A 72,089-nucleotide genomic window follows, 5' to 3' on the forward strand; every position below is an offset into this window, starting at 1 on the left:
ACAAACAAAATGAAAAACGTGGGTCTAGAGGAACAAAAACAAACTCACCTACTCAAAATCCCGGACGAGCACCCATTATGTTACGACCGGCTCAAGGCCACAACACATAGAAGGACACCATACTAAGAATGATGCAAAATGCTCCTGTTCTGTATGCTCGGCTGCCGAATTCTGAAGTGTTGGGTGATTTGGAAAATTACCTGTATCATCTTTCTGGGACAGATAAGGGTGACATTCTTAAGTTAATGGAACATCATCATATACTGTTCTCAGATGTGCCAACCCAAACCACTGTGTTGCAGCATGACATTGATGTTGGTGACTGTCTTCCTAATAAGCAGCATGCCTATCGTGTGAATCCCACAAAAAGAGCTCAAATGCAAAAAGAGGTTGGGTATTTGCAACAGCATGGCCTGGCTGTTCCCAGCTTCAGTGCCTGGAGCTCTCCATGTTTATTAGTGCCAAAGACAATGGAACACCATGCTTTTGCACTGATTTCAGGAAAACCAATAATGTAACTCAACCAGATTATTTTCCTCTCCCTCGTGTCGAGGATTGCAGTGATAGAGTTGGAGCTGCTCGCTATGTCACCAAGTTGGACCTGCTAAAGGGCTACTGGCAGGTACCTTTAACACCTCGTGCGTCTGAGATCTCTGCATTTGTGACACCAGACAGTTTTATGCAATATACAGACATGGCATTTGGTATGCGTAATGCCCCTGTCACCTTTCAGCGCCTTATGCAAAGGGTGTTGTCTGGTGTAGCAAATTGTGAGGTCTACCTTGATGATGTGGTAGTCTATTCTGCTGACTGGCAGTCCCATGTGGAAACCTTGTCTGTTGTGTTTCAGTGTTTGCAAGATGCTTCCCTCACACTGAATCTGGCTAAATGTGAGTTTGCCAAGGCCACCATCACTTATCTTGGCAAAAAGGTTGGTCAGGGTCATGTGCGGCCAGTGGATGCCAAAATAACAGCTATCACTGAGTTCCGTGCTCCCACCACTAAGCGGGAACTGCGTCGCTTTCTTGGACTAGCTGGTTATTATAGAGAGTTCTGCCGTAATTTTGCTGCCATTGTGTCTCCTTTGACTGACCTCCTTAGCCCCACCAAGGATTTGTTGCGGGACACCAAGTGTGAGCTGGCTTTTCAGTCTGTAAAAGCTCTTCTCAGCTCTTCTCCAGTGTTGTTGGCTCCTAACTTTGAAGTGCCGTTTAAGTTAGAGGTTGATGCAAGTGGGACTGGTGCTGGTTCTGTCCTGCTGCAGGAAGATTCTTCTGGTATCGATCATCCTGTTTGCTAGTTTTCCAAAAAGTTCTCTGTAGCCCAAGGTAGATATAGCACTATCGAGAAAGAGGCTTTAGCCATGCTTTGTGCCCTCCAACATTTTGAAGCTTATGTTGGCTCAACGCCACAGCCGGTGTTGGTTTTCACCGATCACAACCCTCTAGTCTTCCTAGACTGCATGTATAACAATAACCACCAGCTCATGCGGTGGGCTCTAATGGCGCAGAACTTCAATTTTGAGATTCGGCATAAGAAGGGGTGTGATAATGTTGTGGCCGATGCCCTCCCACGTGTGCCCTAGAATGTCAATGCTGACAGCATGGCTGTCATCTTGAGGGTGGGGTTGTTACGTGTCAATATATATTGTTGTCTGTCCCGTTGTACGTGTCAGCCATGACTCTAAGTTGCAGCCTCCTGAGTGGTGATTGCGGGCACCTGCATGAGGCTGTGGGTGCAGCCTATATATGTGTATCCTCCCTCGGCTCTCTCTCTCTCAACTTCCTGACAGGATCCCAGCCTTTGTTTGCGTTGTACTTCTTCTTGGTTGTAAATAAACATTATTTTGCATCATACTTAGTATGGTGTCCTTCTATGTGTTGTGGCCTTGAGCCGGTCTTAACAATATTCATGGACTTTTGGACTTTTAATTTCTGCACCACATTTGCCCTCCTTGATCTGCACATACATTGACTCTTCATACTTGCACCACATTTACACTCATTGACTTTTGCTGTCCATCAAACTCTTTGGACTGCACAAACACACCCTATGGCCTTAGGGGGGACTCTTGGGGTCATCGATTGTGTATTTTACTTAATACTTACCTTGATGTAGACTGTAGTAATTTTTGTTACTTACTTAATACTCACTTGCATGTGTGTAAGGTTATGACGTAGCCATTGACGTACCTCTGTGGCGTGAATTAATTGGCCCATTGACGGAGACTGTGACAGGTTATATGGCTGAGAAGGAACAGTTCTTCGACCAGATACTCGCATGCTTGCATATTGTTTGGTTAAACCGTATCTTGTAATCCTTTTTTTGCACTTCTTGAAAGTCAACCGGACTGTTCGAATAAAAGGTTAAATTGAATTCTACTCTCTGTGCGTGCTTCTCTGGTCGTTCAGCGAAGTCACGACTCTTCTCTATTTTGGGACCACAGTGGTGGAACGAGCTCCCTGCCGATGTCAAGATTGCAGAGTCCCTCACCAGCTTCCGCAAAAGACTCAAAATTCACCTGTTCAGAGTCACTTAGAATCTGCACTGCCATCCAGTCCCTCCCGCCCACCATTGCATGTTGTACGTCCTGGCACTTAATGTACGCACCTAATGTACACACTTAATGTACATTGTATTTATTCATAGTAGGCCTTATTCATTTTGTAACATCTGCAGTAGCTAGCTATCACTGCTGTATACAGGGAATAATGTGTGTCGGGAGAACTCTGCTTGTATGTATTTTAATCTGTGTTGACCTCGTATTTGTATTGTCATGTATTTGTATTGTCTTTTAAATGGATCTTTGAGTCCGGAATAAAGTATTCTCTCTCTCTCTCTGCATCTACCTCATGGCTAATCATGGCCAAATAGCCACTTCACGTACCAAATCAAGCCTTAACACCTCCGTTCATTTAGCTTATCATAACAAGACTATCTTAGATAATAAGACAACACTGCCTAAATCAGAGGATGCCTGCAAAGGGTTTGAAACCAAAACCAACTGCACTGTCATGACTACCGTCTCCAGATCGTACAATGATTTGCCCCAAAGCGACGATGCAGCCATTGTGATCTCCCTGCTAGCCACAGTAGTCCACACATAGTCGCTTCCATTGTGATCACCTTCAACATCTCCCTCACAGATCCCCCCAAGTGGAGATTATTACAGGGGGCCGTTAGAGTGTCTGTGTGAGTGTCTGTGTGAGTGAGTGAGTGAGTGAGTGAGTGAGTGAGTGAGTGAGTGAGTGAGTGAGTGAGTGAGTGAGTGAGTCACCGGTTCTTAGATTCCCCACAGCCTTCCCAGCTTAATCTTACACCTTTTCTTTATTAAATACCAATTTTATATTAGTGTGAAGTAATATAACAGCTAGCTGAATTATGCGCATCCAGTCCAGTAGCAACATTCTAAAGAGAATCAAAAGTTAACTTATGGTAATGTGTGAGGTTGGTTGAGAAACAATATTAATTTTAATTAATATATATAATAATCTTTAAGTGATGTAAAGCCAGCAAAGCTGTTGTTCTCCTGATGGCTGATCTCTTGAAGGAGAATTCCTCCCAACTGTAGACACACAACATGGCGATGTTGTTATACTGTGCGCCTACATGTTGCGATGCCGTTTCGGGTTTACAATGTGCTCCAGGTATGAAGGACACACAAATAAGCTTGAAATGAAGAGTATCTCTGGCTGGCCAAGACTGAGCCCATTTTAAAAGGAGGCAGCAGTAATGTTTATTCGGGAATCTCCTCTGCTTGTAAACCCAGAACAATTCTGCTGAATATATTACAGGGGAGATTTTAACACCATGCCTGCGATTTTCCTTTGCTCTTTTGTGCTTTGAAACAACATAATGTACAACCTAAATGTAGCACGGCTAAAATGTAGACACTATGGTATAGGGATGGATCTACAGGTGTGGCAGAGGGTTTTCCATTTACTGTGTGTTGTTAATGTGTTGTCGGACTACTCTGCAGTTTCAGATACATCCTTTTCAGGTTAAATTCAGCACCCTATGGGTAATTTAGCTTCACATTAGTTTGATAGGATTGTTGAAGTTTTCCTCATAAAATCCATTGATGTGAACCATAAAATGTTTACGATGATTTTCACCACAAGATGGTGCCTATAGTAAGCAACCAATAAAAAAAAAACACTCTGAAATAGGTCCTCTTTAACACATTACAATTAGCATTAGGCCATAAAGTCATAACTTAAATGCTTTACATAAGCGTTTATGCTGTACAATATTGTAATATATATATATAATATGTAAAATATTTTAAATAAATATTTTATTAATCTCTTCCATCCATCCTGCTGTGGAAATCCATTTGTCCTTCATTATTGAAGGACAGATGGATTTAATGTTTCAACATGGAATATTGAAACATTAACGCATGGTGCCCATTACAAAAGAAAACTCTAATGGCTTCTGCTGTCACAGCGGCGCCACTAAAAGCATGTCAACACACGTGTCAACCAATCAACATCAGTGCCCTGTACTTCACCCCCCAGGTAAGAATTGAGCACCCGCTGTCACCTGTTCACAGCCTTCTTCCGCCCGTTAACACTTAGAGCAGATCATTACCCCGCAGCCCCCCCCGCCTCCATTCATCGCTACGACGACACAGTGTCTGTGAGAGATTGCTGTCATGCCGGGGCGTTGGCGTGACTCTCCGCCACGCGAGCGGAGGACGGCTGAGCCCTGTAGAGGAAGCCCAATTACTGCCGTTCCAGGGATCTCCGTCCGTCAGACCGGGGTGACGGGATGCAGACACGTGTTAAGGAGATGTTGATGCAGCCCCTCGGCACGGGGATAATTTGGCAAACCAGCACCTTGACTGGTGCGGGGCAAGGTTGTAAATGCCGTGTTTGCCGTGTGTGTGGATCACGACGGCATCCTCACCGACAGCTCCCCATGGCCAGATCCACGCTGTATACTTTCCGAGACAAGGAAGTGGTCTGTCCCTTGCCCCCCTACCAGCATGTTACCCAGTGTGTCTCTGCCAACTACGTCAGACCACTCTTTCTGTTCCTCTCTTCCCCCCCATCCAACGTCAAGGGGTGGTTCAGGACGGCTGGTGGACCCCTTTAGACCCCATGCTGGCCGGCAGCTAAACGGAAGCATCAGAAGCGGGAGAAAGGGCCAGACCTTATGGCTGACAGAGCTCGGTGTCCCTCTTCCAGACCGACGATGAGGCATCCCGTCTCTCTCGTGATTAGACCCAGCGCCGGTGTTGGCCCCACACTGGGGCCTCGACCAGCAGGAGCCGCTGAGAGCACAGACGACTTGGCTCTCCTCGCTTAAAGCTCTCAAACCCTCAACCACTTAGCAAGTTTGAAAGAGGCGGCCTGCAGGGAACTACAAATACCAGTTTCTTATGCACGCGTTCTCCTCCCCCCGCCTCGCCTGAGCGCTGCAGACAGCGCTGGGACAACACTCGTTATCGCGGCTATTTCCTTAGACCAATTACAGGGAGGACAGTGATGACATCAGGGTGCCACGACCACCAGTTAAGTGTGTCGCTGGGAGCCCATTATGGTGGCTTACTTTTAACAAGCTGTTGGGGATGGTGTTGTTAGGGGGTATGCTATATTATAATTGCTATACCATAATTGAGGCGTATTGTAGATCATCAATGGCTGCGACACTGGAAATGCCTGCCGCTCTCCATTTGGTGCAGGGCACGGGTAAATAAAGCGAGTGCCACTTGTCTACCGCGTGTGTGTGGTGAAACATAAGTAGTGCCACAGAGGGTGGTCCGCCCTGCGGTTAAGGGTGTTCAACTCCCAGGCAAAAGGGTTCATGGTTCAAACCCCAGTGCTGGCTGGTAACCGGAAGGTTGCTAGTTCAATCCCTGAGCAAGACACCTCACTCCAAGTGCTCCCGTAGAGCTGGCTGTCACCTTGCATGGTGGACAGCATCGTCAGTGTTTGAATGTGTACATGAACTGGTGAATGTTTGGCAATATTGTAAAGCGCTTCGAGTGGCCACTGTTAGAAAAGCTCTACAAAAAAATGCAGTACATTTACCATTTAACCTACCTGTTGGCATCTTTTAGCAAGAAAACTCCCAATAACAAAGCTTTGGATTCATGAGTCGAATGGATTAGTAAATGGTAATCTGCACCGCAAAGAACACAAGTCTCTACATGAGATATTGGTGATATTCTTGAAAACGTCCCCAAGGTGACCAGGGCCTGCATGAGCCAAGCCTGAGTTAGGTGAGCTGATTAAGGAGTTTGCGTATTTATTTTCTGATACACCTACTCAGACTAATCTCATTACTCACAACATTGACGTCGGGGAGGCCACCCCAATTTGGCAACGCTTCTATAGAGGCTCTGGGGAGAGACAGTAAATCTTAGAAGGTGAAGTGAATTATTTATTCGAGAATGATTTGGCAGAAAGGTCGTATTCTAGCTGGACAAGTCCTTGTTTGCTAGTTAAAAAGGCAAATGGAACGCATCGATTCTGCACCCACTATAGGAAATTGAATAATGTCACAAAATCCCATTCATCTCCCCTTCCTGCAAGTTAGATTTGGATTCCAAGGATATTGTAAGACATATTTATTATATAAAAAGTCAATTGCGAGGCTAAGCGAAATAAGCCCGGCTTTGCCTTTAGCTTGGATGATGGAATACCCCTCAGACACCCTCTTGTGTCTGGCGATAACGACGATGATGACTCATTGAAGATGGGGGGGAGGTGAAGGGGAGAGGTGAGGGGGAGGAGGAGGAGGACTGGGTGGGAGGAGTGAAGGGGAGGAGGAAGTGGGCCACGGCTGAACCAAGGCACGTTGCAGACAGTGTGATGTGGCAGATGTTGCGCACCGCTGGCTGGGCGGGGGGCCACAGAGCTGATGGTGTCAGGTTGGGCCAGGGAGTCTGGGTGGGTTTTATGGTAGTGCACCAGAGCGATGCCAGGATGGGGGTTTGGTCGCGTGCCTGGGCTGACCCGGTGTCGCTTTGGCCTGTTCTGGGGCCAAGCAGCCCGTGGACGTTGGCTATATATTTTAGTACTTCGCTCAAATCACTTATTTTAAAATAATGTTTTGGCCTAACATTGTTTTTTGTTCTCAAGCTTCTTTCCGTTCTGCTGTTACTTTCTCATTGTTTATGTCTGGGACAAAAGTGCTGCTTTTCAGCAAGTGTGCGTCTTTGAGATGGTAATGAAGGACTGGGATGTGCAGTGCATGCCTTTTTTCTCTCTTTTGCTTCAACAAACAAATAAAGAAAACTTGTTGTATAAAGAACTCACTGTTGTATACTCAGTACACACGTTTCTGTTATCATTTCGTGATTAGGGTACATAAGTTTGAATTAGATGAAGTTAGATTAAATTGGATTACTTTAAATACAATTACATTTCTAATTTAATTGGCATCAAAACTGAATTAATTAAATCCAAACCCCACCGTGCAAGACGGCATCTAAAAAATGATCAACACTGTGACGCAAGCACACTGTAAGCACATGAACATTTATGGTAAGACGAAGGACCGGCCCCTGGGGGCCCAAAGCCGGGTGGGCTGCCAACCTAGCCAGAGGCAATGTGTGGCGAAGACAACAAGCAGAAAGGCTCCTGAACCAAGTTCAGATGACACTTCACCTCCACCGAGACCAATTATCTGTTTCTGTCTTAACCTCGCAACTCTGAATCCCTCCTCATCTCGAGCAGAAAACAACACGCTTTGCATGGGAACCAAAGAGGTCTCCGATGTTTAATGGGTGTAGTCAAAACACCAGTCGCCTTTCAAATGTCTCTGTTTAGTTCGCTGCTTAAAAGGGCGAACACTGACATAACAACCGAAATGTAGACGTGTACCTTATGAAGTCATTGTATTAACATCATTCACATCATCAAGGATTTAGAAATACAAACTCCATAATCACTTTTAAAATGTATCTTAATACATATTTAAAAGATATATGAATCCATATGAGTACCAGTAATTATAGTATGTTAAACATCGGCCTGGATCATTACTATAAGAGGGGTTGTTTTTATGCTGCTGTTGATTTTCTATTAATTAACAGCTAGATAAACACTGCTCTGATTGGCGGGTATTGTATGATTGTGTTAAGACCAGACCAGCATGATTAACAAACAGAAGTTGTGAACTCCATTTGTTTTTAACCTGGAGATCTTCAGATCTTTCATGAACCACGCAGAGGAAGTTTACCGCTTCCACTTTGGCGAAAGCAAAACTTTTGCCAAAACTCAAATAGCTTTTTAAGAGATATCTTTGTTGCTCTGAAGAAGATAACCTATATACACACGGCGCCTAAAAACTTAATGCGTATTAATTTGATATATTTGCCTGCATATAAGGACAGCTTGTTATGCCTTTGTTTATGATAGGCTGGATATTTCTAAGTAAGAACACACATTATGTTGACCCGTGGGGAATGTAGTCCTCTGCTTCTGACCTGTCCCAATTAATCAGGTGCAGATTGTTGTCCCAGTGCAGCTCTCATTGGGACCAGCTCTGTCCTTGCTTTGGTCAAGGATAGGTTTTATTTGGTTGGGTAACTTGAACACTTTATGGATTTTTAGATTTTTAATCCAAAATGATTGGCACACCCCTCCATCCCTTGATTCACTCTACCACAAACGGACACTACGCAGAGCATCTCCGACCCCACTCACCCTGCACACTATGCCTTCCAGCTACTGCCCTCTGGGAAGCGTTACAGGACATTTGCCTCCAGAACAATCCGGTAAAAAAACAGTTTCATCCCAACTGCAATAAACTTTCTGAACTCTGAACGTTAAGGATTAAGCATGGCCCTTATGTATTGTGTAGTGTGTATGTCTGTATGTATATCTGTGTTATATGTTTTGTAAGTTGGAACCTGAAACAAGCTGACAACAAATTCCACCAGCCTTGTTCATTTATAATTCTGAAGTGAGGGAATTTGCCCAATTTATCAGTAGGTAAAATGAGTTGTCATTTTCGAGGTTATAAAGAGAGAAAGAAAAAAATAATTACACTTACACTACTAAGATGAACCTAGAAACACGGACTGATGTGAAACTTTAATCCATCGAATCTTAGCCATCCTCTCTGCACGGACCTGAACTCTGATTGGTCCATACAAGACATATAGCACAGGACTTGAGAGAGCTGCTTATGTAGGGACTAAACCACCGTTATTGGAACCAAACATACGCTGGGTGGGGTGACGAGTCCAAGGCCAGGCTGAGGTGGGCTCTTTAACACTATTCCAGCTACCACCCTCCATATTAGTTACTTTCCTCTATAGCGTTATTGGGATACATCGACTTAATCACAGGAAATAGTATTCCATGGCACTTTGAGGTGACATTTTTGCATTGTGAAGGAAACATGAGGTCAAAAGTTGTATTGGACCGTTAACTTTAATGTTGTATTTTTAGCGCATTGCCTGCTTAACGGCAGAGTCCTGTTTGTCCTGTTATGGAAACTGTCCTTTAAATGCACACCACTGGAATGTTGTTGGCCAGTCTTTGAGAATATTGTGGTGTATATAAATATATATATTATCATTCTGTCATTATCTTAGTTTGAGTGACACCCCTTATACCTTGCCTGTAAACCATCGACCTTCAGAGTAGAAAAACAGAATAGTTAAGTTAGGTATGGTCTCTCTCTCTCTCTCTCTCTCTCCCTCTCCCCCTCTCTCTCTCTATCTCTCCCCCCCAGCAAGGGCAGCAGAGGATAGAGCCAGTAAAACAGAGGGGAGCAACCGACCACCAGCCACCCCCACAGCACTGGCATCAGCTTAAACCAACGCGGGGCCCATCTTGTTGAGGGCTGAGGGGGTTAACCGCGGGGGCCTGCTGCGCCCCTGCAGGGGGCAATACCCTGGCGAGATCCACCACATCAACGGGGGCGCCCTCACAACGCTTGGTCATGGCCAGGGCCACCAAGAAAAAGAAAACATTATCTAATACAAATTAAATATAATAGGGTGCTAAAGTAAATCAAGAAATTAACATAATCAGCTGTGAAAAATAATCTATTGTTTATGATCTATCCGAAGTATGATATTATTGTTGGGAAATTTTTGAGTCTGTGTGTCTGTGTGTCCATGCGTGTGCGTGCATGTGGGCGTCGTCAGACTACGTTTTATTGGCATCCACTAGCAGGTGGGCCACACCGGTGGAATGATGTTGTGTGTGTGGAGCGGGGAGACGGATGGTAAAAGCCTCTCAATCACAGCTCCCACCCCTTGGCTCTCCTTCGCCTGCTGCAAGCTGCCGCCCTCAACTCTCAGAGAGAGGTCTGACACATATTTTATTCAGCCCATTCCACCTGTCAACGTACGGGAGAGAAAAGCAACGTAAAACATTGGTACAGTCCATGCGTTGAAAAAACTATATCAACAGAGGCCTTTACATATTTATTTATATCTGCATGTCCGTCGTGTTTATGTTCCCTAAGCCCCGTTTAACTCCTCATTGATCGCCGACGCCTTTTCCTATTGACGGACACTCAGCATACTAATGCCCTCTTTATCTTTTGAGCTATTGGTGGGATGGTAAATCCACACCCCTGCAATCACTGCGAAGAGTAATACTCTGCAATTACCAGAAATGTTTCATCATGTGCCGCATTAGGGTAATATAACGCAGAGTTGACGCTCAGACGCACCAGAAGCCATATAAAGAGATTCTTCTGCTGCTGGTGTGTGTCTGTGTCTCTTTGTGTCTGTGTCTCTGTGTGTCTCTGTGTCTGTGTGCGTGTGTGGTTGATGGTCACCAACAAATCCCTGCACATCCGTTTGTTGTTAGTATTGCGTGAGGTAGATTGTAAAACGGCGACAGGACAAAGCAAGCGTAACTCTTTGTTTGGTCGCTTTTTATCAAAGCGTACCGAACAAAACAACACTCAGCGAGCACGTCCTGTCTGTCCTGCTGTCTGCCCTTCTGTAGGCCCGCCCCGCCATTACCCTCCCAGAAATCTGAACATAGTCGCTTACCTTTGGCCGTGATGTACTAACGAAGGTTTTCCCGGTAAACAACACCACCGAAGAACTCCATCGCTGTCTGGGTGGAAGACAGATACAGGTTCGCACACGAGTCACACACCACTGCCATTGCAACGCTCAGCAGAATTCAACCTAACGATCAGCAGCAGATGTTGGTTACGGGGGAAAGCAGGCCTGTTGTGGTCACATGCAAGGGCTTTGTTTAGCCACTCTGCTCTGGGAAAGTTCAAACACTAAGAAACCAACAGGAAACCCATCGGAGCGTCGGAACAAAGGTCCAATATCAGGGCCCCCCCAGGGTCGAGTTCTGTGTGTGTGTGTGTGTGTGTGTGTGTGTGTGTGTGTGTGTGTGTGTGTGTGTGTGTGTGTGTGTGTGTGTGTGTGTGTGTGTGTGTGTGTGTGTGTGTGTGTGTGTGTGTGTGTGTGTGCCACTGCGTATTTACTGTATGTGTCTGTTTGTATTTCTGTGTGTGTGTGTGTGTGTATTTCTGTGTGTGTGTGTGTGTGTGTGTGTGTGTGTGTGTGTGTGTGTGTGTGTGTGTGTGTGTGCAGTTCTGATTTTGACATTTCACATCCAATCCAATGTTGTTGGAAGGCAGATTTGAGAACCGGGGTGGTTGATTGAAACAGGAACACATCTCATGTCTCCCGTTAATGAGCGGTGCTTATGGAATATTATTATATTATATTATGGATATTCCAAGCATTCCACTGAATCCAGTAAAAGTATGCAGTGGGCCGCAGTGTGAAAATTAAAGAAGTCTACTGCACGCTTTAACGTGATGCTGGAGGGAGTGCATCTATTTGGAGCTCCTTGAATCCCCCAAAAAAGAAAATGTTCTTATTTTGACAGTTCTAAAAACACAATATGATGATCAAGGGGATTTGCGGCGTGTACGTGGCCGCTCTTCTTAAATCGAAGGAATATGTACATGTACAAGCCCCCCCACGCACCCCCCCATAACAGCCTTTGATTAAAGGAGGACTTTTCTTCAACACAGACACCCACAACACACCACCACACACACACACATGCACAACCACACCCACCCCAACCCAGGCACACACAGCTTGGCTTTTATCTTCTCTGCGTCCAGGTAGCAGTCAGACAGGTGAAGGTTGTATTGGACAACCAGTTATGCTGCACTGCAAACATCACTGCGGTCGCCCGATCCTGCAGATTTGCACTTTACAACATCCGCAGAATCCGGCCCTTCCTCACAAGGGAAGCAGCTCAGCTTCTAGTCCAATCACTGGTCATCTCCCGCCTCGACTACTGCAACTCACTCCTGGCTGGACTTCCTGCCTCTGCGATTAAACCTTTGCAGCGCATCCAGAATGCGGCAGCGCGCCTCGTGTTCAACCTACCAAAGTTCTCCCATGTGACCCCCCTCTTCCGGGACCTCCACTGGCTCCCTGTAGTAGCTTGCATCAAATTTAAGACGATGGTACTGGCATACAAGGCAGTCGATGGAACTGCCCCTGCCTACCTCCAAGCATTGCTAAATCCACACACCCCTGCTCGATCCCTCCGCTCGACTACCTCAGCTGGACGACTGGAACCACCATCGCTAAGAGCTAGCAAAGGTCGATCAGCAAAGTCACAACTTTTCTCGGTTTTGGGGCCTCAGTGGTGGAAGAGCTCCCTGCCGCTCTCCGGACCGCAGAGTCGCTCACTATCTTCCGAAAAGGACTCAAGACTCACCTGTTCAGAGTTCACCTCGACTCTGCATAGCCACCTTTCCTCTTCTGACCACCATTGTACACTGTATTGTATTGTATTGTATTGTATTGTATTGTATTGTATTGTATTGTATTGTATTGTAGCACTTAACTGTGTAGCAACTGCAGCAGCTGCCATCATGTCTGTAATACGGGGAATTGATTAACCTAGCGATTGTGGTACTTGCACTTGGTTCTATGAACATCCTTTCTGTACCGACAGCGATATATTATTGCACTTCTTATGACAAATGTACTTATTGTAAGTCGCTTTGGATAAAAGCGTCATGCCCTAAATGTAAATGTAAATTAAATGCAATCAGTTTGTGATTTAGTAACGTTTCTATGCGGAGGAAACAAGCCCACTATTCATAGCAGGGCAGGTGTGTTTTTCTCCTTCCACAGACTGGGATTGGCGATTGAGCCGATGGCCCATTGACAGAGTGGAATGCCCTTGTGATCACACTATTGTGATCACAGAGATGGTACGCCTGATCATCCAAAACCGAGTGCTCTTCAACAGAGTGTTGAGAAGAACACAAGACCAAAGACACAAAAGCCTCCAGGACACTCCTGTGTTCATGGTGTTTGCGAAACATAAAATATCCTCATGATCATCAGAATGTTTAGGGAAATGTTCAAATTGACAATCATACTGGAATTATTTAAATATTATACTCAAAGAGCAATCATTTGAAAGTTGAGTAACAGTAAATCGAGTTCTCATGATGACGCTTTGAGTGTTGGTTGAATCGGGAATCCCTCGCAGGAGAAGAGAAACAAGCAGCAGTCGTTGTGCAAGAAGAACAGAAGACGTTGAGAGGCATTTAGGAACCCCCTGCTGGTACTATCACACAACATAACCCCCAGGCAAACACACGGGGTGTCATCCCAGACGCCGATTTAAACTTCATGGCCCTTATTAAATAGTATCCTACCATAAGATATTCCAGAAATAGGGAAACCCCTATGCAGAAAAACTTGGAGCAATTGGGATCCGAGAGTTGTGGATTACATTCATGTTGTTAAGGAGCTGCTAACCTCAAAACTCACTTTCAGATTTGCTTTTACTTAGTCAGTCCATCGTCGTTATGTTGCCTATTTATGTCAAATTTTTCTCATTATTAGGTTATCCTCTGATAATTGATTTCTCTCTTCCTCCGTATTCTTACAGTCTTTCATTATGTTATTTCACCTCTGTTTGAAAATAGGTAGCTGAGAAGGGAGAGTCACAACATGGCAGCTATGTTGTGACTCTCCCTTCTAAGATATCATTTTTCAACAATCGTCTTATGAATGTTGAACATCGCTCTACTGTAGCAAAAAAAGTTACGAATAATGGTAATATGAACAGCATCTATCGTAACTCATCAACTATCGTAGCTCCACAACAAAGCAGGAGAATGAATGTCCCTTAGAAAAAGCCTTAGAAATAATTGCACGATTTGGTTTGTCAAGTATCTTTTTCAGAAAGTTTGGTTTGTAATTGTAAAAGTGAAGCCTAATCGGAGGCATGCTTTCCAGCAGTCAGATTAAGAAGAATCTAAAAATAACAGAATCAAATATTAAGGAAAGAGAAAAACATGAGGGGCCCCATTTTAACAGTCTGAAATGCAAGTGAGAAGCGCCAAACACAAGTAGCTTTGTGGGCAATTCTATGGCTATGCCCGGAAGTAGCCTTATTACCCGTAGGTGTGGTTTAGGCGTAACGTGCAATAAACCAATGAGAGTGCCGTCTCCCATCCCCTTTAAGAGCCATGAGCACATTTGAATCTGACAAGTTAATATATTTGACAGCGCGTTTGCCGTTTTCTTCCACAACTTCAGAAAAAATGAGTCCTCAAATAAATTTCGGCCAAAAAATGAGGTGGTATGCGGTAACCATGGTTCCCTTTAATGATGTACGCAATACATTAACAAACATTGTTTCTTACCAGTATTGTATGCATTATCGTTGTCCCAACGTTAATATATACACTGCTATGGACTGTATAATGCGTTAAGTGTTTAGTTTGCATGTATTTAAACAGATGGATGCATACACACGTGCCCGCATTCATTCATTATTTTTAATACTCACTCGTGGTAAAACAATGTTTTCTAAGGATCAAATACTCATCAATCCTAAAAGTTATGGGCATGTACACGATGTCTGTGTCAAGAAAATATGCGTTTGCTGTACGGTGTTTGCAGATGCATTGATTTAAAAGTACAACTTATTACCGCTGTATCAGCAGTTCTTACCCAAATAATTTATCAAGAATGTGTGGCTAGGTAGATGAGAGAAGCAAAGTGTATGCGCGTGGTGCACAAGCAACATTATGCATGCGCCCTTAAAATAGCATCTGAACAACGCAGCACTGACTTTAAACCCAGTATTTCCTGGTTTGTGGCGGAATTGTTTTCTGAAACTGCAAAATAGCATCACGGAACGTTTGCCGCAGAACACGCCTCCTCCTTTCGCTGAACCGCCCCTTGGGGCGCAAGATCATTCCCTAATTTAGCGACGCGTGCCTGTGAAGCGAAAAGAACGCATCGCGCCAGTTGCAAACTAGCAACGACACATGCGTGGGTGTAGAAAGTCAATTGCGCTGGATGCAAGATTGGGCCTGAGATCCCAAAAAATGCGTACGCTGAAATGCGCTGAGATCATTTAGTAATTCTGCTTCTTAAAATAAAGATTTCAGAATGATACACAAATAAATGAATATGTTTATATGGTCGTTATTATGGATGTCATTATCCAATGGCAAAAACTGTGTAAACAGTTAAAATAAAAACACAGAAAGTCTGGACCTTCCTCTGTTGGCTTCTGCCAGTGCTGCTCTCCATTGATCAACTCACCGTATTTATAGAATACAAAACAGGATCTATAGCGGGAATCTGGTGCTGGCTCCACAGTGAACTACCAACATGTTTCTTGTTGTACTGCGAATCAATACACGCGTGTGCTAAACCCACACGCGTGTACGAGCGGAACGATTTTGTATCATGTGACACACTCTTTTAGGAGAAACCTTTTCATTTTTAAACCTTTTATTTTTTTAAGATTGCACACGTCAGGAAACCAGAGCTGGGATCCATTACGAGAGTCCTGTGAAAACGATGTGTTCACAGATTGTGACACGGGTACAACCATCTTTAAGTGTGTCACCGGTGTCCTCTACCGCCAGCGCCCAATTTCACTTTTCAAATAAAAAAATAATTGACACAGAATCTCTTTTTATTACATGTGTGTGTGCGTGGACGACTGTGTTGCATGCGTGTGTGTGTATTTGTGTGTGTGTGTGTGCGAGAGATGTATATATATATACAGAGGGCTCAAATACAGACAGGTTTGGCCATTATAATTCTATATTTTCATTTCCCAGCCACTCATTTTAGCATTTCAACGACAGAGTTGCGTCTCCTGGTTCCTGGCTCTTTTAGCCCTGGCACGGCATTAGCCAATCCAGCGCGTGCCCTTCCCCTGAATTGGATTAATTCAATCGACGGTCCCTAAACCTATCATGAATGCGTATGGTGCGGGCGGAGGTGGGTTAGGGTTGGGGGGCTTCTACCTGCACCAGCTCGGCCTGGAGACGGCCAACTCGCAGTGAGTTTGATCTCTATTAGTTGGTAGGCCTATTCATGTAGCAGGTATTCAACAGGCTGCTGCCTAAAAGTGGAATCCTCACTCTCTAATTCTGCTGCGTTCACTGGCGACCACAATCAAACCGTTGGACCCGGTTGTTTCTTTGATAGACCCCACAATGGCAGCTTCTCTTTCATGGCTTTCCCTTTCAGTCTCCTCTCGCCGGTACACAGAGGTGTCTGAGATGACGCAGTGCTAGCGCCTAAATGAATTCACCAAGAATAAAAGAAAGGAGAAGCCTCGGTCCGCTAGTGTGAAAGGCGTAGACTCAGATACCTTTAATAATGAACAGTTCATAAGCACTAAGAGAGCGATAATGAATGACCACGGGGGGATTGCTCATTCTTTAAGGCTGCTCTACAAAGCACAGGGGAGGGGGGTATTTATGCACCACTGTAGCCAGAGATCCAGGGACAGGTTAATGCCAGGGAACAAGGAGCCCGTATATTTAACCCTTTAACCTTTGGGTTCATATCCCGGATCCGCAGGAAATTGAATAGCGCCGTTTTGTTGCGAATAAGGAAGGGATTGGGGGAAAGGATGAGGGGGGAGAAAAGGAGTGAATTACAACTCAGCTTATGCTTAGTGAGGCCCAACACTAATTACATTTGTGCTGCTGTTTTAATGGAGTTTACACAAGGTCCTGTAGCTACGGAGTGCAGCGAGGTCTGGCTCCTCTTTCATTTAGATCTAGATGAAGGTGTCTAATCAAACCAACCTCTGTGTGTTTAAGGAGCACTGTGCTGGGTATGAAATACAACGCAAATGTGTTTGTTTGTTCCCTGATATGAATTTCTTTTAAAGTTAAAAACATAATAATAGAGAAATTGGGAAATTGGGAAAGGGCAGAAAATAGTTGAAAATGTGAAGGACAGGTTTTAATGGAGGGAGGAAAACGTATACTTTATAGCATAAGATTAAAGACGAATCAAGCTGTAAATAATAAAAGATGAGCTATAGCGAACGAGGTTAGCATGGAGAGCTAACATGTGTCAGTAGTAATATTATCACCGTGTGTCTGTTCGCTCCCTTGCCGGGAAATGCAGAACACAACATGTGCTCTAATAAAACCACAACCCTTCTCCCTCACGTCCCATGAGATCTAGATTCAGCCTGGACCAACCCATAATGACTGGTGAAACTAATAAAGCAAAAGCAGAAGTGCTTTCATAGTGTACCTCCATGTTTAATCAATCTCGAGGACAAACATACAGATTCCTTTCCTCCCTTCACATGTACTAGTAAAGTCTTCACAGGCTTTTCTGCTTGAAAACGCTGATGATAATGAGGATGATGATGACAATGAAGAGGAGGATGATGATGATGATGATGAGGATGAGGATGATGCTGCTAATACTGATTTAAAAATGATATAATCTTCACCAACATGACAAGAATAATGGGAACATTAATTCATTCTGCAGTTTTGGGTCAGCTGAACTGAGAGCAAACCTCTAGAAATGTATTTCTAGAAGAGAGGGAAGGCTGTTGTGGAACAGACTGTGGTGGACTAGGATTGGCAGACCCTGGTCTGTCCAATGACCAGCCTCCTCTCTCAGTGTGGAGCGTGAATGCATTGGCGGCTGATGGAGTGGGCGGAGGGAGGGCTTTACAGCCCACTCTGAGGGACAGCGACAGCCAATGCAGTGCAGCCAGGGAGAATTACACAAGGCTGTCTGCCACACTGCACTCTCTTCTCTGCGAAGAGGGGGCCCCAGGGAGCCTTTGTGGCCCCCAAAACACACACACACACGTACATGAAGCTGGACCTGTCCTCTGACTGCAATTCATACAGAATAGTCACTGGTGGATTAGGCTTTTGGAAATTGAACAATGAGTGTGTGCAAAATAGGTTGCTGTTTTCGTTATGAAATGTGTTTGTTGTGTTATATGCAGTTGTGTGACGGGTGTTGAGATGTAATCAACGCCACATTGTGCTTTCATCCTTGTAAATGTTTGTGTGTGTACGCTCAGAGCTATGCATGCAGTGTGTGTTTATGTGTGCGTGCGTTTGTGAGCATGCGCTGTCGTGCGTGTGCATGACGCACACACATATGCGTTACAACACGCATGTGCGTTACAGCTGAAGTGTACTCCTACAAAAACACACAAACAAAAGCCTGTGTTTGTGTGTGCGTCTTCGAGTGAACGCACAAAGCTCCTCTTCCTCTTCCTCAGGGTTGAACTCGGTATAAACCGGGCACCCGTGAGCCAAAGGGACTTGATGTCGTTGTGTTTGTGTTTGTGTTTTGTTTTCTCAGAGATCCCTACATAATGCTCATCTCACTCATAATGCTGATGTTGTCTCTGTTCGTTATCCATAAGGTATGACACCATCTGCTCCCCCTGTGGGATGAGGGGGCATCAACCAGCCGTCCACCGCTGCTTAGACTCTGAACAGCGACAGGTAGTCAATAAAACGGGGAGAGAGGGAGAGAAAGAGAGAGAGAGAGAGAGAGAGAGAGAGAGAGAGAGGGCACTGCCATGGTACGTCTGCCGTACGGGGAGTGGTATATATGTAAGGGATAATGTGTAGAACGCCGGCCATAATCAGAAAAATAAGCCCCAACAGGGCGAACTGGACACCGACGCGAAGCAGAGGTGTCGTGCTTTGTCCTGAAGGGTCTTATTTTCGATAATGACCGACGAAGTTCTATACATTATCCCGCTTATTACACGGCTATGTGCCAAAACCCAAAAAATACTTCACACAATGTATCTTTGTACAATTTATTTGTCACCAGCATTTGTAATGTTGATCAGCGGAGAAATTGTCTGCCAAAGACGTTGACATTGCTTAGCAACCGAGTGCGCTGGGTTTGATAAGTTACCTGACTACTTGGGGAAGGGCCCATGCAAGTGAACAGAGTGTTGCACGGAATTGAGAAGAGCCGTGTAATATATATATATATATATATATATATATATATATATATAGCTGAGCCCACAGGGAGTCTCAGGGGAGTCACCACTGGGAAGAAGACCGCCATAACTGGTGTGTGTGTGTGTGTGTGTGTGTGTGTGTGTGTGTGTGTGTGTGTGTGTGTGTGTGTGTGTGTGTGTGTGTGTGTGTGTGTGTGTGTGTGTGTTGAGTTTACAGTTAGGTCTGTATTCAGCGTCAAGACAAAAGGTAATTGTGCTATGAGTTTTGTTGTTGATGATGAAAGTGATGAGGATGAGGAGGACGATGAGGTTTTTGTTTTTCTGTGAGTCAACAGCTATTGACAGTCGGTGGAAAATGGTCTGTTTTTCTCAGAACCAGATTCAATGTTTGATCTTGTTTGTACCACGACTAGAATTTCTGAGGAATCGCTAGATTCAATAAATTCTAACATTTTCTGCTCCTAGGCATGAAGATTGAGGCTGGCTCTGAAGAGGGCCGTGGCAGATAAGCTGACTGTTTTTTGTGGGTTGCTCCATTAAGACATTCATTGAATGCTACATAACAGATGTGTGAGAGATCTCTTGTCTGAAATGTGAAGAAGACAGCAAAGGAATATTGATTAGTTCAAATGTTAAGTTCTAAGGGATACGGTCTCAATAATAAATATAGTGTCCCATAATTTATTAAGAGATGGAGTCTTGGATAAGAATTACCAATGAATAGGGAGGAATGTAAAAAGGTTTAAATGGAGCAGCCAAACATAATCAAAAATACATTCAGATTTGACTCAAAACTGTGTAGATCATTTTTAAACCTTCGATATAAAAAACATATTGTAATGTCAGCGGTAATGGTCGAACTGTATTTATTGCAGACCGAGAGAGTGATAAGCAGAAAATACAGAGAATGACTTTGACTAACCCTTCTGGTCCTCTCACTCCTGAGTTCAATTAAAGCCCCTAATTACGGCTAAACAGAGCCCAATGTTATATTGTTGGAGGCATTGTTTTCTGATAATGACTTTGTTTTTCCTGGTTCCATGTTGTTCTTATACAGCCGTCTCAGGCCCCGATAACACGAGGACACTTGCGGGTAAAAACAAGAAAATATTTTATCGGAAGTGCCTTTCGTTTAGACGGTGACGGCATTTTTGGGGCTTAAAAACGCAAAAATCTGAAACCACCCTCCAGAGTGGAAAACATGAATACGCTCCGCCGTAGAGTTACACTGCCAAGACGCAAGACTCTGCTCAGATCTGCTCACGTCATGAACGCGTTTACGTCAAATACATGCGCCAGTACAGGGAAATAAACAAACATGTTGGATTATTTCCATGAGTCTGACCTTCAAGCTGCTCTGACAGCTCTAATAAACTTACAGGAGTCTTTCTGAAATTATTACTGAATTATTACTAGTATTACTGAAACGAAAAAGATCTGTATGTTTTGGTTTTCGCGGCGCAGATAAGAGAAGAAGGAAAATTATACGCATGCGCTCAGACATGGCAGTGTTGTGTGATAGTGTATCACAGCACCACCTAGCCGCCTGGCATGCATACCCAATCGAATTCCACACACTTTTGCGTCACTGTATGCACACAGATTTCCTCCCGAAAACGCTTGTCTAAACGCGGAATAAAAAGTGAAGACGCAACGCCACTTTTGCGTCTTCTGTTCAGACCGTCATCATGTAAACGTAGCCTCAAGCTATAGGCTATTGCCTTGCTTGTCTCTATCCCATGATCAATTATTAATATGGCAAGTTTGGCATTGCATAGTTTGTGGTCTGTAGTTGTTCTGGGTTTAAATTTTCAGCCTCCCTGAATATGGAAACGAAAACAAAAAGTTTCCAGCTCGTTGTACGATATTTCCTTTCTTTGTTTTGTTTGTTCTGCTGTTTGGTAAATGTTAAGTGAATGCCTGCGGTGTGCTGGGTGATCACACATCCTGTTTATAATGTTTCCAAATGTCTATTCTAATTAATTAATTATCCGTCCTTGTGGGTAAACAGCGGTGATGACTGGCTTCCATTAACATCTGTGAGTGGAAAGCTAAACTTGTTTTTAACAGCAATGGCAAAGTTGAGCCAAAATGTCTCGATCTGTGACATCACAAGTGGGAGAGTCCACCCATATGATAGTGGTTGTTTGTGTGGAGGGGCTCCCACCAGGATATGATATAGGGATTCTTTATGTGGAGGGGACATGGAATATTTGGTGGACACGGTTAGAAGTCTCACATCAGCCCTCTCCCTTCCTCATGTCTTTTGCCATAGTGAGATGGAGGTGAGGTCTAGAACCGGGAGAAGGGTAGGAAAGGATGCAGAGAGGATAATGCTATAGATAAGGATTAGCCTACCTGGGAGGGGTTAAAGGGCATAGAGAGATAAAGCGAGAAGCAATGATGGAAAAACCCACCACAAAGACAAGGAAAACATATCTGCAAACGACGATTTAATTTTTGACGTGATTTGATATCACACTTTGAGAATTAGGACCAACGACGTCCAATACTGAATCATCTTACTTCTTGGTTAAAGCTATTTGCTTTAACCAAAGCTATTTGGTTCAAGCTATTTGCTTTAACCCCTCCCAGGTAAGCTATTTGCCTTAACCAATAAGCTATTTGCTATTATTAAGGAATTGCCCAATACATTGGACATGTGACCTGACCCCGTTCCTGCAGCGCTCACAAGCTGCTCCTCATTACACTGATGGCCGGTGGAGCAGCTGCCCTAACGACGTGGACCGGCGAGAGAGCGGAGTCCATCCCTGTTCAAAATGGCCGACCGCAAACACAAGGCGGTGGCCTGGCCGCGTCGGCCATGCATAAGTCATAGCGTGTCCAGGATATGAGCCAGGGCACAGGGTCGGTTTGGGAGTCCAGCAACCCCAAGCGCCCAATCAGATTCTAATGAGACAAGAATTTTTAATAAAACATCTGCAGGTGATGTATACATTATTATGTGTGCAAGGTTTTCAATTAGGAGTGCTGCATGTACAATGCTAGTGGTCATTTGTATAATAAAGAGGTGGTCAAAGCAGAGTTGACCAATGCGTGTTAGGCCACATTTAACATCCATATACTCCAGATATATTCTTACCAATGCAGTATAAGGAGCATACACACAGCCATTGGGTCCTAGTCAATAATGATAATGTAGTGCTGGCAGGGGTATAGTGGATGTGAGATTTATGGATTAAAACCGACCTTGACTGAACACAACACATTATGAAAATTTTAATAAAAAAATGAATAAAAAGGGGGTCGTATTAAGGCTTGACATGGGAAAGTGTAATTCCATTTGACACAGATTTCAAACGCTCTCTGATAAATTTACGAATACTTCCTTTAACCATGCAATGTGAATGGGTAAAAAAAGGAAATAACCTACTAAGACGCATGTTTTTAGCTAGTTAAAAAGCGGCACAATTAACACAGTGTTAGCGGCGTCATGTATTGTCCAAATATTGACTCTGAGTGGCAGTGGGAGACTTTCCTCTTTTACATTCACATAACCCCCTGTGCCTTCACGGCAAGAAGCAGAGGCAGCATAAAAAATAAATAAAACACAGACCAAACAATATCCAGACAAAGCCGTACATGCACTGCGGGCATACATCTGAATGTCATCCATGTCCTCGTGTAGACAAATGAATGGGGAAAGAATTGTGAATTCTCTTTTCCTTCCTTCCTTCTTTCCTTCCTCTGCCAAAGTCTTTATTTTAGGCTAATGGAAGAAGGAGTGAAGGCACCATTAGGCTGCCCTGTGGACTATGACAACATCTATTACCTATCGTCGTGGCGTCGGCCTCGCGCCGCCACGGGCCCTGCACCACACTCTGTCACCGCGTAACCCGGGACCTCTGCGGAAGGTCAGCCTTCTCCGATTTCATTTCATTTATTTATTTATTTATTTAAGGACAGTGCACATTGATCAACATTTCTGTTTATGTGCCAGTGTTAGCCAGCAGGCTAATTTTTTAGCCTGCTGGCTAAAAAATTAAATCACACAGCAATTGATATACAACAATTAGAGCTGTCAGTTAAACGCGTTATTAACGCCGTTAACGCAAACCAAATTTAACGGCGTTAATTTTTTTATCGCGCGATTAACGCAATTATTTTATTTAAAAAAATAAAAAATAGTTTTTTTTTTTTTTTTTCTTTGGCTCAAAACAAAGAAGCAGTAGCCTGACTGCTATGTTCAAATGACATTTGTTCAAAGCAGTCGTTTAATGGCTCCTTTTTTTGTATCGTCCTGTTTTGATCAGTATATGCCAATGTTGTTATCAATAAAAAATCATTTGCCCAAGGCAAGCCGATGCACTTCACCATGTTGCTAAGAGAATTAAAATGAGAAGAATTATGGGACAAAAAAATCAAGGGATATATAGCATAGAAAATAATTTGTGATTAATCGCGATTAATCATAGTTAACTATGACATTAATGCGATTAATCACGATTAAATATTTTAATCGCTTGACAGCTCTAACAACAATAAAACAATGCCATAGGCATTGTGACGTGATGGCTCGTGACGTCCAGTGATCAGCAGAGAAGGACCAGAGAAGGACAAGTGAGGGATCCTAATAGCCTCCAGGGGGAAAGGGATGGAGGAGGAGCAGAAGAAAGGAAGAAGAGGGAGAAGAAGAAGAAGAAGAAGAGGAAGAGAGGAGGAGGTGGATGAGAAGAAAAAGAAGATGAAGAAGAAGGAGAATGACAGAACAAACAAGAAAACAAGAGGTTCAAATGATGAGGGCTAGTGAAGGGTGTCAATGGAGGAGCAGGCACTTCCCCTTGAGGGATCATAGGGGCCAAAGCGTCGAAGGGGGGATTGTGGGTTCCGAAGGTCGTTCAGAGGTCAGGGTTTCATCTCAAAGACACTTGGGGAAACGTCTGAATCATCGGACCACTATCTTAAATCGCCACAACGCAGGTAAAGCACTCAAAACTTACTGAAACCTCCTGCCTTGATATGGTGGTATACAGCTGTCTGTGAGATGTATGTAGTCACTTCCCCTTGCAAGTCATTGACCTAAACCTGACATGAAGATAAACTCTTGGCACGCACTGCTGTTAAGTACACTCACTAGTCCCACCATCATAAGCCTCATACCAAACCCCACTGCCTTCAGATTAGGCCATACATTATGCATCTCTCTTTCCCCCTCCATCTCTCTCCCTCTCTATCCCCCCCCCCAACAGCAATAAGACCGCATGGATAGGAACTATATTTCATGACGGGCAAAGTAGCGGTCTGAAGACTGGGTGGGGCTCACAGGGACTGTCCTGAATGGTTCACGTCACACCTTCATGGTAGAAGGCACTTTGACCCCATGGGGAAGTGTGTCTCAACAACCGGCCCTGACCTGGGGTCCATGTTTTGGGGGGGGGGGGGTCTCCCTTTATACAATCTCTTAATGCTCCCTATAGGACAAATCCTACAAGACTTTAAAGTAGCAAACCCATAATTATCCAGATTACTATGGACCTGTTGAAACTCTGTCTCACTGCATCGGGCAAATCAACAACGTTTTCTCCAACTTAACAAAGAAAGAGGTAATGTCAGATATTACTTAAGAGTCAAGCCAGAGATCTCTCCATCACCCGGTGACTTCATCAGCCAGTGACTGTTTGAAAATCATTGCAAGAGTCAGGAGAATAATGTCCAAGAAAGACCTGGAAAAGCTGAGCCTCACCTTCATTTCCACATGCATATATTACTGTAACGGTTTGTTCACAAACCTCCCCAAAAAAAGCTGTTCAGAAACCCAAATTTATTCACAAGGCTGCTGCCTGACTTTCCAGGAACTAAGAAAAACCACTTCATAACACCGGCTCTTAATCCTTTGCACCGGCCACCAGTGCCTCAGAGAACTGTTTACAAACTGCTCCGTGGTTCTGGCCCTGGTACATCTCCGACATGCTCCCCCAAATAAACCTCCAAGGCCCCTCACTGCCTGCTCTCTGTCCCAAGAGGGAGAGCAGAAAATGGTGGAGCAGGGGTTGGTAAACACCCAGCAGTCCTGGTATAACCTCCATAAGGAGAGTGAGGACAGGGGTAAGGTTATTAGGCGGCCGCCCCATGGTTGAACCTCTTAAGGCTCATTTATGCTCTACGTTTGATACGCATACGGACACGGATGGAGCCTTTTGTCCGTACTCTTCGTACCTTTCGTCCACACTCCGTGATGTAGTTAGTTGTCTTACTGTCCTTCGCTGTCTACAATGCTGCCTGCGTTTTGCCTACTTATCGTATCGTGAACCTACGGGCTTCAGTGGGGGTTTCATTCCTTCTGCGCACGGCACCTTCTCAACAAGCAGGTGTGCGCCTGCAGCCAGAGGGGGCGCCAAAATACCTATTCCCAACACAATGTTATGTAGTACTTCATTGATAACTTTGATAATTGATAACTTATTTTTTACTGCTCGTGGCGCCCCCCATGTGACTTGGCGCCCCCCACAAATATGCCGCCCCGGGCGGCTGCCTGGTTCGCCCGTACCTAAAACCGCCACTGCCTGAAAGTATGAGGGCAGTGACAGTTAGGACATTGGTATTGTACATCTCGTATTAACACACAAAATGGGAGCATAACTGAGCTTTCAGAGGCGAGTGAGAACAGGGTTTGGTTATCAGGCAGCAGTCCTGGTTTGATGTCTCAGAAGATGTCTGACAGGCCCCCACATGTAATGGAGAACCACTATTTTATCTTTAAGTCCTTTATCTTTTGAATGCTAATCGTGCACGTTTTTATACTAATTCGCTTAACTTTATTTTCTAACTTGGAATAGCACTCTGAATTGCCTCTGCATTAAATGTGCTGTAGAACAAATGCTGCCTTGGCGATTATTATAAATATTCATTTATTATATCTGACAAAGATAATCATCATATTTATAGTATACATTTGATTCTGTTTCTATACTTAGTACCCATCCTATGTACCAGTGCCCATTTCTTAAGGGCACTACCTAACAAATAGGACAGGTCACTCTTCAAGCCAAGAGATATGTTCTCTGGAGGAGAAAATAGGTTTCAGGTTCAAAGCAACACTGTGGACTAAGCACTACGGCGGTGCAATTGGATGGGCGTCTTTCAACCGCTTCATTGCTTTGGTTTGATACCACATATCATATGAGGCCAGGTTTAAGTGGTGTGATTATAAGTAGAAGAAGTACAGTCATTTCAGTATCAGTAACAGGATTAGTGGTAGCATTTGATGTTAGCATTTGTGTCAGTATTAGTGTATCAATATTATTCATAATCAAACCGATACTAATAATATTAATATAATTTTAATAGCATTATGATTAGATAGATTTTAGAATTATTAATATCAGTATCAGTAATGTTGATATCATCAGTATCATTATTCATATTAGTAATATTAAAGGCTGTAGGTCAGATTCAAGAGCTATCGTTTGAGTGTCATTTGTTGGAAATGCTCTATCAACCCGTCAGTCGTTAGTGAGTGAAATACACGTTGAGAATATCTTCTGCTTTGACTGCCCTTCCTCCGTCCAAGCCGGAGAGCAGAAACACACAAAAAAACAGCCGCTCATTGCTTATCGAGTCTCTCTCTCTCTCTCTCTCTCTCTCTCTCTCTCTCTCTCTCTCTCTCTCTCTCTCTCTCTCTCTCTCTCTCTCTCTCTCTCTCTCTCTCTCTCTCTCTCTCTCTCTCTCTCTCTCTCTCTCTCTCTCTCTCTCTCTCTCTCTCTCTCTCTCTCTCTCTACGCCGCGGCCTCTCGGTGGCACCGCATTAATAGCTCCAGAGGCTGCTAGCCCTGTCCCAGCCAATAGCGGCCTCTGACAGAGAGTGGGAGTGTGTGGTGAAGAGACTCTCTCCACGTCTTACGAGGTCCCACAGGGAAACGGGACTAGACTACACTAAGGGAACGAGACTCACAGAGAAGGCACTAGAACCATGGCGGGGAGGGGACATGACAACAACGACAGATGATGAATCCCAGGAGCATAGGAAACCAAAGAGCATAGATGATGATCTATGCAGAGTGCTGCCCATGCACCTTACCTCACCTCCAGCCGGGACAGAGGGGGCTCCCGGCTGGAGGTGAGGCCCATCCATCTACGGGGCGAGGGATCGGGCCCAAGGAGAGGGGAGGACATTCGCCGTCGCCTCTGTCCTCTGGACCGGCTCTGAGAGACACATCTTTGAGATTGTGAACTCACTGGGGTATTCAGACAACCCTGACTGCCTGACTGCCTGTCTGTCTGTCTATCCATCAATCGTGGGCTTCTACTTGCCAGCTTTCATGGTGGCATGACAAATGGAGACCATTTGATTAACGATTGGCAACGGAAGAAATATGCCTCTATTGAGACCGGTGAATGTACACCATTAAGGATTGCTCACATAGTTTGCCGGAGTAGTGTGCGTGTGCGTGTGTGTGTGTGTTTTTTACGATTCGGGCAACAAAACATTAGAAAGAAAACCCACATGGACCCTAGATATGTCTTTACACGGGGCTCTTAGGGACCGTGAACCTTCCGTCCCGCTCTGGTAGCCCCGTCCCCACGATGAGCGGACCGGGGAGGGTGGGGGAAGTTATCAGTTCTGGGCGACACCATGTGCATGCCTCACTGAAGACAGGACTTATACAGCGTCTGGCCTGATAGCCCGCCGCCACCACCGGCTGTCTTATGTCAGTTTCATCGTATATATCATGGAGAAGGATTATATTTTGGGGAGGAAAGTGACTGCAGACTGGCTGTGACATTGGGGGCCGCTGATAAGGGGGCTGGCCGGGCGGAGCGGGGACTGAGGACGGAGGTGATTCTGCCTCCTTTCAACAGTTACCTGGTTAGAGTTTGGCAGGCCGAAATAAATAACAAAATCAATCACACAGAAAAGGTGTTTGTCTGCTCTCATGTGTGTGTGTGTGCCTGCTCATTTGTCATTGCGTGTGCGTGAGTGCATCTTTGTGTGTGTGTGTGTGTATGTGTGTGTGTTTGTTTGTGGGCGTACTGACGTTTAGCATGCACACGTGTGTATGTGAGGGTGGTGGAGGAGGAGGTGGGCCGAGGTTATGGTGAGGTTGTGTATGCAAGAGTGTTCCTCTTACTCTGGTCTGACCTCCACCCACTGCTACCTGGTCTCTGTGACCGACGGAGGCTTACTCTGTAACAGGTGGCGTTCTACTCTCTCTGAGGGGTGGAAGCCTGGTCTGTGTGAGGGGTGGAGGTCTGGTCTCTGAGAGGGTGGATGTCTGCTCTGTGATGGTGGAGGCTGGTCTGTGAGAGGGTGGAGGTCTGATCTAGGAGAGGGACGAGCTATCCTCATGGTAATAATATCGGCATTGCATTTGAATAATATGAATAACGTTAAGAACATAAATTACACCTTACATTGCAGCTTTTCTTGAAAGAATCAGTTGGAACACCCAACCACTTCTATCCAAAGTAATAATAATAGCTAATTGCATTTTTATAACGCAGGTGTGTGTACGTGTGTGTGTGTGTGTGTGTGTGTGTGTGTGTGTGTGTGTGTGTGTGTGTGTGTGTGTGTGTGTGTGTGTGTGTGTGTGTGTCAATGCCCTTTCTTCTCCTCCAGGTCACACAAGTCAAAGTAGCTTTAAGTGGTAACACGGCAGACCATTGAGATCTATAGTTTTACGTTTCCTTGTTTATTCTTCTCAAGGGACAGATAAATCCATATAGAACAATAGAAGAAATATGAGGATCAGAACAAGGCTATTCCTTTACTGTGAATTCAGTCATTGACAAATCTTATGATTAATAGCCGTTGAGCAGTGAAAGAATGATGAGTGTGAAAGTCATAGTGTTGCCTATTGATGATTCCAACAAGGATTCAGTAGAGATGTATAGGTGTAAGCATGTGAAGGCATGTAAAGTCTATGTAAAGGGATTTCCCTTTTTTTTCTCATTATTGCTTAAACTTTCCCCATGTCACTTTTCCACTGGTGCTCTTTACCTTATTCAAAAATAACGAAGCAGTCTGAACTAGCGGGGAAGGCCATATCCGACGCGGGTTTCCCGGACTTCCAGAACAACATAGAACGAAACACAGTATTATGCGGGTTTGATAAGGTCACGTAAAAAGTCTTCCGGTGTTACCTGGCTGCAAAACATGCTCGCAGAATTCCATTGCTATGGTTTCTGTAGTAAATATCTTGAGTCTTGTCATTCATAACTGCAAAACCTTTTGACTGTCTGAAAATTATACAGCTTTAACTGTAGCTACAACTCAAGCCACTAGGGGCTGCTAATAGAAAACATGTAGGCCTATAGTGCAGATTTAACATAGAAGGTATAGGAAAACATATAGGAATACCTGAATATATATAAGGTATGGATGCTTCTGAGCACAACAGCAAGCCAAGGTTACATTATAGCAAGCTTCTGGCCAACAACAGAATTCAATGCTACCAAATTAACCATATTTTTGACCATCCTCACAAAAAACACAAGAATGGACATTACCCTTAAAACGTTGTTCTTTGTTTCAAATAAAAAAACGTCCTTCAATCCCTGGCACCGCTGGCTTGAAAAGTGAGCGGGCCACACTGACTGCATTTGCGGTCTAAATCAGCATACTTTGATTTTCCTCAGTCAGAATGCCAATTCATAGCGCATTGTATGAATATTGCCCATGAAGTATAGATTGAATTAGACAAAGAGCCTTCACGAGGCTCAAAGAGGGAACACAATCATATTCCCATTAGTGGCGGGGTGGTTGGGAGAGGGGCTCGCTGGCCTTTTTATCCTCCCACAACTTCCACATATTCAAACATTAACCACCGCTCATTTCACACATCCCTTCAATACATCCACTTTTCTGACAGAGCACTCTCCTAGCCTGCAAAACCCCTTTCATCACGCTACTAATCCACCAACGTAAAAAGGCTGGGGTTATTTTTCATTCAGCTGCTGAATAGCCGGCTGGACAATAGTAAAAATGAAAGGTTGGCTGCTTGAATGTTTATTTTTATTTTTTTTAAAAAGGTACCCTCTAAGAATCTCTCCACTGGCCCCTGTGGCCGGGAAGGGAACTGCAGACTCTGGAGACTGCATTCCGAGCACTGTAGTTCTGTCTCCATGCGTCGGGACAAAAACAACCACAAGCCCACAGGCCTTCCTACGCAACGTAGAGAGTCAGGGTAGGGCTCATTCTTGGGTTAAATTACAACTTGATCATACATAGTTAATATAAAGCAATTCATGCATGTCATAATCCTGCAATTTATCACAATAATTTGTATTAATAAGTATTGTGAAAGTCTTCGAATCTTAACTCTGTCTATTTTAACTATTATAACTATTTTATGACTCCTTACTGTACCGCTTTTTTAAAATTGTTTTCAAATGTGCTTTATCATTCCAAACCGTCCGACGTTGATCCTGAGGTTCTTTTGAGGCGAACTTGACGGGGAGTCCAGCCGCACCACAGACCAGGTGGGGCTGCAGGAGGAGAAGGAGGCACGCGGCAGGAGCTCCTCCACTTCCTCTTTATGTTATAAGCTACAGATAAAGCCCTCTCCCCCGTCTCTCAGCAGCTGTCAAAACGTCTCTCCGTCAGCCTCCTACCCCCATCCCTCATGACCGTCATCCATGGGCTATCACGCACTCCGAGACATGTGTAAAGCCCTGGAACACACTGGGCTGGTCGAAGCCATCCCTGTTGGATCGTTACTTTCCCCGGCAAAGAGAGATAAACGGGTCACAGGGATGTTTGTGTGTGTTTGAGGGCAGACCAAGACATGTACGTACGTGTCTTGGTCTGCCTTCAACAGGACACGTGCGTGCGTGCGTGCGTGCGTGCGTGCGTGCGTGCGTGCGTGCGTGCGTGCGTGCGTGCGTGCGTGCGTGCGTGCGTGCGTGCGTGCGTGCGTGCGTGCGTGCGTGCGTGCGTGCGTGCGTGCGTGCGTGCGTGCGTGCGTGCGTGCGTGCGTGCGTGCGTGCGTGCGTGCAGACACGTACGTTTGTGTATGTGCTTAGGGCAGACCCAGACCCATACGTACGTGCAGGGCAGACCAAGATACGTGCATGTGTGTGTGCGTGCTTGTGTGTATTGGGTTGCTCTCAATGCTGCTACGCTACCGTGATGCGAGTAGGCGAGTCTAAGTCTCAGATAGAGAGAGAGTAGCAGAGGGACCGTAGGCAAAAGGTCATACCCTATCTTTCTCTTGCACTTCCATACAGGAAATGTCAACAGCACAGTGATATGTAACTACGCAACCTGACAGCAACAGGAAGACTGAAAGTCACTTTTAGCAGATCTTCTTTACAGATTTTGGAAGGGACTAATGTTGGCCTATATAATCTGTGTGTTACACCAACACAAATGTCCCTGATTGCCCTAGCTATGACCACAGCACTGTTGTACAAACCCTCAAACCCCACGGTTGAGCTGAACTCTTGAAAAGACAATTGTGGTGGGAATTCCCGGGCCACGTCAATCACAATTGTCTAAACTGACCAAACTGGGTAGAATAAAGACTCCTCCGAACTTATAACAATAACCGTCATATATTTGGGTAATAACGGTACAATAACATACAACAATCATACAACAAACAATAAAACATAACAAACATAAAACACAAAACAATAAAACATGCACAAGCTGAAGTCTCACGCATGGGCAATCAACCTGTGGCGCTCCAAGAGCTGCGCAAGCTGAAGTCCGACGCGTTGTCTTATGCGAGGACTTCTTAAACCGTGGACATCAGCTCTGCTCCACAGATGAAAAATCATGTTGTTTCCCCTTCATGTGAGCTCTGTCTCCTATTCCTTGCATCGTCTAGCCACTCCACGTGTCCCCAGCGTTATCTAACTTTAAGCTTTGTGCCAGGGGTATACCAGTCACGAGAGAGCAGAAATCTCCTCATGCATTCTTCTCCTTGATGAGAATACAGGACACTCTTTCCTTTAAGTAAACATTATTTGATTTGATCATTTGCAATTATAATGTGGGCTCTCATAGTGATGACTTCTCAGTTGGAACCTTTTGACCCTTGAGCGCCACAAGGGTGTCAGCGAAAAGGCATTATCAACAAATGGCAGTTATAGAAACAGAATGTGAAAATATACATTTTCCATTACACAATCCAACCATCCGCTTCGAATGAACAAACTGATTAACTGTCACTTGTAATCGTGAAGCCTCTTCATGCAACGACCAACATTGTTTCCTGATTGGTTATGATTATGTTGGTGAAACGGCCGCAAAAATACACTTTTTCTAAAATCGATCGTTGACAGAGATGCTTCTAAAAAAATTAAGATCATGTAATTACTGTTATCCTACTGTTATTGCGCTGCCAAAATAATTCACTTAGTTTTACTGTTCTTTGAGTTGTAGTCGAGTCACTTCCTGTTATTATTCCATCCGTTGACTCATGATCTACACGTCTGATCCTGTGTTGGGTTACATCAGCGCAAACCAGAACATTTTAAATACAATATTAAGACTACAGTGTGAATACTGATCAGCCATGAATGGGAGCTTGTCATAAATATTATGCTAATGCCCCGTACCCACCCACCCACCCACCCACACACAGTTTATTTATCAAAAGGGGTTGCAGGACACCAACGCTATGACAGGTATGTAAATGATAAGGTGTAGACGTTACCTGTGCATTTGTCTTTGGCTTTTGGCCTCTCTCTCGGTTATTATGCTAATAACCATCCATCAGCCAACTCGTAAAATCCCTCGCATATTTTGTTTAACAATTACAAAAAAACACAGCTTTTACACGACACACATTAGAATTCATAAGGTTTTTGTAAGGCAGTGTTGGTGTTGGTTGGTGTACTGCATCACCTGGTAGGGTGTTGTGGTTCATCCACCCCTCCATCCATCTGAGTGGACACTCCACCTTGTTGTGAGGGCATAAAGGGATCAATTGTGTAAAAGAGGGCTCCTTTGACATCGCAAGAACCAAATGTGACACCCACCCCTCTATGGCCACACACGTTTCCATGGATACGTGATATTCAACTCCCCCTATATCTCCAGACCAATTCGCGAATGCTTTTTCTACCCCTCTTTTTGCTAGAGCAAGTAAAATATGAGGCCCTAGACTCTACTGTTTCCCAAGGCTACAACTCAACCAGAGCAGCTCTGCTATCGCAGGGATTGGCGGACAGATGGACAGAGAGACAGACAAAGTCATTAATTCTAGAGGTCAAACACTGCAGCTGGTGATGGCCATGACATATCCTCCCTCACAGAAAACGTTTGAAAAACGGGATCTACAGCCAACTTTGTCAGGCGGGAACATCCTATTGTAAGTGTTGTGGCTCTCGATGGTTGCTTTTGTCTCTTTAAGGGGACCAAACCCAGGGTAGGTGTGGGTCGCGGGCCTGAACAGAGGTACCCAGTGGGGCAGCCGTGTTTAGGTTTGGCGGGACAAGGAGGAACCCAAGGTGGGCTTCTGCACTTCAAAGAGACGACCAACCGTCAAAGGACTCTCACCATTGGAACCTGGTTGGAGTTGTGGTGGGGAGGGCGGAGGGTTAATTGGCCACATATGCGGTACATCGGTCCACTGTGGGCTCTCTCTGCGCTCATGCTAATGAGCGTTTACGAGCCATGCTAACTCCCTTCCTCTTAAAGGGATGAATAGCGCCAGACAGAAGGCAGAAAGGGCGTTATGCTAGTTATCATTATATTTTTTCACTGCTACCGCCTCGTACTTTGGTAGAAAATAAGAACCTCTATTAAATCGAAACATTTGAAAAGACTGCCGTTTGATATTTATTTGCAACACTGTTAAGACCCTATGCATTTCAATTCAGTGTTATTTGTATATCGCTTAATCACAATACCATAGCTTATTTCACGGTGGCGACTCTAAACAAGTGACCAATGCATTGCCAGCAAAGCAGAAGTAGTTCACCACCCCCTTAAGTGTATATGATTATAGTCTATACGTTACCATGGGGACGTTGGATGCTAAACAAACAAAGGAGGGGAGATTGGACAATAACATGGGAGTCGATGCTCATTTATATGCTGCCGCCGTGGTAATCAATGGTGCTTCGCGTGACGGCTGTGTGGGTTGAGGCTGTTGATCTCAGCTCAGCCTTTGTTTTATACCGTCTTTAAGTGCACAACAAAACATTGCATTGTTGTGGATTGATTTTTCATCATAAAATCACAGCAGTGGGATTAAATAGGTGGCTCCTCCCGCCTGTCTGTCACAAGACGTATTTTATTTAGCTTTTGCCGTCATCGGATACATGGTGCTCTGTGGGGGGGGGGGGGGGGGGGGGTATTCATTGGCCAAATTTTGTGCGTGGCAATCCTTCAGTGGAATATAAAGATAAAATACCTTCAGCAGAACGCATTGCCTAATCTGAAGGGAAAAAAACAAGCGTTGCGCGTAACAAATCCTGATGGGTCTGATCGCTAGGAAAAGTTGAAAAATAAAAAGCAATTATTGTAACGATCATATCCGGCAAGGAAATGAACGAGTGAGGAAACAGATTGTTCCTGCGTTCCGACAGCGGGCAACATCACAGTCGCATTTAACAGAATCTCACACAAGCTGCTGATGGTGATGGTTAGATAGAAAAATTGAGCAATATATTTCAAAAGAGTTTCCTTCCAGGCACTTTAAATCATGTATTTGCTACCAAACAAGGTGTTAACCAGTGCTGCATCCAAATCAAGCCTGTCAGACGTTATATTGGAGTTTCATAACCACTCCATAAATCCTCCCCAAATCTAAATATTTCACATCCTCCTGGGATTAAAGACGAGCTGGCGTAGCAGAGCCATACCTTGATAGGGTTGCGGCGCTTATAAGTTATATTTTCATCAATAAAGAGAGAGCCGCCTAAAAGCACAGGCGGGGCATTATCCATTTGTGAGGCTTGGGGGCTCTGCTGCGTGGGGTGTAAAGGCCAGGACCAACGTGCTGAGCTTTGGCTCAGATAATGTCCTCTCATATTGTATTCCTCGCACAACGCCACAAGCTTCCAGCAAATGAGACAGTCTGGCTTGGAGGTGACTGCTATTTTGCATGTCCAATCCATCCGTACACCTCGTTTTCATTGCTGTCTTTTCTCTTCCTTTTTCGTGACATTTTGTTATGCAGAGCGTCAGTCTTTTTTTTGTGCAGCTTTTCTGAGGACTGCCCCTAAAGTGCAGCTTACTCAGCGCGCTAAACTATACAGGCTGCTGTGTGTGTGTGTGTGTGCGTGTGCGTAACCTTGACTGGTATTCTTCACTAGTGGGTTTATGCCAGTGCAATCATGGAAAATGAAACCTAGCTTGCTGTAGAATATTGTAGAACATTCAATCAATAACAGAAAATTGCCTTTGTGAAAACAATATTTGCAGCACTTTGCTGTGTGTGTCGTGTATAGGTCTGTTCAGCTAAAGTCCGGCAAAAGGAGCCTAATCACTGTTTGGGCTTTGGCTCAATACATAATATTCCTCTACTTTCACTGTGCTATTTCATTTCAGTTAGTCATTCTTCTTAATATTGTCGGTTAAAGCAGATTGCCTTCGTCTATGTCCTTCACCCTCTGCTCGCATCAAGTTCAACATCTCTCTGTGTGTCTGAGAACCACCGCGGGCTGTGTATACATTTATATTATCATACAGTCTGACTATTCACAAATGTCAGGCACATTTTTAATAGTGATCCCAAACTTCCGGAGACTATTGAACCGACTGTGGTCTTCCCCACACAGAATGTTAGCCAGTAGTTTTTATCAGTTTGCAGGTTCCCAATGTCATTGGTATGTATTAGGTGGAGGGTATCATTAGTTGTTCGTAGAAATATATTAGGCAGAATCGCCATCAGGGAGCTCTCTTGGTGCTCTGCACGGCCTGGATAGCACACGCTGGTTGTTACCTGGATTTTAATAATGCATACGACATTCAGTCATAAGTCTGCCGTGTGCGCTTCCAGTTATCTGTTTAAACTGTTTAGAACTATAGTATTTGAAACACGACACCGACCAAGCCAACAACTCAGATTTGAAAGCCTTAACGCTTTTTTTCTGGATATGTCATCATTTTTATTGGTGAAGTTTTGTTATTTACTGGGAGAATGGACCAATGTGTATTGAAGAATACATTTTCAAAGAAAGGATGATGGGAGGAGATGGAGTTCGTTTTCAGAGACACCACTCTGTTGTCGATGCTTGGTGACGTCAGGCCTTTCTATACCATCCTCCTTCACAAGAAGCAGTCAGAAAGAGCTCAAGTCAAGAACAACTTCATAGTCGTTATGGTCCATCACACGCCCGTTTAGAGGAGATTAGTATATGCTAAACAGGAACCTCCTGACATGCGCAATTTGATTGGTTCGCTATCGCGGGCTATTGGGCAATATCCCATGATAGAGATCTCAATCTCGGGATATTGCGTAACGTTCGTCTCGTCACGCTAATAAAAATGATAAAATAAATAAATCCCGGCAATAGGTGTTATCTTGTTTACTTCGAGTGTTCACGTGTAGTGTTTACTAAAACAATTATTCGCCTTTGGCGAATAATTGTTAAATATCTCGCAATGGCTTTAGGTTATTATCATCTAAATTATCAAAGGTGTCAATCCTGTGTCCTTGTTCACAGCAAAGACAAAAAAGATAGCTTTATAGCCTAAAGTCAAGCAGGGCTTTAATTTTTCGGATGTCTGGCCTCCTTATCGGTATCGGCGTTGTCGGCTGTAAAATATCCAGTCTCTGAAGCAGAGATACGCCACCAGCCCACAAAACTAAAATGACTTCTCAAAAGTCTTCTCTCCACTAATTCTTTCAGAAAGTGGTAGGCTATTATGTCGATAATTAAATTAGCATAATAGCTATGCCAATGCTAATTCGGTATTATGCTAATCACGTCCAGGCATACGGTGCGGATATGGCCTATTGTTTTACGCAGAGTGGAGTTCTTTGAAAAAGATAAATTGGCTAATAACTGCTCATAAGCTAATGAGTATATAAATAATATATATTTTTCTGGCTGATTTGCCAGTAATGAGGAAAAGATCAAGTTGCAAAATAAAGGGGTGTAGACCTTATACAAGGGCCTTTAGAGAGGGTATGAATGGGTGGAGACAGAGTCGTACTTAAGTAAGAAATTTCTTTAGCAAGGAGGACACAATCTCTTACCCATTGAGTAGATCACAGCTGCTAGCCAAAAAGAATACGAGCCATTTCCTCATGATGGATAAACAGAAGGCAGTTCTTCAGAAGCTGGCACAGATCTTCCACATCAGGCACCGGATTCTTCAGCAGGGACTGTCAGAGTGCCTGGGGACCCTGGTTCTTGTGGTGAGTGTAAGGGGCCCAGCGGGGCTTCTGGTTTCAAAATAGATCTATATTGATTGAGCAGACACTTTTAGCTAAAGCAACCCAAGTGAGGCTGGGGGTATATCAAAGAGTACCATCAAATAGGGGTTATCTGCTTTGTCACAAATCAATTATAAGATGGACCGTCTTTTCTTACATGCAGACTATTGTGGTTTTACCACATATTTTTGTCTTCATTTAGAAAGGACATGTTATTATTAGTGTAAATGCTCACCAGAATGTTATTTCATTGCATTACTAGTACAATGATTGGATGACATAAACATGTGGTGCGAATGCTTTACTATCTGCAATGACGATATTTATTCATTACCTAGAAGTTTAGAATATTCATTTATCTTATCCAAATATCGGCATTGTCCTTTCCAAAGCCTCTCCGGTTGCCAGCACACAGCTTCTGACCTTTGACGGTTTAGAATTTCCACAGCTCTTGATGCTACTGAAATAAGGTCCTTTTCTGGTCTGATTTTCAGATTACTATTTCCAACATCATCAGATTATTTATTTATGGCTTGGCGTACTTGCAAAACTGCTTTTAAATCCCCCAAAATAGACAAGATCAATGTCAGACCTGTCAGGATCAATTTGAAACCGTTTGACTTTCAAGACGAGTTGACAAGTAGCTTTCAACATTTCCCTTCCTCCTCATCCAGCACATCATTCAAAACATACAAGGTAGATAACTGTTCAACTTTTATTATTGAAATCGAAGAGATCCCAGAATGCAAACCAAGAGAAGAGAAAATAGTCCAACCAGGCATTCTGAGTTCCCCCAGACCACACATCCAGAGAGGTCACTAGCTGGGTGGGTCTCTGTGATGTCTGCAGCAGGCGGCTGCTGTGAAAAACACAGAATAACAGAGAGGGAAACCACTCCTTGACACCAGGAAGACCCAAGCATGCATTTCCAAGTTTAAAGACGTGTTTCTCAGGTTAAATGTCCCCCCACCCCTCTCCAAAAAACGAAATAATATCACACGCAAAACACCCACAAAAAAATCTCAATGACCTTCGAGGTTTAAAGCAAAACCCCCCCCCCCCCCCCGAGTAGGGTGGTGGTCCGAGTTAGAATGATTTCAGCGGTCTTTCCCTCCTCCTGCAGACGTTTGGCTGTGGCTCGGTGGCCCAGATGCTTCTCAGCAGAGGTTCCCACGGCAGGTTCCTCAGCGTCAACCTGGCCTTTGGAGTCGCCACCACGCTCGGGATCCTCATCAGTCGACAGGTGTCTGGTAAGGGGGTCGTACAGTGGTGTATAGGAAGGGAACTTATAGGGGCAGTGGATACCGCATATTAATTCTAGGTCACACACACACAAACTATAAACCTCCCACCCAGACGGGGTGAGGATGTTAATGCAAGGGGCGGGAGACAAGCGCACGTGTGAACGAGCCATCGAGAGCAGTCCACTTCCCCTCCAAGGTTTCTTTTTCTTTTGGTTCAGAAAAACATTGACTTTTGTAGGACCTTTTTTTTTATTTCCGCGTTTTCATCCTTCCAATTTAGTGTGTGTCACAGAGACCTCCCTCCCGTTTCACCAGGCTCTTACACGCATCCTACGTTTAAATGGAGATTGGCCCGGCACTGCATTCGCTCTTTGAGAATCAGGGGTGAGAGTTTTCTCTAAGGATATAAGAAGGCCTCCATCTCTCTCTCTCGTTGCACTTTTAATCACTGATCATAGCTAAGAGCAGTGACGGCTGGTGGTGATTTTGGGTGGGTGGGATAACGAATGCATTACATTTATCAATACTTCACAGGGCTCCAGATGCCATGAGGTCACCTTTATATCACTGTTCATAACTTTCATATAATGTGAATGATTTTTAAACAAGAATAAGGTGTAGAGAATTTGAAGCACAATTATAAATAAAAATAGTGCTTCACTGAGCTGAAATTGAACATTTCGAACTAAACCATTAAGCAAGATAAAACTTTTTTTGCGCTTAAAGTATTAAACAATTAAAGTGTTGACCGGTCTCCCTTTGCGCAAAATGCGGCTGTAGACGATCACACACTCTTTGGTAGGGACGTCTGTGTCACCGTCAATTATGAAGGACATGTATGTGGCATTTCCGACATCCGCAGCTGTCTTTTTTCTTTAAGGTGTCTCCTATTACCGCAATGAATTGTGCACATGCCATCTCATTGCTATACGTCGGGTTGACGTTTAATACATTTTTCTTCATGAGAATAATTTCGGATTTAAATTTGGTGAATGGCAACTCCTCTTTGGCAATGTTGTATGCAACATTAAATTTGATCATTTCCAATTCCTTAGAGAACCTTATTGTTACTGCCGGTCGCTGAAATGCAGCTGGGAGAGGGGCCACTTTCTCTACACACTTGTCACGTCGGGTTATTTAGACATATGCTTTTTTAACGTTTCGATATGAAACGTTGTTGACCCGCTTATAAATTCACTATTACCGGCCATATTCTGACCGCACTCCTGACAGTAAAAGCAGTGCGTTCCGTAATGCACTGCGTAATAATAAAATGTTATATAGATGAGTCAGCATTTAATTAATTTGTGTGACAAACAAAATTTCATGGATACATTTAAAGTTTATTCATTTATTTAAATAAATTATAGAAACGTTTAAAAACATAAACTACACATACGCCATACTGCACACGTCAATGGAAGCTAACGCTACTGTGCTTGGGCTAAATGAAATTAGCCCAAATGGGGGTGTGTCCCGACACCTGTCAATCACAATGAAATGGCCGCTTACGCTACTGTGCTTGGGCTGAATGACTTTAGCCCAAATGGTAAGCATATGAAGGGGGCGTGTCACAATACCGGTCAATCAAAATTTAATGGAAGCTTACACTACTCCGCTTGGGCTGAATACATTTAGCCCATTCACAGGAAAAAACCCAAGATACATCATTTATCCTGGGTTTTTCTGTCACTTTTTGGTGCCGTTGCTGCTTTAGGTTCTACCAAATTTATGTTAGCCCATTTATACCAGCCATCCCTGGCTAAGAGGACATCTCCTTTAGGAGTCCTGTTTAGAAAGTCATGTTTCTGTCCTTCTCGCCCTCCGTAGGTGGTCACCTGAACCCGACCGTGACCTTTGCTCTCTGCCTCCTTGGGAGAGTGCCATGGAGGAAGTTCCCGGTTTACTTCCTCTTCCAGACATTAGGGGCCTTCCTGGGGGCCGGGATCATATTTGGCATGTATTCTGGTAGGCATCCTTGAGTTGTAGAATTGATACGCTTTCTGCATCCCTGATATCCACGGAGAACCTGCATGCTTCCTACAGCCATAGGCCCAACCCCTACGTCACTGAGGGGCCAATTGCAGACACGCGGACAATTCGAAAAAGCCTTTAAAAAGAGTGCTTTGTTCCAATCGCTCTGAGCCCAATCCTGCCGTTATAAACTAAATAAATAAACTTAAAAAAGTAATGAAATTTGTGTTTGGTAGATAATTTCTCTGCGGTAACAATGCTTTTTGGCAATAAATCTTATACCGTTGGAAAGCCTGTTTAGTTCCCTTTCAAATGCCCCATTTGTAAGGAACACGCATTTACGGGATGAGCAGCAGCGCATGATGTGGGTTGCGCCCATGAAAGATTTGCCAATTATTTTCTGCCATTGCCAAACAGGTTATTTTACTGTTGCTATTGACACTTGTTTGGAGCTTCTGGTATCCCCAGGTGCTGCCAATCAGGTGCCTACAGTCAATAAGTGTCTGCTCCAAGAATCGGCATGCCGCGTTCGGGCAATCGGGCAACTTCAAGCTGGTGTTGCGCAAAACCAAGTTGCAGCATTATTTGGAGTGAGCCCTACTACCCTCTCAAAACTGAAGGCAAAGTTCCATATAATGGGGGATGTCAAAGCCAGGCCGCAAAGTGTGCGTCCCAAGAAGGCGACACCCCAAGAAGACCATTTCATCACCCTGTCTGCACTTAGGTGCCCTGGGCTGTCATATACAGATTTGCAGTCAAGGTTTGCAGGACGATATGGCGGACAGCTCTCTGCCCAGACAATCCGGAACAGACTACACGCAGCCAATCTCCGGTCTCATAGGGCTGCCAGGAGTCCTGCCGTGACTGCCCTTCACCGTCAGGCCCGTTTGCGCTGGTGTCGGCAACACGTGCACTGGAACCTGAAGATGTGGAGGAACGTTTTTTTCAGAGATGAGTCCAGATTCTGCCTACGGCAGGTGGATCGTAGGGTCAAAGTGTGGAGAAGACATGGAGAACGCTATGCTGATTGCTGCACCGATAGCATAACATATGTTGGTGGAGGCAGTGTGATGGTGTGGGGCGGCATCTCCCTCACTGGAAAAACGAGGCTTGTCATCATTGGGCACAACCCACATACTCAGCTCTGCTGCTCATCCCACAAGTGCATGTTCCTTACAAATGGGACACAATTTGAAAGGGAACTATACAGGCTTTCCAACGGTATGAGAATTATTGCCAAAAAGAATTGTTACCATAGAGAAATAATCAACACAAATTTTATAATTATTCAACAGCCTGGCACTCAAAATTGAACATATATCAACTGTTGAGTATTGTTAAGAAAAAACATTTGAACTTTGAGGTGCATCACAAGAAGTGGAGCAGTACCAGCAACGACCACAGTCCCATGGACGCAGCAGTGAGGCCGGTACTTAGTGCTGCTCTGTGTGATCGCCCCCATATCGAACCCATTTGTTCCTCTTAATGTAATCTGATAATATCAGCATCGCCGCGGCACCAACAAACACACAAGATCAATGCTTATTCAATATTTACCCAGGTGCCTGCTGTCAGGCACAGCCGAGATTCTTGGAGGCCGGTGCTTACAGTTAATGAAGCTGCTCATCAACACTCAACACGGTAATGTGTGTGTCCCCACCAGATGCACTGTGGGCTTACGGCCAGGGGACGCTGTCTGTGGAGGGGACCAACGCCACGGCGGGGATCTTCGCTACGTATCCCTCCCCACATCTCAGTCTACTCAATGGATTCTTCGACCAGGTAACGAAAAGTGTCAGACATCTTTTCGTCACGTCCCTGAGTGCACAACAAGGGTACGATTAAATCGGAGTCACACCAATTGCTCCGGATCACATCGCAAGAACAACATACACGTTTGAGAATTGCACAATGTGACCCGGTGCTCGATAGCTACAGGGCCCAGATGGAGGTCTAAACCACTCCATCAGTCCCCAGGCCCTCTCCCCCACTCCAGCCCCATTTAAATGATCATTGTTTTGTGAATCCTCCCAGTGGAATCACTATCCGGCTATTAAAGTGCCCCTGAAGTCAACACTTTGGGTGAAATTGTTATTTAATGGAGAGCATGTGATACGAAACAGTTGTACTCACGCACGGTGACAGACAGGCAATGAGCACAGCCTCCATTCAATCTGCTGTTTATTGAGTTAGTCCTCTGAAGTGCGCTGGATGCGATTTTATTTTAGGAAATATAGATAGGGGGTTGGTTCACTAAGGGGTGGTTTAGCTGTCAAGTTGCTGCACAAGATCGTTTTTGGAATGTACTCCCTTTCTCCTGTGGTGCTTGGAAATGGATTTATGCGGCTTTTACTTTAGATGTGGAAAAAGGGAAGGAAATTAAACTTGACATAAATGCACACCTTAATTCCGAGCAGAAATGGTGGGGATGCCATAAATATATTGAAATAGAAATTAATAAAGTGAAGTATCTTTGAATTAGGGTTTGTCAGTCTACAGCGTTCAGCTATCAGGAGGTAAACAAGCCCAGTGGAGGGGTCACTGTGTGATGTCTTCAGCTATGTCGGCCTATCCTGATGCTCTGCGCTTTTTGAAGGAAAAGAGGTTTGCTTGTGTATACACGGTAATACCATTTGTTCAGGAAGAATATCTGCCGTGCTTTTCACTAACTAAATTGACCAATCGTTTTCTTCCAAAGAAATAGGCCATTTATAACTAGGGACAATGTTCCCCGTTAGATAAAATTATAAGGCGTGGTGTCTGGCCATTTAATTACGATTTTAGTCCTTAAAACATTAATTGTATAACATCCTAGACTCTACAAAAAACATCAATGGCAAAACCATTGCAACCTCCCTGAACTAATCGTCTTTGTATCCATCTTTTCATGTATAGGAAGGCCTTCAAATCAGTTTTGGTTAGTTTCTAGTTTGTGTTTATTCTTTTAGGCTCTACTTGCATGTTCGGTTTCAGCCCTGTACAGCACTTTGAGATTTCTTAAATGAAAGTGCTTTCAAATCAAATAAATCTTAATCAACTGACATCAACACCCCACAATGCATTCTGTGTCCGCTGTGTGTCAGGTGATCGGAACGGCCACATTAATCGTGTGTATCCTGGCCATCGTGGACCCCCACAACACCCCGGTCCCGGCGGGTCTGGAGGCCTTCACGTTGGGGCTGGTGGTGCTGGTGATCGGCCTCTCCATGGGCTTCAACTCGGGCTACGCCGTGAACCCCGCCCGGGACCTTGGGCCGCGCCTCTTCACCGCGCTGGCGGGCTGGGGCAGCGGGGTGTTCACGTGAGTAGCCGGAACATTTTAGATACAGTAGGGAGAATGTCTAACCTGTATACCAAAGGGAGGAGTTTGGCTGTGGATGCGTTTTGGGTTGTAACCGAGTAGAACACATGGTGGAATACATTGAAGGACTGCACTACAACAAAGTATATTATCTTCTATGAATATTATTTTCCATGAAATATATTTTTTGCCTAGGTTTTATTTCAATATCTTGTTTGTGTTTGTCTGTTGACATTATTGCCATCAATTCATAGACTATTTCCGAATATAAAGACAAGGTACTCTATTCAAAATGTCAAGGAACAGTTCAGTTAACCCTTGTTCGGGACCCTATACCAATGTACCATCCCGAATAAAACATAATACCTCTTGTTACCTTACCGATTTGCTCAAGTGAACTTTTACAATTTATTTCACAAAAAGGAGTTAAACCTGCCCTATTGCACTTTTGTACTGCAGCTTTTTACATTTTGAGAAATTATCCCTTCCGCTACTACTAGTACTACTACTCCAGAAGCAGAAGATCACTAAAGACCTGTCGCATGAAAATATATCTAGAACCTTAGCTACAATCCAAGCAACTAGAGTGTGCTACAATAAAATATACATATTGGGTTAAAACAAGTTAAAGTTATTTCAATAGAATTGTCTGTTGCGAAATGACAAAATTTGGTAATGCATAGCAATTAAAATAATTGAATGAATCCTAAAGAAAATGTATCAAATTTGTCTGCTCTAAACAAGGCAGCAATTTTTCTCCACAGGGTGAAGGGCTACTGGTTCTTGGTGCCCCTGTTCGCCCCGTTCCTAGGTGCAGTGGTGGGGGTGGTGATTTACCAGCTGATGGTGGGCTATAACGTGGAAGGAGAGGCACGCATCCAGGGAAGACGAGAGGAAGAGGAAAGCCTCCTAAGTACAACCACCATCAATGAAGAGGCATAAGACATTATGTGTCCTTTGTTGCTACCATATAAATATTTTACGTTGTATATTTTTGGTAAAGGTTTTACGTCTCCTATGTATTATTCTACAGATTGTCTTGAAGTTTGCTTGGTTTATTGATTGAAACTAATATCCTGTAATATATTGTTGAATCCTGTTATAAAATGCAGTTGCACATAGAAAGTAACAGCTGAAACCAAATGCTTTTCAATTTAAACATGTGGATCTTCTGATCTTGTTTTGTAAACCTTGGTGGTAGAGTGGACACTGCATTAGGTCTCAAGGCATCTCTCCTTTCCCCTCTCTCCTGTTCCCTCTCCTCCTCTGTTCTACCTGTTTCCACTCCTCTCCTTGTCTCTTAAGACAGTCGAGACGTTCACATTTCACAATGAAGTTAGGTTGTTCGGAAAGGGTCAATCTTGCTATCTTTGCTTTTGGCGACTCAGTTGAAAGTAAAGAAAATAAACCTTCTCCTTTGAGGAAAGCCTTCCATGCAGATTTATTTTCATCTTTTAACATCTTTCATGACATTTAAAAGTATGTTTTGGGGGGTTTTGTACCCGAATTAGCCCGCCCCCTTGCAGCGCCAAAGGGGTCACGGTAATCTACATCTTCAAACTCCATTGTGCTGTTCAAATGCATAAAAAAAAGAAATATATATATATATATATAGACACAACGTGTAGACGCAAACCATTATGATTGATGCGATTAATAAGATGTAACAAGGCAAACCCACTCGAGCCAACCTCTGCTTAAGCAAATAAAGGAATGAAGAGAAAACGTGTAGAGTGTGTCCACCGGGTCTGATGACTCGTTTTGAGGTCACAGCCCTTTAACCTTTTCTCTGTGCATAGTGTTACGATGCTGACCTACCGTATTGGTCATTACCTGGGTAGACAGCCCGTAACCTATGTCTGTCCCGACATGGTGTGCTGTACTTGAGGCATGCTCCTAATCTTTCCCTGAGTTACCAGGGAAAGATCTTACCTATCTAGGGGTGAGGTACTCACCACAGGTCCACAGCCACTGTAGGAGAGCAGCTCTGTGTCACCCGGCACTAGCACCCTCGCCTCCAGTTGACCAGCCTGCCCTTTGTATTCTGTCTTTCATTTTCCCTGTGTATTACAGCACAAACAAAGCTCTCTAATGGAAGCGTGTGTCCTTTCAGTTAGGTCCTTTGACTCCGAGTCTCCCCTCCAGCACTCCAGAGACTCTCCACTTAGTCTCAAACTCTGAGACTCACCTGCCGCCTCAGCTGTTGCCATTTGACGCTAATGAGCACCTCAACACCGCCCCCTCTGTGTGATGTCATACTGACCCTAACCATAATAGGGATGGCGAAAATGCAAAATATTCTTGACCGACCACCGAGCCTCATTAACCGGTTGAAACCGGTTAACTGATCAGATTGAAATGTGCCATTTGAAATAACAGCTATTTCGAACCGCGCCCAGCCGCCCGCTATTTCGTAACTCTGCTTATCTCTCTCCCGTTCTGCCTCCGACTCATACACACACTCTGCCCCTGCCCCACCCGTCCATTCACGTCACTTTTTTTTAAATCCCCTACAGCGCGATACATGGAGTCCAAATGGATCCATAGTTTGGAAATGGTTTGGGTACAAGGTGATAGCGTTGAAAATACAGGTTTGATATGAGCGGACATGGGGATAGCCGCAGCACGACCTGTGTTTGAATTGAAACACGAGGCATACTTACTGCAAGTTGACCGTGTGTAGAGAGCTGGCTAGAGCTCCCACATTGATCTGAGATGGCACGGACCTGGTTGAGACCCTGCGCGGGATTCACCAGGTGCCAAATGGAAGAGGGCAGCGTTAGGAGCTCATTTGAAACTTTGCCACGGCTCATTTAAGAAAATGACAGCTCAGAAGAGACACCGCTTGTTTAGTTTGGAGGAAACGGTAGTGCTAATAATAATTATGCAAGATGATGATTATCATAACCTTATCTGTTACCATTAAATATCCTGAAATGTAGTAATTTCCAAATCCGAGCCCATCTTATGCAGAGTATTGCCTGATAGACCGCAACATGATAAAACAGGCATCTTCAGAATGCATAAAAGACACACCGGCCAAGGCAGGTCTTGACACTGTGTGTCTTCTAATAACGGACAGAACAACTATTTTATGTATAATATTATTTTTTTTTCACAAAGACAGGTGTGAACTTCTGTCAAGGGTTAACTTCTACTAAAACATAACAGACAATATTGGCCTACAGCTATTCTCAAGAAGAACATTTACTAAACAAAAAATGAGTTTAATCTAGGAACGAGAATACTGTAGCCAACAAACAGCTCACAGAAGGTGTCAATGGTTGGGTCGCACACCCTTATTATTAAAACACAACACAATGGTTTGGCCATCAGTTATTCTTGGAAAATAAATTAACGAGAAACAAGTTAAATAGAGAATACTGTGGCCTACAAAATAGACTCTGAAAAGAGTTATCTTTAATGAATGCCTAAAAGAAAAGATTGGCCTACAGTTATTCTTAAAAACATACACATTAAAACATTAAATAAACTATGAGTTATCTATGAACGAGAATACTCTAACTGTAGCCAAATAGATTGTACAAAATGGTCAGCTTTGAATGCGTAAAGACGCCATAGGCCTACCTCACTCCGAGTCCTCATCTGGCTCCTCACATGACATGAGTCATGACGGAGAGGACATACAGTCACTTATTTTTATTCAAGAACACAATGTCTACGTGCTCTGGGGTCAGGCGGGTACGCAGTCGATTAACTACAAGGCCCGCTCAGAGAAAACCCTCTCTGATGGAACAGAAGCCCCGGGAATGCAAAGGTAGCGCCCCGCCAAGCGCGTCTGGTTTGCCCTCCACCAATCAAGCGGATTGCTTTCTAATGAGGGGCGACCGTCTTTCACATACTTATCTACCTCCAACTGTGGATCCGTGGCATCGGCTGTGCTGTAATCATCTCCCAGAAGCAGACTCATTGCATTCTCCTTGTGGCTGGCTCCACTGGATGGACCCGCTGTCACAGCATCATCATCATGATCTCCTCCTGCTGCACCAGGCTCATCTTCCCCGCCCATGTCCTTCTCAATAGCTGCAGGCTCCACGTCAGCACGTTCCTTGAGTTTACCAAGCATTGCCCTTCTCCCTTCTTAACAATACAGCTGAATTAATGTCTATAATTCATTCATGCATTCATTCATTCATAAAACTGGATATTTTGAATTGTAGCCTATTATTAGCCTATAGCTTGACTATGTGTAGTGTACGATGAATGAATTATGTTAAAAAAAAATATTACCCCTAAAGCCAAAATTATAGCCTACCTCCATGCGTTCACTTAAGGACTTTCGAACCATCGCCTTGAACTCCGCTACCCGAGGTCTGTCATCGGTAATGATGGCCATATGCTTGTTGATGATGCTGAAGGTGATGGGGTTGATGTTGGAGATCGACACGGTCTTCTCAGAGGACATGATGGTGGTTGCGCATTTGAGGGTTTCTAGGGCAGGTTTAAGATGAGCAATTATTGCCCAGTATTCGTCCTTGAGCTCGAGGATTCTGGCATCCTGCAGCTTTGTGACGTTGCGGTCGGAAAAGACGGCTGTCACTGCCCATCGCTGTTCGAGAAGCCTCTCAAATATGTTGTACACCGAATTCCATCTAGTTTTATAGGACTGGATGGGCTTGTGTTTGGGGAGCTGTATCTGCTCTTGTTTGGCCTCGAGTGCTTTGCAGGCTACAGTGCTGTGGTTGAAATGGCTTTTTGCCGGCTGCAGATATAACTCTATTTACAAACAGCTTAAATGCGTCATTGATCGCCAGTTGTAATGTATGTGCGAAACACGCAACTGATACCCAGTCCACCCTTACAGGAATGTTGGCAGCCACGATGTTGCTCGCGTTGTCGTGGACACATGCAACCACTTTTCCTGTTATTCCCCAGGCATCTACCGCTTCGTTTAGTGCTGCAGCCAGGTTGTCGGCGGTGTGTCTGCCTGGCATGCTCTCCGTCAGGAGTCCTGCTGATTTAACCTGCCAGTCCAGGTCAGTACAATGGCAGGTGAACTTCACATAACTCTCTGTGGTTAGTGCTATCCAGCAATCCGTCGTGATATGTAGTTGGGTTCAATAAGTTCCATAAGCTCTAGAAAGCCCTCTTCGCTTACAAAGTCAATGGGCAACATCTCCTTCTCAAGCATTCCGCATACCTTTTGGGAAATAGCCTCTGAGTGCTGTTTGTCATCTTTCCTACCAACTAGCATAGCTGACAGGGTCGGTTGGCTTTGGTGTATTTTCTTGCCCGTAGAGGCTTGTGGGTGTCGCGTTTTCAGGTGATACATCGTAGATGATGTGCTACTACTGTACTTAAGCACTGTATCACACAACTTGCAACTTACATCTGTGTCATTCTTTTTGGTGAAATGGTACCACACACTAGTTTTCTTTGCACGCCTCATGCTGTCGTCTTCGCAAACGTTGTGAGCTCACCAACCCTATAAACCCTGTGACCTTGCGGCAATTTTTTTTTTTGGTTTATTAAGTACACACAGGCGAGTTATGAAATGTTGATTGTGAAGGATAATTTTTTTCACTTCACACAAAAAGATCTTGGAATGAGATGGCTAACTGTAGTCTTATAGCGTTAAGTATACTGTCCATAATAATTTAGAGATCATATTCTCCGCCGCTCGCATGCGGGAATAATTAAGACTTGAGGAGAAATTAAACAGTGGGCTAGAGACGCGGTGTCCGTCCAACTTCCAATAAGTCACCTCATCTGATCATCTTTTTATGTGAAGTGAAACCAACACACAGTCCACACTGACCCCAATTTTTTTTTAACGGTTAACGTTGATACAGACAACCATCGGTCAAACGGTCATCGGTTAACATCCCTAAACCATAAGCACCCTAAAGCTAAACCAGATCGTAACACTAGGTCAGCGTATGAACGCAACATATTTCAATGAGCCGTCTTCACAATCCTCCTCTTCACTTCCTGTTCTATTCAACCACAACACCCACCATCATATTATCCTGCAGCCGCCGCCAAACTTATTAAGCCAATGAACCCAACCTTCAATTTTTCCAACCTCATTTGTTTGGCTTTGCCGCTCTAGCCGGAGCCTTTTAACGGGGCCAGGTGGGAGGGGAGGGGGGGGGGGGGGGACAGTTTTATATACCAACATACCAACTAGCATTAGCTTTACCCAAGAGGGCTGGCTGGCTGGCGGGCAGTTTGTCAGTCCGTGCTGAGGTCAGTCCTTGCTGAGGTCAGTCTGTCCTTAGGTCAGTCCATGCTGAGGTCACTCTGTGCTGAGGTCAGTCCATCCTGAGTTCTGTCAATAGTGAGACGCTGTGGCTCCATATTCAAGGAGGGACCTTCTATTAGTTCATTCATCTAATCGATGGACAGACAGATAAATAATTGATTGCACTTTGAGAATGCGTGCAGATTGCCGACGAGAGCATAAGTAAGCCGGTCAGAAGCCTACCGCGGGGTTGAATACCCCCGGGCTGTCGCTCATTTCAAGATGTCATGTGGTCCCAGATCAGATGTCAAACTCGTCTCCCTCCCGTCTTCGTCTTCCTTCAGCGGTTGACCACATTTACACGGTCGGCTAGAAACCTCCAGAACCATGATGAAATATTTATATGGTATTGAATGTTGAGTATTCTAATATTTCCATCTGCTGGAATGTAAATCAACGTGCTTTCATCTAAATTATTGTAAAGTCCTAACTCTTCCTATTAACTGCAGATTCTAGTGACATAGCTTCCAACATATAAACATTTACATTTATAGATGTATACATTAAATGTATGTATTTACTAAAAATATCCCTAAACAAAATCCCCTTTTTACAACTCTGATGCATTTTTCTTAATCACAAAGTGTATTTTTCATTTGGATATGCCAGAGATTTTTGAATAACCTGAAGGCCCTGACAGCAACTCGAAAACAAAATCGATATCCCCAATCGTTTTTCTGTAGGCTGTGCAGTCGGCCACTCTGTCTGAATGCTATAAAACGGACTCAGTGCAGGCTGAGGGTTTTATGCACACATTAGGATGAAATGGCCATCCACTAACAATATGTAAGTGAAAAGCCTATGATAATCAAACACAAGCTACTCTTACTTGTTCGCAAAAGAATCATGTCTGAACTTGATTTGTCAAAAAAAATAGCAGTTGGTTCTTTTGAACAGATCACGCACTCACTTTGAGTGCAGAGCAGTCAAGGTGAAAGTTCAAGTCGGCAGTATGTGACTCTAGGGAGGGTCAGATTGAACAACATTTTAGCGTTGCTTACCGCACCACTTAAGCAGCAATACGTCCTTTTGGTGTGAACATTTTGCTAATTAAGTTAATAGTTTTCCTTTCAATCGGTGCAAGGAGGTCAGGAAAAGTGAAAGTGAAACTGAAGAATACCTGGCCAGCGGTGGAAATACATAATGCATATGTATTTGTCTAGGATTACTATCAAGTATTCTAGTTTAAACTCTACTGTTTTAGTTATTTATTATACTGTATTAATAATTGCTGAACTTTTGTGATGTATTATGTATACTGTTATTATAGTTGTGTATGTATGAACTGTATTTTAATACACTTAATAGTATTACTTGTAATGTGGATTTTATGTGGACCCCAGGAAGATTAGCAAACTGCTATGGCATAAGCTAATGGGGATCCTTTAATAAAATAAAATAAATAAAATGACGAGAGTCCTGCGACCAGGGGTCACTGCAGTCCATTATGGTTCACTGAGTAGGAAGGGGCTTCATTTCAAGATGTGCTCATTACTTGGTTGACACTAAAGATTTTCCAACACTAGTCCAGATTAACTCCTAGTGGTTGAGTGCATTGAGGTGTTGATGGATATGAAGTTCAAAAGGACAAAACCATCTTTGTAGACGACAGGGCTTGGCTCTCAAATTCTAAATGACTAAAGTTAAAGGGCCCTCGTTCAAAATATATCCATTTGTGACATCACAAGTGTGTGTGACATATGATGGGAGGTCTCAATGCCAGCCAACTAGTTGATGCAGTCAACCAATCAACTCATTCCAGCAGCTGGCCAAACCCACATTATGGAATAGATAGAAGGGATACCTTTTCAAAAAAGTAGTTGATCGTTCTTCAAAATGTATAATTGGGGCTCTTTTAGAAACCATCAAAGTAAAAAAGTGCAAATGCACTGTGATTCACAAATCACACAAATGCACTATTATTAGGGTTCATAACTAAAATAACTCCATCTCTGCATAGATCAAGTTGATCAAATCAATGCAATTCCCAATGGGAAAAAAACAAAACAAATATCTATCAGGCAGGTCCATGTGCCATTCTGCTCAAACTTTGGAGAAGTGTTGTTTTGACATTTCAAAGTCCTTGTTGGCGTGACCTTTGCTGTATAGTATTACCAAACAGTCCAAGAGTCTATCCCAAATATTTCTCTGAAAATGCCGCAATTTACCTATCAAATGGCTTTCATGATGGGCACAAAGTGAAGCATTTATGTTTGTGAATATTTTGGATTTATTTACTCAAACCGGCCAATCATTCTTTATCCTGAGGGACATCCCATCCTCTGATCTACACATGGGCCAGGGCCGTACCAAATGTCACCATCAGAAGCCCACATGATCTACGGGCTAGTAACTTACTCCAGTGTGTTACACATGGAAACCGTTCGTTACCCAACCACCTTCCAATTAACAAGAGTTTATACAACACAAAGTAAGATCACACACATACACACACAAATTATGACCTTATGAAATCGAAATGGCATGATATAACTTTATATCTAAAGGGGAGCTTTAGATATAACGTTGCAATAATTATCCTCTATTGATCATCATAAATTATAAGTTAATGGATTGAACACTTATTATACAACGTTTTTTCATTCATTAAGTTATATATTAATGATTTATCAAGGCTGATATGAATGTAATGGTTAAACAGTATCTGATTCAGATTGGATGCAATCGTCATTCAATAACGTATATAAATTATTAAATTTTATTTTATTTTTATATTATTTTATATAAAAATACATAATCAAAAAAAATATATATAAATGATGATTGCCATATATCATCCATTAATCGATGGTGTAAAAGTATCTTCATTTTCTAAAGTGGACCCAGAGACAACATAGGAGGCAATACACATCTTCTGGGCAAGCAGTTGTCAGTCCTTGCCCTCGGAGTTGGCCGAGTCGAAGGTGGCACAGATGCGCTGATGGATGGACGGGGGGATCTTGAAGGCTGAAGGCTGGAAGAGAGGAATCTGCCCCTTTTCGGATCCCCTTCCAAGTGCAATCACCAGATTTTAATCCTAAAATACTCCAGGTGTGTTCGCTATCATTTATTTAGGATTAAAATCTGGGGATTGGATTTAGAACTTAGTTCTAGAGGGTTCTGCAGGGGTACCGGGCCCTGCCTAGCGCCTTGGGGTGGGAGAACGTGTGTTGGCGGAGCAGGGAGGTAATTGGAGGAGAGATATCTCCAAGGAGAAACCGCATCTTGGAAGAGGATCCGAGCGAGGCTCCTCTAAAGTAGAATCCCGATGAGGGCTAACACAAGGTGTTCCTCTGCAAAGCAATGGCATGGTACCACAAACGGAAAATAACAAAAATATCTCAAAGCAAAGTGACGCCCAACGGTATTATCTGCAATATTATACAACTTTACGACAACAACATCATGTGTATGTAAGACTAGTATTCTGAGAGGTAGTTAGTTGTTGGGGTGTGTGCGTGTGTTTGTGTGTTTCCACCTATGTGAGAGTTGTCATTGTGTGTTTGTATGTGTGTTTTTTTATACCTGTGAGAGATAAACTGTTGTTTTGTTCCTGTGTGAGTGTGTCGCTTTCTGTGTGAGTTGTTTTTCTGTACGTGTGTGTTCCATGTATATCTGAGAGAGAGAGAAAGCCTTTCATTTTGTGTACGAGTGTGTTCCTGTGTGTGAGAGAAACTGTGTTTATTTTTACCGCAAGATGATATTATAATGCTTCCCAAAATCCCTAAAACAAATCCATCCTCTCTGAAGGTCTTTCGTTTCACTGTGTGATCCGTTTAGTGTTTGATGATTGGATGAACCGTTCATTAACTCCCTATCCGAGCGGAGTCAATTAGTGAGTCTGGCTGAGACTCACTCTGTCTTTGTAACATTAGAAACACAGGGAATAATAAAACAAAATAAAACATGATTGAAAAGAATACGACCAGAGGTACAAAACACTACGATTTTGGCAGACACCCCCAAATAAATAAGTAGTGTGGTCGGTCCTCAGGGGTGCAGCGAGAGGCGGTCCGAGCTGCACGCGTTTCTGAGCATTCTTGAACCGTCCCAGCCCCCCGAGGGAAGCCCTCTCTTCCCTCTCTTCCTTGCCTGCGTTGGCATTCCTGTTCCAGCGTTCACTGTGTCGGAGCATGGCGTTCCGCTGGGACCAGAGCCGAGGTTATTATCCTTTTGTTTCAACATAAAAACAAAGTGAAGATGCTCAGCGTTCCTTCTCTTCCTCCGAGCTGTTTCCTGTGGCTGCACCGCGCAGCTCGGAGTGACCGACACCACAGGCGAAACAAAGCCTACAGGATCTCAGTCTCTCGTCTTCTTCACAGCGGCGTTCCTCTTCCTCGTCCCCTCCTCTGGGCTGAACTGTGAAGCGGGCTCAAACACCATCACTGCTACTGCTACTCCTCTTCCTCCTCCTCATCCTCCCGTAGCTCCTCCACGGGATCCTAACCAGAGTTCATGCAACTTAAAAGTCCCCCACCAAGGTCTGGGTCTGGGTGTTTTAAGAGAATCCAGAGTCTGGCCGGTCGCTGCCCTGCCCCAGTGGGGTGAGTGTCCCGGGTGACGGGGCCCTGTCGATCTCCACCAGAGCACAGGCCAGGGAGTCCATGTCCCCCGAGGTCTGGTGCTGGGTCTCCCACAGGCTGAGGATGACCGCTGAGGGGCTCCTCTGGCAGGCGAAGTAGCTCAGGTTCCTGGAGGGGGGAGGGGGGAGGAGGGAGAGGGAGGAGAAAGACAGGGGGAGAGAGGGGGAGAAAGGAGCGTGAGGGTTGGGTGATGTGGTGGGAGAGAGAGGAGAGGGAGGGAGGGAGGGATGGGTGGGTGGGTGGGGTGGGTGCAGGAGGAGGTAGGAGGAGGAGGGAGAGGGAGGGAGGGATGGATGGGGTGGTGGGAGAGGGAGAGGGAGGGAGGGATGGATGGATGAGGTGAAGTAAGGAGGAAGAAGGGAGAGAGGCGAGGGAGGGATGGGTGGGAGAGAGAGAGAGAGGCCGTTGGAAAGAGGAGAGGATGGAAAGGTTAATATGGAAATAACTGCTGTTCAAATCCACTTTATGTTCAAAGAGCAAAAGTGAACAACGTTGCATTACTGTTTAATACTAAATGTTGAAACGTTTCCAACAATATTCGGAAGGCAAATTTCATCAAGGTCCCTGGCCATATTTATCTTGATAAGAGGTTTGTTTCCTTTCCAAGATTTTCTGTATTTTATTCCATAATTTAGGTTGGTTAATAATAACAGAAACAAGATTGTCTTTATTATCGAATTAAACTGTACTATGTTGACAATTTTTTAGAGTTTTCTTTGCAGTTTTAGTCCTTTGCAAGGATCCACATTAACACTCAAATTGCTTACAGGGAAAAATGCATTCGAGAATCAAATCCCCTATATGTCTGATCGAATTGCTGCCTGCATCCAGTAGAGGGCACTGTTTCCCACGGTCCGGCCTTCCGGCGCCCCACCCTCTGATAATTAAAGTGAGGACGCTTTAATGAAGCCATAGCCCCCTTGAAGAAATAATTGCAAAGAAAATATGCTTAACAAGGTATATACTACTTTATTACACCTGCTGCTGGGCTTTTACTGGGTTCCACATGCAGTTAAACTCTTGCTACTCTTGCCACGCCAGGTGTTGTCGTGTAAGAATCCGGCTGTGGAAATGTTCACACATTGCATCTTTTTTGGAAAACACAGCGAGGTGAGGCCGCCAGTAACGTGTGTCCGTTCTGAATCATAAACATCGTGTTTCTCAAACGATAACACCCCGTTGTTTCGGAAACACGTCACAACCTCAAAATTCGTGTTGGAGCCGGATGGAGGAGACGTAGCGGGTGAGCGTCTGTGTTTGTGTTTTCTTGCGCAGCATTGTTAGTTAGCGCTGGCGCGACGGTGTGCTAGAGTTGCCGTTCGTACGTAAGCCTATATACCTATATAAATCGTAATTTCAATTGGGGGACAATTTGCGAAATAGGGACTTTTCAGATATTAATCTGGAAAAAGTGGTTATGAGTCTTCGGCCCCTATTTTAGCGGTCTGAAACGCAACTGAGAGGCGCGACGCATATCTAAAATGGGTTGATCTGAATACCCGTATGTGTGTTTTTGGCGTAACATGCCATATAGACCAATGAGAGTTCCATCGTCCATCCCCTTTAAGAGTCATGTGCGCATTTTAACCTGACACGTTGATATTTTGACATTATATTGTGCGTTTGCAGTCTCCGATGAGACAGATGCATGACCACATGAATTTCAAACTTCAAATGGCTCAGTTCATGGCCAAATAATATGGCCTAATTCACACATGGAATAGCGTTTTCTTCTGCAACATCAGAAATACTGAGTCGTCATGTAAATTCCGGCAAATGCACATGTTCATAATATGCATGTGTCCCCCCGTTAATATACATTTCCATGGACTGAATTATGCGTCACGTGTTTAGTTTGCATGAGTTTAAACAGATGGGTGCACACACGCCCGCCCGCATTCATTCATTTTTTTAAACATACACACACGCGCACCCACATTCATTCAGATCTGTAAGATAGCACCATGTATCATATGCGCCGGAAAACTGCTCTGCTCTTCGCCGCCATGCCTCTCTGGGCGTTTTGCTGCGGGGGAAAATCAGCTTTGCGCCGGGTGTAAACTAGCAACAATACATGCCTCGGTATTGAAAGTCAATTGTGCTGCGTGCAAGATAGGGCCCTTTGTCACATAAACAAATACACAAAAGTTCTCAATCTAATTCTGGTCCAAACTAAAGAAATTGCTCCGTTGGCATGACAACGGTCCTTATATCGCCCAAGGGTTGAGTAAACAGATAAGCATACAACGTGGCTGTTTAACATGACCTCCGCTCCATCAGTAATCAGCAGCTGTGATGATTAAGATACATCTGTTGCCTGCAACTTAACCATCAACCCCGCATGGTGAGAAGTCCTGTGTGGTCACCTGTCTACGTGGTGTTCACCCTATCTACCTGTCTACGTGGTGTTTACCTGTCTACGTGGTGTTTACCTGTCTACGTGGTGTTTACTATCTACATGGTGTTCACCTGTCTACGTGGTGTTTACCTGTCTTCATGATGCTTACCTGTCTACGTGGAGGTAGACATGCTTACCTGTCTACCTGGGCCAGCAGTTGCCAGTCCCTGCCCTTGGAGTTGGCTGAGTCGAAGGTGGCACAGATGCAGTGATGGATGGACGGGGGGATCTTGAAGGAGGTGGACCCCGACTCGGAGGTGAGGGGACAGTGGGACAGAGGGAAGAGAGGAATCAGCCCCTTTTCACTCTGTTGGACGAAGAAAAGGAGTGAGAAGAAAGAGGAGGAAGATGAAGTAGTAGACTATTTGCAGAGTAATGGAACAATAATCAGACTGAAGCACGTCTGGTTTGAAAACGGTGTCTTTAATGATGAGTACATGCCTTTCTTGCTCCGTTCTCCCCCTCACTCCCTCTTTCTACCTCTCCCTCCCTTTTTCTCCCTCCCTCCCTCTCCCTCTTTCTCCCTCCCTCCCTCTCCCCTTTCTCCGTCTTTTTCGCACCTCTCACTCTCTAGGCTCACCTCTGCCGCCGGCGTGTACACCTGGAGGATCTGCTCGTGACCTTTGACCTGCCGTACGCTGATCTTGCAGGAGAGCTGCGGGGGCGTGGGCGCCGAGGCCCCACACCTGGGCGAACGAGAACTCCTGCCAGAGGAAAGAGAGAGAGAGAGAGAGAGAGAGAGAGAGAGAGAGAGAGAGAGAGAGAGAGAGAGAAGGAGAGAGAGAGAGAGAGAGAAGGGGAGAAGACGACAGCCTTCACGCGGCCTCCCCTGTGAGTAACAAGAAATGGTGCAAGACCAACTTGTGAAACGAATGTCGCCAACCAAACAAAGAGCTGGCAGGCCAAGGAACGGAGAAGCGCCCCACTCAGGACGCACGGTCATCCCGACCGTCGAAAACCGTGGTCTTCCAGTGCTCCAACTCAACGTCGAGGGCCTCACCACCGCCAAACTCGAAATCGTACGTCACCTGGCTGATTCCAATGGGGCAGCGGTTGTACTCCTGCAGGAGACACACTGCACTAACAATAACATCCTCAAGATGCCAGGTTTCCATCTCGCTGGGTCCATTCACAGCAAGCAGCACGGAGTGGCAACCTTCGTGAGGACTGGACTAACCTGGTCAGCCACTAGCCAATCCCCACCAGGCTCCAACATCGAGTGGCTGGTTACTAAAATCCAGGAAACTTCAGTCATCAACGTATATAAGCCCCCACCATCAGAGCTGTCTGCTACGTCACTCCCGCCCATAACTGCCCCCGCCATCTACGCAGGTGACTTCAACTGTCAACACACAGATTGGGGTTACAACTACACAACATCAAACGGAGTGGCGCTGAGTGAATGGGCCTCCAACACCGATGTCCTGCTACTGTACGACCCCAAGGAGCCGCCAAGCTTCTTCTCTGCACGCTGGAACACCTCTACCAACCCGGACCTGGCCTTCACTGTGTGCCGGAGCAATGACCCGAAACCGGAGAGACGCATCCTAGACAGGTTTCCCCGCTCACACCACCGACCGTCCATCATTAAAGTCCCATCACTGGTGCAACCGGTACCAGGGAAACCTGTCAAAAGATGGAACTTTCGAAAGGCCAACTGGGAGTCATTCGCACAGGAGACAGAAAGAAGGATTGCTAGTCTGCCAGATCCTGATGCAGCCAACGTGGACGCCGCCTATGAAGCCTACTGTAAGGTCCTCCTAGGAGCGGCAAAAAAAAACATCCCACGCGGCTACAACAGGAACTACATCCCTGGCTGGGACGAGGAGTGCAGCCGCCTCCTGAGCGCCCACCAGAGGGCTAGCTCCAGGGAAGATGTGGATGCGACTGCAGGAGCACTGCTTCAGAGACTGGACACCACACGCAGAGACAGATGGACTGAAGTTGTTGAGTCAATTGACTTTACCCACTCTAGTCGGAAGGCGTGGCAAACCATCAACCGGCTAACAGGCAGATGCACAAAGCCCCCAAGCTGCCCAGTCACAGCAGATGCCATCGCGTCCGAGCTCCTGAAAAACGGTCGCTTCCCAGACGCAGACAAAGATGTTGCCCGTCTGATAACGCAGGAGGTGACTTCCCTCTCCAGGGTGGCCAGTGCGGATTCCAACCTCTCAGGAGAATTCACAGCAGACGAACTCAGTAAGGCCATGAGCAAGCTCAAGCCAGGCAAAGCTCCAGGACGTGACAACATCCACCCAGAGTTTGTTATGCACCAGAGCACAATAACATCCAGCTGGCTCTGTGCATTCTTCTCATCCTGCTACCAGAGATGCAAGCTGCCCAAGATCTGGCGCCGTGCTTCTGTAATCGCCCTGCCAAAGCCAAACAAACCTGCGGAAGACCCCAAGGCATACGACCAATATCGCTGCTCTGTGTTCCATTTAAAATCCTGGAAAGAATGATCCACTGCCGCATTGAGCCAGTGATTGACCCACAGCTTCCACAGGAACAGGCCGGTTTCCGTCGCGGTAGGTCCACAGTGGACCAGGTTACACTTCTGTCTCAAGACATCGAGGACAGCTTCCAGGATAATGAGAAAGCTGGGGTAGTGTACCTGGACCTGACCGCCGCGTACGATACCGTCTGGCACGCGGACTTCACCTGAAGCTGCTGAGGACAATAACCGATCGACATATGGTGAAATTCATCATGGAGACGTTGTCTAACCGCAGTTTTGTCCTACAGACCAGCGATGGCCAGCGCAGTAGGCTAAGAAGACTACGGAACAGTGTCCCACAGGGCTCGGTCCTTTCTCCGATGCTGTTTAATATTTACATCTATGATCTACCAGGCACAGCATCCAGAAAGTACGGCTACGCAGACGATCTCGCAATCATGCTGAGAAGACCCACATGGAAGGCACTGGAAGACGGTCTCAACCAAGACATGGACGTCCTAGTAGCCTACCTACGAAAGTGGCGCCTGCAACTCAGCACCGGCAAGACTGTTACAGCAGCATACCATCTCTGCAACAGAGACGCCAAGAGGGAACTGGAGGTATACACCGACCACAAGCGCCTGGAGACCCAGCAAGCCCCTAAATACCTTGGTGTTCGTCTGGACCGGACACTGACCTTCAAACAACATCTCGAAGATGTCCGGGCAAAGACAATATCAAGGGTCGCACTGATCCGTCGCCTCGCTGGCACAACCTGGGGAGCCACTGCCAAGACACTACGGGTATCCACCCAAGCCCTGGTCTTTTCAGCAGCGGAGTACTGTGCCCCAGTATGGAGCAGAAGTCCACATGCAAAAAAGGTGGAATTGGCTATCAACAACGCCCTCCGGATCATCACTGGATGCCTGAAGCCCACCCCAATCGTCCTGCTGCCAGTCCTTGCAGGAATCGCACCGGCTGGCCTACGACGAGAGGCTGCCACTCTCGCCCTGGCAAGGAAAGCACGGAAGCATGATTGGCACATCCTCCATAACACCACAGAGACAGCAGCTCCTCTGAGCAGACTCAAGTCCCGCCACTCTTACAACAAGGCGGCACAAGAGTTGCTCCGTTCCACCACTGAGGACCTGTCCAAAGATGGATGGCTGGCGGCAGCTTGGAAACAGGAGTGGGAGAGGACTGGGCCAACCCAAATCCACCACTACATCTTGGATCCAGGAGATGGAGCCACAGGAGACGATCTTCCACGCCGGCAATGGACTCTGCTGAACCGTCTACGTACTGGGGTCGGTCGGTTCAAATCATCAATGAAGAAGTGGGGCCTGGCAGACAGCGCTGCATGCGAGTGTGGTGCCCCTGAACAGACTGCCAAGCATATTATGACCACCTGCCCCCTACACAAACCACCCTCGGAAGCCGGCCTCTTTGACGTGGGACCAGAGACAAGGGCATGGCTACAAGACACTGAGTTGGACCTCTGATGTTACACGAAAGAAGAGAGAGAGAGACGGGGTCAGACTAAATAAGCACAGAGCAGCTGAAAAATGAGTTCTAACCCTCACTTTTAAGGCTGCTACACACTGGCCCAACCGTTGGCCGTCTGAAACGTGACTCGGACGAGTTCGGGAACAAGGCTGTTCCGTGTGTCCAGCTGTTTTGAAAGCTCTTGGAACCGCGTGGACGGTGTCTGGTCCAGTTCAACATGCAAGGTCTGAGAGTGTTGGCGGCCTGAGGATTTAAGGCATTGGATAATCTGATTGGTTATGTGCTGCTAGCACACAACCAGCGAATCTGGGCGGTGTGTGGGAGGGGCAGACTAGCGCCACGAGACTAGCGCCATCCATCTCGTGCATATGCAGGACGTACACTCTCCTGTGTAGTGGGCAGTAGTATTTTTTCAGAAGCACAAGGGCCTCTGAACCTCTGCCTCCACTCATAGCCAGTCATACGTCCCTCGAAGAGCCCGCACTCCCAAGGATTGAGGCCACGTCCGGGGGTTGGGGAGCGGGGGAAGAGGCTTAATCCGCTAATAAGATGTCACTGGCGGGTTCAACATCACGGATCATGGGGAAGGACATAAACACACACTCATACACATACACACACTCATACACATACACACACAACCCTCAAAACATCACTAGGATGAGTGGGTGGTGTTCATGTCCTAGTCAATGTGTGTTTGAATGGGCCTCGAAGTTATAATTAAAGTTGTGCGTAATGTGTTTTTTTACATTGTGCAAGTGTGTGTGTGTGTTATCTGTCTGTGTGTCTGTGTGATAATATGTGTATGTGTACGCGTGTTACATGTGTACGTTTGTGTGTGTTTGCGTGTGTGTGTTATCTATATGTGTGTGTTGTGTGTGTGTGTGTGTGTGTGTGTGTGTGTGTGTGTGTGTGTGTGTGTGTGTGTGTGTGTGTGTGTGTGTGTGTGTGTGTGTGTGGAGGAGATAGTTCTCGCTGATGCCCCCCTGCTGGGGCGTACCGCTCTGCCTTTGCTTTGATGTGGCCTCGCGGGGACGTGGAGTGGAACAGTGTGAGTGTTGGGCGGGGGGCCGGGGGGGCGGTTTAGAGGAGCGGTCACATGGGTTGGAACAAGCGCCACACACATCGCCACACTGGGTCTCAGAGGACTTCAGAAACGTCTTGGTTGGAGGCCATGCATGTAAAAATGAGTCCTAGTACAGTGACAGTGTACACTGTTCTGCTGACTGGTACACTGGAGCCAGTGTTGTTCAACTATGAAACGGCATTACAATGCCGCACATAAGCTTCTGCACGCACACATACACCCACAACTGTGCACTCATCTACTCAGTCAATCACTCGCACTCGTCACCACACATACACCCACACTAACTAACTCACCCAGTCACTCAGACACACTCTCTTACTTACTCACATACACACCCTCACACCTACACACGCACACACCTACACACGCACACACATACACACACACACACCTCTTTTTGTTGTTGGTTCGAGTTTAAAATAACACTCAACTCTGGACTGAAAGCGCCCGCCGTCATGGCGGGGTTAAAAGCCGACGTTCTGCGGTGGCAGCAGTAAAAACATCTGCTTTCATCTGGGCTTCAACAGAAAGGCAGGGTAACATGGCCCCCGCTCTACAGTCTCCAGAGCCTTCTGTGTGATCACCCCCTAAAGGCCGCTGCTCTCACTGCGTATTCAGGGACAGATTAGACCAATGGCGATCGGAGGACGCGAGAGCTGAGCGAGATCCGCTACAGAGCTACTATTGGAATGCAGCCGAAGTCCCTTTGTGAAGATATCCTATTCAGAGGCAAAAGCAACTCACAGCAGTCTTCTTCAGATCACTTAAGCATTCTCAGTCATTGATTAACACAATTAATGCATTTGTGCATCAACTCAGAAGACCTCACTGTAAATCGCCCGTCTGGGCTGGCCAGCTTTACTACGAACAGGAGGGTAGTTCACTTCCACAAGATGCATTATGGGAGGAATGTGCGAAACATTAGTCTGAATGTAATTATCATCTATCAACATATCTCCATGGAATAATAACATGCTGTGCCGGTACCATAACAGTGATTACAAATAAATAAAACAAGCACCGAAAAAAATTATTACACAGCAGATTGAAAATAACGAGTCACAACCGTTCAAAAAGAGAGAGAGAGAGAGAGGGAGAAAACCAACCGAAACCAGCAAGATAAATCGGTAGGGGGGAAATAGTCCATCTGCTCAACACTGATTAATATCAATAATGCATGTGTGTAATAAACTCCACCAACCACAGGCGTGATTCTACATTGTTACGACAAGGGCGAGCTCAGACTGGAAAGTGCTCACGAGTATCGATGTTTTACTCATTCTGTTATATGACTTCTGTAGTTTTCTCACTCGCTCTCTCTCACAAAGTAGCAGAGGGGAGATGCAAAGTGTACGAGCAGGTACATTAGGGGTTGATTCGTGGGACAGGGGCTCACAAGGGAAATGAATTATCACAACGGGGACAAACAAAAAGCTAGCTGAGCCTAACCCGACCTAAAAGCAACACAAACGTACAACTAACCGTCGTTGACTGAGAGACGGAGTAACTTAGTGGTAGGAATACAAATATCTACCACTAGCAAATACGTTTTTGCTCGATTCACGTTCAATCTTATCTTCTAAGTGAAACCTGCCGTTTGTGAGGAGCTTTAGGGCTGCGCCATATTCAGCATTCACACCAACTCATGGGAGGAGTGGTTGTGTTTTCTGCTGTTTTTCAGCCCTTGGATGAGAAGGTTTGTATGTTTGTGACTGTATGTCCATGTTTTAATAACCTTTTATTCGGCTGGTATTTAGTGATGAAGATTTAGATCTAAAGTTTGATGGATGCATAGATAAATACAGTTTGAAACACGTGGATATTGAGTTTAAATTTCTTGATAACATAATGTTAGTTCACGATGGTAAATAAGAGTAGAAGACATACATTTTCAAATATATATGATATATGATGTGATATGATATATGATACCATATATGCTATCAGCTATGATGGAATATTACCTTATTCATGTATATTATATCATATTCAACCTTTTTTTTAATCCCTTTGTTTGTAGCGCCCACAAAGTGCACTCAATAGAAATGGCCTCAATAGAAACGGAAGGAACTATTGATGAGGTTTTTTTTGTAAATGTCAATGACTGTGCTAATTACAGATAGCATAGCCGTGTGGCTTCCTTATTCGTCCAATAGCCTTCCACGGCTAATCGTGTGACCTGCTAATCATATGAAAGAAAAAAGTAAATAGCATGACCCTTTAAGTGAACCGCGGTCATTAAAATAAATGTATTCTACTTCATTTAAGAATGCTCGATTCTGATTGGCTGGGAGGAGTGCATTAATCCGGCATATTGCCCACTGACTTGTCGGTTCTACTTGCTGAGCGGGTGAATGGGTGACTGAGCACAGTAGATCAATACGCCGCTTTTATCGTTTTCTATCACATACATTTCAAACATGAGGTCCATTGTAAAAATAAACCTTGTTTAAAAAAGTTTCTAAAATGTGTCGGAAATCTATCAGAGGGTCAGTAAATACAATGTAACAACTACGTTATTAAACTAGTGATCAGATGCAGCCTTGTGTGGTCGCTATAGAAACTAGTTACCTACAGTGAGCTAACGTTATTCACTGTAGTTCTAAAGGGAACTACTTTTTGAGGGAGATTAACTTAAACAGAGTATACATTTAATAAGCATGCAATACGAATAAGAAAAAAGGCTAATTATTAAAGTATTTGAATTGTTTTATTTTGTTGGCCAGTCGAGAAGTAGAATAAACTGAATAATCACCTCAAGGCAGGGAAATAAACAGTTTGATATGCCCGGCTCGTGGAAGGTAACCCGTCCACGAGCCGGGCATATCACACTGTTTATTGCCCTGCCTTGAGGTGATTATTCCTTACGTATCGATCCGCACTCATTAACCTTAGCCTAATTGATCTAGAAAATTAAACCACTTGAACAATAAATACCTTAGATGGATCATCTCAGTCTCTGGTCCTCGTCAGCATGCTGTCTTTTTCAAGTTCAAAGTCGGGCTGAGATCTTCTGAGCCCTTTAATGTTGTAATTTCTTCATCGGGGGGTGTGTGTGAGATTTAGGGGGTGTGTGTGAGATGTGTAGGGGAGGGGAATAGCGATTAATCATCCCTCCAGAACTCTTTGCAGCCAGATAATGGCTGGTGTGAATTACCTCAGTATGCTGGCTTCAGCTGCCGCATGCAGGTGTTCATGGTTCTAATCTATTTCCTATGGCTATGGTCAGACCCTAACAAAGGCCTTTCTGAAGACTATAACAGAAGCACAATTATGTTTTAGTTGTACAAATAGAGACATCCTTTCACAGGTCGTTTTCAGTGAATACTAAAGCGATCATGACCTAAATTCGTGTGATTCCGACCATGGTTGAAATCCTTTCTTCCTCAGATTTTCTTTTGAAGTTTTCGGTTGTTCTTAGCATGTAAGACCTGACAGTTGATCAGGAATGACCTCCCCAAGATGGCTGCTACTTGTAGATCATTACTGGCTTTTCTTTCCTTCAACCTTATAAACATACAATTAAGCCTCATACCTAAACTTAACAAATAACCCCCTGAAATCTTGACTAAACAACCTATAATATGCAACTTTTCCCTAAAAATGACAACACTACTTTTTCTAAGTGACAATAAGATCCATTGAATAAAATTGGAACGTATCAATATCATAATACCATCGCTCGCTGCACAGATATAATTACCCACTGTCTGAATGCACTTCATTGCGAAAACAATTAGTCAATATGTACGATCGGGTTTCAACGAGAGGAGACATCATCTCGTTGACAGGCCTGCACAATGAAACATGAGCACACGTCTGCACGCTGAAGAGGGGAGGATGCAAGTGCTTTGATCGTTTCATCCAGAAAGAGGGACAGATTAGTCACGGAAATTTATTCATAATGCGTTTTTTGCAAATTTGCGAGTCGTACACGATTTTGAAAAGTTGGTGACGAGACATGGTCTTGTTATGGGACATGCTTGTGATGTGCGATTTTTTTCTTCGGCGACGTTTGAAAACGCCACGACGAATGTTTGGCATGCCAGAAATTTTGGGGAATCGCATGACGTATCCATTGTTGATATGGAGGGAATTCCGGAGTTCACGGGCAGTGTTTACTAACTAGTAAAGAACCAACTAGTAAAGTAAAGACTAGTAGAGATGCGTCATACCCGCGGACACCGTGGATAATCCACGGGTTGGGTGGATTGCGTTAAAAAAAGTAGTACTTGGAGAAATTGCAGGCGGGTCGCGGGTGAAATAAATAAATAAATATATAATAAGTAGGTTAACATATTGACTATACAAACGGCAAACTGACAAATTTTTACATTATATTTTTCTATAATCTCCATGCTTCTGAAATCTCCGCCCGGCGCTCTTCCGCTGGTTTTCCATAAGCATTACACTGTGCGATCATCCCTGATGCGTTTTCTATCACACATTGTTGAAATTGTATGCTGGATGCTGCCGCGAATGTCCGGTACTTCATGAACTAGGGCGTGGCTAGGCTCCCATGATGCGGAAGCAAATCTCTCCTTGATGTTGCCCTGCAACATTGAGCAGTTTCATAGGAATGAATGGGTGCCATTTTGGAGAGAGAGAGAGAGAGAGAGAGAGAGAGAGAGAGAGAGAGAGAGAGAGAGAGAGAGAGAGAGAGAGACAGCTTTAAAGGGGTAGTTCGGAATTTTGGACATAGGGCCTGATTCCGAAGTGAGCATTGGTATTCTATATCACTGGAGACAGTTTTCAACACATTTCATTCAGTCCTTCTAGTTGCAGAGTTCGCTCGTGCTAGGCTAGCGCAAGTCAACGGGCAATGCTAGCCTGCTATTAAAAACAGTCTTACCCACACCACAGTACACCCGAGGTAAATCATTATAACGACAGACTATACATCTAAATGTCTGTTTATAGAATAATGTTAGAAATAAAACCAACCTTGCATTGCATTGCATTTTGAGGGAATTGCGGGGTCTCAGCAGCAGTGTTTATATTCCTGTACGTAGGCTACGGTAGCGGCGGACTGATACCTAGGTTACCTGCCGCTGTCATTGCTACAAACGCAGAGTACAGTGAACGAAGGAATTCTACAAGCGTATTAAATTAACAAGATATGGCCACGTTTGGAGGAGTTAGCGATGCATCTGCTTTTGAAGACGATTATGAGGAATTTGTTGTATCCAACGAACCGTACATGTACGAGCCGGTGTTTTGATGTCAAAGCCAGCAGCAACAAGCCACAGTTGAGTCCTTTCTGGATCTCGCACTGGAAATTGGTGGAAACTTTGTGGTGCCCATCTGTACCGTTTATTTCTACAATTTCTTAAAGCACACTGAACCATCATGTTGCCTAGTCGTTCAATTGCGCTTCTGTCCCACGCTTCTCTGTTTACGTTCTTCTGTCGTCATTCGGTTACAAACCTAACCAGCGCATAGTAGAATTCCGCTTCTGCTGAGAAAGTAGTCCCTCGATGATTCATGCGATGCATGGTTAGTTTTATTTCTAACATTATTCTATCAACACAGACATTTAAATCTATAGTCTGGCGTTATAATTGATTTACCTCGGGTGTACTGTGGAGTGGGTAAGACTGTTTTTAATAGCAGGCTAGCATTGCCCGTTGACTTGCGCTAGCCTAGCACGAGCGAACTCTGCAACTAGAAGGACTGAATAAAATGTGTTGAAAACTGTCTCCAGTGATATAGAATACCAATGCTCAATTCGGAATCAGGCCCTATGTCCAAAATTCCGAACTACCCCTATAATGTCAGTAAAGCCCGGGGAGCGGGTATCGTGGAGGCATTTTGCATGAGATAAAGTGCTCATTACTTCACACTGACAGAGAGGGGTCACGCTGTTGCTTCTTCTTGAGGGACCACTCATTCCTTCCCACCCCTTCCTCCCCCTCCCTCTCCCTCCCCCTCCCTCCCTCTTTCATATCTCCCTCCTTCAGTCTCCTGCCTTAATCCTTCCTCCCTCCTTTCCTCTCTCGTTCCTTCCCTCTTTCAGTCTCCTATCTTCAGTTTGATCCCTCCCTCCCTCGCTCCCTCCCTCCCTCCCTCCACTACCCATCCCTCTTTCTTTCTGTTCTTCCTCACTGACTCTTTTCTTTTTCCTTCTCTTCTCATCAAATTTTTTCCCGATGGCATAAAACACACATAAATGATGGATCTTTTCATGGCTCCCCTTTGTGCAACATGTTTCTGCTGTCAAATTACATCCTGTGTAAATGTCACCCACACACGCCGCACACACACACAGACACACACACACACAGAGTGACAAGGGGAGGGGGGGCGGAGGTCCCACTGGCTTTCTCCGCAGGCAACACAGAAGAGTGTGTGGCTTTTGCGGGGTCCCCAAAGTATTTTGAAGGGATTCTGCTGTATTCTTATGGAAGGATGGATGAATAGGAAATAGATGGATGGATTAATGGATGGATGAATAGGAGATGGATGGATGGATGTGTGTATTAACTGATGTAAGTCGCTTTGGATAAGAGCGTCTGCTAAATGCCCTAATTGTAATTGGATGGATGGATCGAGGATGGCCGGATTGATAGATGGATAAATGTTAAGATGGATGAATGAATGAATGGAGAATGGGTGACTTGGAGATTCATAGATTAATCAGGTTTAAGATGGATGGTTCGATTGATGGATCAATGAATAGGGCTTTAGATGGATGGATGGATGAACTGGAGATGGATGGATGGATGGATGGATGGATCGTTGAATCAGAGCTGGTTGGATGGATAAAAGGCTGGATGAATGGTAGATGGATGGATGAATAGGGGTTTAGATGATGAATGGAAGGAACGATGCATGTGGTTCAGATTGATCTCAGAGTCGTGAATAAATTGTCTCGCCGTCTGTTACTCTACGTGTCTGGGAGTTGTTTGAGGTGAAGCTAAAACAGCTCTGTGGTATGGTATAGGTATGGGTGTGGCTGGATGAGGTGTTTGAAGGAGCTACATGTGAGCAGCCTCAAGCTCACACATTGCTTTGCCTCCAAAACAATTGCAATAAGTATTTCAGTTGGAAATAATCTTCCTCCGACTTGCAATGATAGCGATACAAAACTGAGAATGTGATTCTATATTAAAACAGATGCCATGTATGCCATGTATATCTCAGGTTAGATTGTAATACAATCCCCAAACTTGCAGGAATACTTAATCTTCACTTCATCACAAGGACAAGAAATATAGTGTAGTACGCCTGCACCTTTCAATGCATCTCTCAATCCATGTTATTAGCCCAAAGAAGAGGGTGTCAGAGTGCCGGCCATGTCACTTTATGGATTTAGCCGCAGAAATATTAAACAGGAGCCGGCTCCACGTCCTTGACAGCCCAAAGCCTGGACACCATTTCCATGATAGATGCAAAATAATTTGCTTGTTCTGAAACTAACTGCTTTGAGGACTTACTTTAGAAGATCCACTGCCCCATCGCGATCACATCGCACCGCATTCTCCTGGATTTATGTCGACAGTGTTACATAACGCTCAGGGTGTTTTTGGGGCGGAAACCACGGCTCTGAACTCACTGCATTTATCCTTTTGTTCTTATTGCACTGTGGGTCAGACATAAGCGCAATTTGGATCCCTCTGTATGTCTGGCACATATTTTGAAATTGACAATAAATTTGACATTGACTTCTTTGACGACTATCGTTTTCCATGTTCTCCGTCCGAGCGAAGGAGGAGAGAGACGACCGGAGCATTTCTCTGGCGTTCCGCTCGTCTCTCTCCTCAATCCTTCGACGTTTACGGTGACTGTGAGGTTACCTCCCACTTGTTCTCCGGGGTCCTCCTCTTCAGACGGACGGCCCAGGTTGCGTCGGCGGGGCCGCTGAGGTCGGCGCAGTGCGCCACCGACAGAGCCACGGGGCAGGACAGGTCCAGCCCCGGGGGACGTAGGTCACCTCCGGGCTCAGCAGGACCTCGTCCTCCTCCTCTGGCGCCGTGCTATGGGGGGGGGGACAACAAAGACAAGGAGACAGGTGTGAGACGCCGGGTCTGATCCCTGGAACAGAAACAGATTAGACTCGACACGACACAGAAGAGATGGAGATATACAACCACAATGCTGGAAGAGCGCTAGGCATGGACATAGACAAGGAATACAGATGGGACACATGGAAAATAACGACACACACACACACACACACACACGTACACACTCACACACAGAAAACAACTCTTTATATGAATTAGAACGTGTCACGGGCGCCGAGTCCAATACTTGAGCAGGTTGTGGTGTGGAGGGTCTGGGTGGAGGGGGAGCGAAATGAAACGCTCCGAGCACCCTCCCGTCCGTGGGTGTAAAGGACAGGACCCCCGGGCGACATGTTGAAACATTTGGCTTTTCCTCTTGACGCATTGGTGACCATGAAGGACATGGAATGATTCTGCTCGCTCAGAAAGGACATCATAAAAATTAATACTATAAACAATGGATTATTGGCAATTCTGGGGGCTGTTCTAAAGCTGTTAAGAGGTTAAGCACCTTGGCAGGTCAATATTTCTGTATGCTTCAGAAACAACGCCAGCAAATTAATTTGTGTTACATGGTTGATGAGGACTTGTTCTTCAGCCAGGACACACAAAACGTCCAAGGTCAGAACCGTCTGGGGATCATTCTTGTATGTACACATATATATAAATCACAGCCAGAGTTACATTACATAGAGTCCAGGTCATTGGTTCATACACACACCCTATGAAGTATCTAAAACCCCCTATAAGTGGTGCTAGAGGAGTAGGGGTCTCTGATTGGGCGGTAGTGTCATTCTTAATGAATCATAAAGCAAACAGCTGTTGGCGAGACGGTGCGATGGAGTCACGGACCTCCCTGCTTCACAGTGTGGACACAAACACAACACAAGCGCACAAACAAAGCCAGCAATATCTGCACCAAGCACAAAGCGAACTGATAACGCTCTGAGCTCTACTTAAAACACACACACACACACACACACACACACACACAGGCATGAGAAAGTGAGGGGCGAGCAAGAAAAAATCGACCGTCAACCAACTCCGACCTATAGACGTCCCCCCCCCATCGCCAAGCAGGCCTGCTGGGGTCCATGGCCGGCCCCTGAAAGCCCAGCTGGCCCCCGGTTCTGTTCACAGATTAGCTGGGGCCAAGGCAGCTCTTGGCCAGGGGCCCGGTCTTGGCTGGGAGCCCTAAAGACTGGGCAGTAATTGATAGGACCACCATCAGTCATGCAGCTGGGCTGGACACACACACACTCACGAAGAGGACCGAGAGAGAGGACACACACACACACACACACACACACACACACACACACACACACACACACACACACACACACACACACACACACACACACACACACACACACACACACACACACACACACACTTGTGTGTGGCCTGCTGTCGCCAGGCCCTTGCAGGATGGCCGGGCACTATGAATGCAACATGTCTGACCTTTGTGGCTGATTTAGAATCTGATTGGTGCGTGTGCTCAAGGCCGCCTTAATGCACGGGCTTACCTGGGCTGAAGCCCCAGGGCCTACGACGATGAGGGGCCTATCATGAGCTGCAGTAAATGTTTTTCTTTTTGGTTGCTTTATTTTTTATTTTTTTAATGATAGGCGTAGGCCCAAGACAATGTGATTTTTTGTTTGGGGCTTACAAAGATCAGAGGCCTCTCATGAGCTCACGGGGCCACTAGTGGTAGCTGGGCCCAGTGGCCACTTGACACCACAGCCACTGTCGTCTAACCC

At 44.9% G+C, this 72,089-nt stretch overlaps 1 protein-coding gene across 2 annotated transcripts; it reads left to right on the forward strand.

Annotated features, from left to right (window-relative positions):
- Window positions 1-37,277: 37,277 nt before the first annotated feature.
- LOC130381537 (aquaporin-3-like) lies at window positions 37,278-45,468 on the forward strand. 2 transcript variants are annotated; one of them, XM_056589184.1, is made up of 6 exons: window positions 37,278-37,504; window positions 38,646-38,772; window positions 40,597-40,734; window positions 42,404-42,522; window positions 43,824-44,041; window positions 44,806-45,468. In XM_056589184.1, the coding sequence occupies exons 1-6, from the start codon at window positions 37,394-37,396 to the stop codon at window positions 44,981-44,983; spliced, it is 891 nt and encodes a 296-aa protein (XP_056445159.1). In that variant the 5' UTR covers window positions 37,278-37,393; the 3' UTR covers window positions 44,984-45,468. The 2 variants fall into 2 exon arrangements, with proteins under 2 accessions (XP_056445159.1, XP_056445160.1); XM_056589185.1 differs by lacking the exon at window positions 40,597-40,734.
- Window positions 45,469-72,089: the final 26,621 nt, after the last annotated feature.

This window comes from Gadus chalcogrammus, chromosome 4 (assembly GCF_026213295.1).
Source record: "Gadus chalcogrammus isolate NIFS_2021 chromosome 4, NIFS_Gcha_1.0, whole genome shotgun sequence".
NCBI classification, from domain to species: domain Eukaryota; kingdom Metazoa; phylum Chordata; class Actinopteri; order Gadiformes; family Gadidae; genus Gadus; species Gadus chalcogrammus.

Excerpts from the sequence above, each read along its gene's own strand:
- LOC130381537 (XM_056589184.1), top strand. The coding sequence starts at position 37,394 with ATGATGGATAAACAGAAGGCAGTTCTTCAGAAGCTGGCACAGATCTTC. Across the intron at positions 40,735-42,403 it reads CATATTTGGCATGTATTCTG|ATGCACTGTGGGCTTACGGC; the intron begins GTAGGCATCCTT and ends TGTCCCCACCAG. Across the intron at positions 44,042-44,805 it reads TGGGGCAGCGGGGTGTTCAC|GGTGAAGGGCTACTGGTTCT; the intron begins GTGAGTAGCCGG and ends TTTTCTCCACAG.